The 72,089-nt window shown below is 46.2% G+C and overlaps 2 gene segments (V, D, J or C); both read right to left on the reverse strand.

The window, feature by feature from the left end:
• Nucleotides 1-6,928: 6,928 nt before the first annotated feature.
• On the reverse strand, nt 6,929-21,048 carry LOC130023153 (immunoglobulin heavy variable 4-59-like). The segment is given in 2 exon segments: nt 6,929-7,260; nt 20,966-21,048. Coding segments are annotated over 2 exon segments (399 nt in total).
• A 25,052-nt stretch (nt 21,049-46,100) lies between these two features.
• Nucleotides 46,101-46,529, reverse strand: LOC130023263 (immunoglobulin heavy variable 1-3-like; the record flags this gene model as incomplete). The annotated part of the segment is given in 2 exon segments: nt 46,101-46,405; nt 46,484-46,529. Coding segments are annotated over 2 exon segments (351 nt in total), but the record flags the coding sequence as incomplete, so codon positions are not given.
• Between the last annotated feature and the right edge of the window lie 25,560 nt (nt 46,530-72,089).

The raw sequence follows: 72,089 nt of genomic DNA on the forward strand, positions 1-72,089 counted from the left end.
GGGGATCATCATTGAGGAATTCCAGCCCCATCAGTTGCCTGAAAATAGCTCGTTTAGACTCCTTAGCACACAAACTATTGGGCCTGGAACCTGGTCTTAGTGCTCAGACTCACACATTTTATAAGGGTACTAGTGTGCTAGCCCTGATTAATTCCAGGCATGGCCCTTCACCACCTCCCAAATGCTTGGAACCTAGACACAGACTGTGTCATATACATAAACCCCCTAATTCCATGGAGAACCAGAGGATTGAGTTCGATCTACGGGGACAGAAAATATGCTCTGAAATTTGTTGTTGAAAAAGGCAGCATTAAGAATCAAAAATGATCTACATACTCAGCATGTTCTACAAAATTCTGCTAAGATAGACACAGAGACACACAAACACCAACTCAGTCAATGTGAGGATTGAGATGGATGATGTCACACCTCTGGTACCAAGTGACTATAGGATTCACACACACTCTCGTATATAAGCACGTGACTCACTGTGTCTGTACCCAGGTGTCCTGTCCCAGAGCTACTGCAGGTCCAGGACAGTGAATCCCCACAGACCTGACCCACATGTGCTATCTCTGTACTCTTCAAAGTCAGCAGTTTCCATGGAGCTGGGCCCCCAGTCCTCAGCAAGGATGCTGGAGTGCCTGGGGAATGTTGGGAATATTTCCTAAAGCTGCTTCACCAAGACCAACAGGATACTTCCTTAAACTTAGGAAAGCTTGTTTTCAATAACCAATGAACTGTAGATTAACAAGTTTTGTTTAATTTTCATCGTATTATATTAAGCATATTTTATTTCCTTAACCTTCTTGACTCATGTTGTTTGTGTTTTACTCCTTCAGATGTAGAATAAATAAAACATTCTAGTTGTATAATTAGTAATGTATTAGAAAGAGTAAAAGACATAAATTAGAAAGGAAAGAAACCAGGAACAATCATTTTTATTTTATCATTGTTAGAAAAGCCTCATGTAACAGAAACTTTAAAATTTTGTTTTTCACATAAACTTGGACAGAATAAAATGAATTGGAGCGTTTTTGCACACGTTAGTTTTCCCTCACCACTAGCATGACACCTGAGCACTACAGGGGAGACCAGGACACAGACAGGAAGTAAACACAGAGTACTTCCAGGTATGACCCCAAAATTAAAGAAAAAACAAATTACCCAATTTGGATAGTACAGTTTCTCATAAAGGCCCTCCCGTTGATCATCGATTTGCTCGAGCAGGCCCAGTAACGTCTCCATTGAGACTTTGTTGTTACTGTGTCTGGCATATCAAATACGTCATGGGGAGCTTGTCAGGCTCTGCCATGCAGGCAAGATACTCTCGGTAGCTTGCCGGGCTCTCCGAGAGGGGCAGAGGAATCGAACTCGGGTCGGCCATGTTGACTGCGTGCAAGGCAAACGCCCTACCGCTGTGCTATCGCTCCAGCCCATAATGATTACATAATCATTATGTAATCATTATGATCCATTAGTTTTATTCTAAACTAGCAATTTGCAATCATGACTGATAGTGTTGTTTCTAATCAGAAATACACCTTCAACATTACTCTTTATTATTGATATTGAACCTTTAAAACTCAGTTCCCTAAGCGAAGAATTAATGGTGCACTTGTGATTTTAAAGAAGTGACTTTGTAAGTTTCCCAGATCAGGAATGTTGCTTCAGGGGGTTCAGCATGTGAGGGGAGAGAGGAAAGTAGATTCTAATCCCAAGTTTGTCTGTCTCGGGAGGACAGACCGCAAACTGAGGTTGATGCACAATGAGAAATTCAGTAAGAGTCAATCTGCAATGGTCTCCATATGGGGCCTCAGCATAAGGAGGGTCACTGGACTCTGGGGTGTGATATATCTGGGGGTACCAGGAGAGTGGGGGCTCAGGGAGAGCATCAATGCTCTGGGTCCTGCCTCTTGTCTCACTGTCAAGGGGTCAGCAAAGCTCATGTCACAGGACCTGGTCTCTCCTCTTCAAGGGGTGAGGAGTAGAGAGGGAATGGGGAAATATGAATGTGCATTTAGTGAGTGGGTGAGGGATGGGAGGTCAGCCCATCCCAGAGAGCAGGACTTTAAGGTGTGGGTGACAAAGTAGAGACTACCTGGGTGAAGGTAAGAGGGCACAGTGTGTGTGTGTGTGAGAGCAGAAGGAAGTTGCCAGAACACAGCTGAGTGGACACCAGGATTTCACTTTCTAATAAAGTAACCCTTACAATGAGACCACAATAATCTCTGTAGGGTCAGAGGTTAATTTTGACAAGAGAATCATATGCCCCGCAAGCCCCAGAAAAGTCATGGTTCCACTAGTGAAAACTTAGATGAGAAAGAGTGAGGCAAACTCCTTCCCACCCACAGAGGGGATAGAGAACTCAGAGCCAAAACCCACAGAACAAGGTGCCCTTGGAGTCATCTGAGAGCTGAGTGGCAGGTTAGGCCTGATCTCCTCAGAAACATGATTCATCTGGTCATGAGCAACATTTCCTCAAGGAAGAGTCCTCAGAGCCTCCTGAGGGCTTGCACCCCTGAAGCTCACCCTGATTCCTCCTGCAGGTGGTTTGTGTCTGGGCCCACAGGGCCTTCCTCTCACTGTAACTCTCGCACAGCAGTACAGGGCCGTGTCGTCCTTCCTCAGGGGGCTCATTTGCAAAGAGAGCATGTACTTGTTGTTGTCTCTGGAGATGGTGAATCGGCCCTTCCAGAGTCGGCATAGTATGTACTACCACCAGCACTAATGTATGAGACCCACTCTAGGCCCTTCCCTGGAGCCTGGTGGACCCAGCTCATATAAGAGCTGCCAACATTGAATCCAGAGGCTGCACAGGAGACTGTCAGGGACTCTCCGCGCTGCACCAAGTCTCCCCCAGACTCCACCAGCTGCACCTCACACTGGACCCCTGCAAACACAAAGACATCCTGTCAGGAAACTCTCCTCACACAGAGGATCTGCCTCTCCCATCTCTACCATGCTCCGTGTCTTTGTCACCCGTGAGTTACCTCCTAACACAGCCACCAGGAGAAGCCAGCTCAGTCCACACACCATGTTGGTTCTGTGTGAATCAGGATGGAGCCCCTGGGAACCCCTGAACTGATTCCTCTCCTGGAGCTGAGGCTGGCTTGGCCTGTTTTCAACATAGCATGGAAAGGACAATTTGCATATCCTCCTCCTACATAAGTTCTGTTTGAACCTAAAGAGTAAGAGAAGGACTCCAGAGTAAGTGTCAGGCTCTGGGGGTGACTTGTGACCTGGAAAAGATTCTGTCATGCAATTATTATATGACAAAAAATTTAATTTGAGATATTTTGTCCTTATTTTTGATGACTATCATGTAATATCTATAGTCATACTTCTGTTTTATGTACCATTTGTAACTTAGAAACTTAAATACTTTATACCATAATCTCATAACACATTGTAATAGTTGGTCCCATTATTGAGACAAAAGTAATCCACTGAATGACACCAAGTTATGAATGAGTTGGGAACCCAGAATTGAAACAAAATCAGTAGTAAGGCAGAAAGGCCAGACAGCATAGCCCTGATATCTGGGAAACCTGAGGCAGGATCCTGTGTCTGCTCTGTCTCTGCTGTTTCTCCCAGAGGAAACATCTCTGAAGTTAAAGATGTTTGTACTGATATCAAAGGCCCTCGGATGTGTAAAAGCTTACCTCAGATAGACTAAGTCAGGCAGCTGACCTAAGAATGTCGTTCTTCTGATGATTCCTGGTTCTAAGTGAAAACTCTCGCTGGGCATTAGGAGCTAAGAATGTCGTTCTTCTGATGATTCCTGGTTCTAAGTGAAAACTCTCACTGGGGCATTAGGAGCTCTCGGTCCACAAGCTTCTTTGTCCCTTGACTCCCCACTCCTTGTCTCTTAAGTCTCTCTTTAAAATACTCACAGCATCCCTGGTTTGTCCCTGTTCATCAAGATTGGTCCCCAGTAACTAGAGATGTAGAGGCAGCAGAGGTGTTAGCTTCTTCCCTTGCATTGGGTGATCAAGGTTCATTCCTTGCACTTCGTATGTTTTCCCATGCCCCAACAGGCTTGATTCCTGAATACAAAGCCAGCAGTATAACCGGAGTGGCACAACAACGAATCCAAACCAACAGAGACTGAAGGATAGCACAGTGGCGGGGCACTTGCCTTGCACATGGCTGACCCAAATTTGAACTCTAGTATGCCATATGCTTCTCCCAGGAATTTCTAGAGTAATTGCTGAGTGCTGAGTCAGGAGTAATCCCAGAGAAATGCCAGATATATCCTCAAAACCAAACAAAAACAAATAATACCCAATGAAATATCGCTAGTATCTGTCAAGAACTTCGTCCCTGGAATGAGTACAAATTGTATTCATTCTGAATTTTGCCTTTACCTGGAGGATGTTGGAGACTAGTGTGCATGGAGGTGCATGGGGTGTGACTCTTCACATCAGCCTGACCCCACGTCTCCTTCTTACCATGTCAATATTTGATTAGCAGTAGAAACCACAGGAGGCGATGCCCTGCACAGAATACTGATTATAGATCATTAATGTTTCATGAGCACTGGCATATATGGATACTTGTGCAGTGACCATCATACCCCAAACAGTGGATGAACCCCTCACCCAGTGTTTCCCCTTGGCCCATGGTATTCCTTCCGCTATGCCTCACCCCTCCCTCATGCTCTCTGCAGTGCTTCCTGTTTGTGTAAGTGTATGTAGGATGTGATGAAGGAGACTCACTCTGAAAAGCCTTCCACTCTAGGGATAAATTATGGGTTTTTACTCATTACTAAAGGAGTCTTGGACTACTCTCAGTCCTGGACCTTTAAACATAGGTCACAGGAGCTTTCTAGGAGGGAGAAAAATGAGGAAAAGCTGTTCTGTGTCTTACATGAATGTCAAAGAGAAAGCTGTACAAATAATAACAAGCAGTAAAGTACCGATTTATACTCACCCTGCCAGGCGTTGGAGTCCCTGGGGCCTGGTGGGGGTGAGTATTGGGGACAGGGAGGACAGATCACAGGGAAGGGGTTGGGAGTGTGAGGGTGTCACTGAGAGTGGAGCTGCTCTGGGAGTAACGGGGAAGTGTCCTAGGAAAGACGCTGGAACTGGGCATGGATGAGAGTGGGTGGGGTCATGAATGGGAGTGGGTGGGGGTGATGGGGGCTGAGTGTCTCTGTGTTGAGACAGAATATTGGCCTATGTGGGTTTCTAGCACATGGTGACCCTCTTTGCCCCTGGTGGGGCTGAGGCCTTTCCCAGGTGGCTCCCGACTGCCCTCTGGTGGTGCCCTTGCAGCCCCTCCCATGTCCCCCCAGGAATTGGTGTCTGGGCACCCCTGACTGACCCACAGTCCCCTGAACAGTCACATCCCCACAGGTCACCTGCTCTCAGGCTGCTCCCCTGAAGGCAAGTCACAGGGTTCCTGGGTCTCTGCGGACAGTGAATCAGCCCCTCCCAGAGAGTCAGGGGTTGATTGTCCTGCTACAGTCCTGCTCTTTCCCGGGGCATTGTGACCAGGTCATCCAGGAGCTGCTGACTAGAGTCTGCACAGAGGAGACTTCGTCTCTGTATCTGTCTACGTTTCTGTCTCTTCCTCTCTCTCTCCTTTCTCTGTCTCTCTCTGTATCTCTGTCTCTGTCTCTCTCTGTCTCTCTCTGTCTCTCTGTCTCTGTCTCTGTCTCTCTCTCTTTCTCTGTCTCTCTCTCTGTTTCTCTCTCTCTCTCTCCAGGTTAAGCCTTCAGTGATTATATCTTGCTAATTGAGATCGGAGTCTTCCACATTACATCCCACCCAATGTCCAACTGGCTGTGCTACTCCTGTTTTATCGAGTTGTAGTGTTTTTGATATGTCGCTCCAGGAAATGCAGAGTTTTTAACAGGGTAACATCACTGTCACTGTCACTGTCCTCCCCATTGTTCATTGATTTGCTCGAGCGGGCCCAGTAACATCTCCAGTGTGAGACTTGTTGTTATTGTGTTTGGCACATCGAATAAGTCACAGGGAGCTTGCCAGGCTTTGCAGTGCCAGCAAGATGAACCGAACCCGGCTCAGCCAATCTGGCTGCGTGCAAATCAAACAGCCTACCACTCTGCTATCGCTCCAGTGCACGGGGTACCATAGCTGAAGTTAAATCTTTAACTGGTGGTGGCTTTGGGGCATGTGCGTGTTGTTAAAAAAAAAAGACAAAATAGCAGCATTTTCTGCACCATAGATGGTACTAGAGAATATCAGACTAAGTGAAATTTGTCAGAGGGAGAAGGACAAATTCAGACAATCTCATTCAATTGTGGTACACAGGGAACCGAGCATCAGCGAGCATCAGCATGGGCAGGATGCAATGATAACGGCCCCTGCATCTAACCAGTCTAGGGGTCCCGAGAGAAGTCTGGTGGGGGCTTAGATCTGGGAAGAAGAGACCGAGCACAGGGGCCACAGTAGAGTGTGGAGGTCTGTGGGGATTTGGTGCTGGGAGAAGCGCAGGGAGTTTGTGACTCACAAGTATCAACACTCAGACAACTGTCATCGTGTTTCCTGAGTGACAATGAAGGGTAGAGTGGGAGAAGTCTCTTCTTTCTGTATACAGGAATGATCTTTATTTGAAGAAAAATCAACCTCGCCTGACCTAGCAGGACAGACAGTCGCTAGTGGACTCTGAGACAAGAAGAGAAAAACACTAATTTATATTAGAAGAGAAAGTAATAGCTAAAATGTATATACTTGTTTTTTTAAGTTAGTAAAAATATAATAAAGAGGAAAATGGAATCCCCAAAAGAAGAAATATATGTAAAAAACAAATGAAAAGGAAAAAAAAGAAAGTGACTTCTTACTAGCTCTTCTCCCTCTGTCCCAGGGACAGCCTTGGATCACCTGGAGCATAGCGACCCCTGGTGGTCACACGCACCGCTGCAGCTCCCCCATCTCCCTCCGCAGGTTTTTGTCTGTGCTCACAGGGATTTGCCCTCACTGTGTGTTTCTTTTGCACAATAATACATGGCTGTGTCCTCACTTACTGAGTTGCTAAGTTTTAGGTAAACTTGGTTCTTGGAGATGTCCCTGGAGATGCTGAGTCGGGACTGAAGACTTGGCTTATAGTATGTTCTTCCATCATAACCTATAGCACCAACCCAATCCAGACCGTTTCCAGGGGTCTGGCGGATCCAGTCCACATCATAGTCGCTTAGAGAGAATCCAGAGACCGAGCAGGTGAGGGACAGCGTCTGAGAGGGTGTCACCAGGCTTGGTCCCGACTCCTGCAGCTGTACCTGGGACAGGACACCTGGGACAGAGACCGACAGTGAGTCACTCTCTAAGAGACCCCATGCCCACCTTGGAACCTCTGTCCAAGGGATACTCACATCCAGTAGCTGCCACCAGAAATAGGAGGAACAAGCGCTGATGCACATTCCTGCCCACGGGGTCCATGATCTCAGATACTGTGTCAGGAGGAGAGGGATCCCGAGTGGGGTGAGTGTGAACGTGGTTTTAATTCTGGGTCCCAAATGCAGATTTGCATAGGGGAGCCACTGTAGAGAAAGGAGGGGACCTGGGGGAGGCTTGGTGTGCTGCCTGTGTCTCAGAGCATTCAGGCCTGTCCCTGGGGCCCTGTGAGAGCCAGCCTCTTCCTCCAGCACAGGAAACGTGCTGAGGAGCTCTCAGGAAACAGGAATTTCTGAGGGGGAAACGGCAATTGGGGAGGAGAGTCCCCGTGTCTCAGGTCCCTGATGAGCAAACCCATCCCTCCCAGCTCCTCTATCCTGTAGTCAGGGCCCTTCCCCTCCATATCCCTCGGTGGTGGGTCATGTTCTCCCACTGCACATGGAAAACCTGGGACCAAATAGGCAGTGTAACTGTAACAGGAAATTCAGATTTGGGTCCATCCAATCCATGGTTAATCAATTTTCACTCTATTTACTCTCTCATCTTCCATGAGCATTCTTTCCCCTGAAGCAGTGTCACTCCCTAATTTCAAGGTTGTTTTTAGGGTGGATTTTTTTTTTCACTGTTAATGGTTTTGTATTGGGACAGGAAGATGCTTCTGCCTAGGTGACCTTTCTGGTGTGTTGGCCTGGACAACAGTACCTAAACCTGGCCAGTTCTATGTACAACTCAGTGTCCAAAAGATGATCATGATTCCCGGCCACAGAGGCAGGGTGGGATGGGGGGGATGGGAGGTGGGAGGGATACTGGGATCAGTGGTGATGGAGAATGGGTACTGATAAAGGAATGTGTACTTGATCATTGTATAACTGAAGCCCAAGCACAAAAATTTGTAAGTCTACAACTGTACCTCATGGTGTTTCACTAATAAAAATAAATAAATACTCTTCATCTTTGTCCCCCTAGCTGTGCTGGTCTTTTCCCAAACCCAGGTCAGTTTATCTGCCAGTATTTGAACCCGGGACTTGGATTTGTCCCTGCAAGCTCCACAGGTGTCCTCTAGGAGGTTGGGAGAAAAGCAGCTCTGAGTCTCTGCCTCTTCCTTTTTGTCCCCCAAGCTGTGCTGGTCTCCTCCCAAACCCAGGCACCCTTGGGGGCGTGTCCTTTTCAGAAATGGGCGTGGCTTCTGTAGAAGTGGGCATGGCCTAATTTTAACCGTTTAGCCATACCAAGGAACCTAGTACCCATACCTACACACCAACATGAAGAAACAATGCAAATCCCCAACACATGGGGAGGACAACAAAATGAATCCAGAAGCTTCTGTAGATGCTGCTCACCTACCGGACCTCTCTGACAAAGAATTCAGATATGAAGTAAATCAACTCAATGAAACAGATAGATATTCAGTAACATGACAAAAATCACGATCACGATCACGATCATTCTGTTGTTCGTCGATTTCCTCGAGCAGGCACCGGACACTACTCCTTCTTCCTAGCCCTGAGATTTTAAAAGAGCCATTTCAATGCACTTTCGGGATTAGAAGAATGAGACCCATCATTGTTACTGGTATTTGGCATATTGAATACAACACGGGAAGTTTGCCAGACTCTGCCATGTGGGCAGGATACTTTTGACAGCCTGCCAGGTTCTCCAAAGGGAGCTGGATTTTATAGTCTCTGAGTCTTGGCCATTGATGGGACCAACCTGGTGTTGGTGGCAACTGGTGGGTGTGACGCATACTTACTGGAAGATGAAAGGTCTAGGTGGAAAAGCCCCAGTCCGAGTAGTCTTGGAGACTTCAGCCCCAGGACCCGCATGCCTGGGATCCTCTGCCAGTTCTTTCATGCATGAGGCCCATCCGGACGTGTGGAGAGTGGTCCCAGCATGGCCATGGCTGGCTCCGGAGGTCCTCAGCTGCTGGGGCTCTGCTAGGGGCGGAGGGGAGGGAGAGAAACTCTACCCTCCCCCCTCCAAGGAACCCCAGTGAGGACAGCCAGGTGCGGGGGCAGAAGACAAAAATAAATAAATAAATAAATATAAATATAAAAATAAATAAACCAAAAGATGATCATGAACCTCAGGGCCTATTCTTGGGGTTCATCACTGAAGAATCCCAACCCATGTTCAATGCTTAGGAAGACCAAGTAAGGGGTCCTCAGCACACAATCTATTGGGCCAGAGGTATGGTCTTTGCATAAAGACTCACACATGCTACAAATGTACAGTGTGCAAGCCCTGAGCAGTGAAACGTGAGGCCTTACCCTGCCCCCAAATGAATGGAACCTAGACACAGTCTGTGTCACATAAGTTTACCCCTAATTCCATGGAACACCAGAAGGTTCAATTAAATCTAAGGAACCAGAAACTGTGCTTAATAATTTGATGTTTTAAAAAGTCAGCATGGCCGACCCGAGTTCGATTCCTCCGCCCCTCTCAGAGAGCCCGGCAAGCTACCGAGAGTATCTCGCCCGCACAGCAGAGCCTGGCAAGCTCCCCATGACGTATTCGATATGCCAAACACAGTAACAACAAAGTCTCCAATGGAGACGTTACTGGGCTCGCTCGAGCAAATCGATGATCAACGGGAGGGCCTTTGACTTTACTTTTACTTTTAAAAAGTCAGCATTTGGGTATGGAGCAATAGCACAGCAGGTAGGGCATTTGCCTTGCATTCAGCTGAACTGGGTTTAATTCCCAGCATCCCATATGGTCTCCCAAGCAGCGCCAGAGTAATTCCTGAGTGCATGATCCAGGAATAACCCGGTGCCTCAGGAATTGCTGAGGGGGGAACAACAGCTGGGGAGGACAGTCCCTGTGTATCAGGTCCCTTAGAACCAAACCCAGCTCCCCCAGGGCCTCTACCCTGTAGACAGGCCCTTACCCCTCCATGTTCCTGTTCTCGAACTGTCTGTGGAAATTTTGGGTTTGAACAGCCAGGTTCATTGTTACAGTGAATTCTGAAAGAGCTGGGTCGAACACAAAGTCAATAAAATTTTACAGTAGTGTCTTCTCACATTTATCTTGGATAAAAATTCCTTCTTCTGAAGCATATTTACCCTTAACTATTCAAAGTAGTTTTAAGAATGGTCATTGTCACTGATGATGAACTTAATTGAAACAAGGAAGAGCCTCTGCTGCCCCGTGACCTGCCTGGTGTGGTTGGCCTGGTAACAGCACCTGATCCTGCTCTGCTCTGTCTATAACTCTGTGTCCATAGACCTGCATGAACCTCAGGACCCTGTACTGGGGTCATCAATGAGAAATCCTGTCCCTGTCTGGAGCATAGAAAGAGCTCATGAAGGACCTTCAGCACACAATCTATTTGGCAGGGAGCCTGGACTTAGTGTTCAGATTTACATATTTGACAAGGGTACAAGCACACAAGCCCTGAGCACTTCCAGGTGTGGTCCAATCACAGCCCCCAAATGAATAGAGCCTAGACACAGGGTATGCCACTTATTGTACCTTCTATTTCCAGGAAGCACGAGAGGGTTGGATAAATCCAAGGAAACAGAAACATTTGGGCTGGAGCGATAGTACAGCGGGTAGGGTATTTGCCTTGCACACGGCCAATCCGGGTTTGATTCTCAGCATCCCATATGGTTTCTTGAGAACCTCCAGCAGTAAATTCTGAGTGCAGAGCCAGGATTAACCCTGTGCATCACCGTGTGTGACCCAAAAAAGAAAAACAAAGAAAAAATTCAGCATTAAGGGTCAAAAATCATCAATGTACCGAAATTATTCAAAAACTACAACTAAAATAAATACAAATGCTCCCAAAAGTCAGGCAGTGTGAGTATTTGAGGTGAGAGAGTCTCCCCTTCACAGCCACCGTAGCTCCAATGTGTCACTCGAGTTATCTTGAGTTCAGTGAGAGCGCTTGGAGGCAAATAAGAGATTTACAAGAAGCGTTACTTGTCTTTCCAACACTGCACTTTGGGTCGGGGTCTCAACCTCCACCAAAGACCCCAACACTCCTGTCAGATTCATACCTCAAAACTATGTTCCAGAGTGTGATTTGGAAAAGACAAGATGAACTCTTAGACATGAGGGAACAAGGTGTGTTTTAGTCATATGAGCAAATGGAACCAATTTCCTTTACTCGGCTCAGGGTCAGGTCATGCTTTCTCATACCGTGTAGGGAGCCAGTCCAGATGGTGCTGAAGAAGTGCAGGGGTGAGTTTTGACATTTCTCAAAAAATTAGAAATTGAGCTCCCATTTTACCCAGCAACACCCCTCCTGGGAATATATCCCGGAGAGACAAAAAAGTATAGTTGAAATGACATCTGCACTTGTATGGTTCATTGAACATTGGTTCATTGCTGCATTGTTCACAATAGCCAAAATCTGGAAAAAACCTGAGTGCCCAAGAACAGATGACTGGCTAAAGAATCTTTGGTACATCTACACAACGGAATACTATGCAGTTGTTAGAAATTATGAAGTCATAACATTTGCAAACAAGTGGTTCTACATGGAAAGTATCATGCTAAGTGATATGAGTCAGAAAGAGAGGGACAGACACAGAAAGACTGTATTCATCTGGGGAATATAAATAGCCATAATGGGAGGCGAACACGCAAGAATAGTTGAGATAAGTACCAGAAGGTCTGCTCCATGGCTTGGAAGGTGACAGCACATGCTGGGGGAAAAGGCAGCTCAGATAGAGAAGGGAACACTAAGCAAAAGATGTTTGGAGAACTCGCTTGGGATGTGAGATGTGTGCTGAAAGTAGACTATAGGCCAAACACGATGGCCACTCAAAACCTCTATTGCAAACCACAACACCCTAAAGGAAAGAGAGCAAAAGGAAATGCCCTGCCACAGAGGTGGGGCAGGGTGGGGGGATGGGAGGGATACTGCATTCATTGGTGGTGGAGAATGGGCACTGGTGGAGGGATGGGTACTTGATCATTGTATAACTGAAACTGAAGCACGAATTTCTGTAAGTCTACAACTGTACCTCATGTTTCACTAATAAAAAAAATTTAAAAAAAGGATTTGATAGATTTCACTAGCAATGTCTTTCTTTAAGTATATTATCAGTTCTTTTATGTATTTCCCTGATCAGTCATTGGGTGCATATATGTTTCGAGTGTGGTTTTTTTATGTACATATCTCTTGATTATTATTAACATGAACTTTTCTGTTTCTGGTAACATTTTTCAGCCTGAAATCTATGCTATTGGACACTGGTATGAACACCCAGGTTATATTAAAGATATTCTTTGCTAAAAGAATTGTTCTCCAGCATTTGACTTTGAGTCTGTGTTTGCTCCAACTAGTTAAATTTGTTTCTTTTAGGCAGAAGAATGTTGCAGTCAATGTTTCAATTAATTTTGCCACCCTGTGTCTCTAAATTCGTGCAGTTAGTCGATTAACATTAAGAATTTTTAGTGTCATTGGGTTTTGTGCCATCTTTCTTTAGAGGATTATTATGTTTTCTTGCCTTATAGTCATTCCTTGGGCTTTTCTTTCAATATTAATTTGAATTCTTGAAGTTTCTGAGCTATTGTTTGTCCATGAATTAGGGTATCTTTCTTTTGAATATGAATGAGAGTCTACTAGGTATTCTTGGTGAAGCTCCATTTTGCTAATTTTTTAAACTATATCTATCCATAGTCTTAGGACCCAGAGGATTCATTTGATAGCTCTGCTGTAAATCTGAGAACACTCCTTTGTATGTACTTTCCTTCTTTGATCTTGCTGTTCTTGGTATTGATCTCGATTTATGGTGCTGGTCCTTCTTATTAGGATATGTCTCAGAGTCTTTTGATTAGAATCTCTTTTAGCTGGTACACGCTTGACTTCTTGGATCTGAGTTCCTGTGATCTCCAGCTAGGAGAAGTTTTCAGCAATAATGTCCTTAACTGTTACTACTTCATTGCAGTTACCGCCTTATATTTCTGTGATTCTGAGGATTCTTATGTGTTCCTCTTAAAAATAATTATTTCTCTAGTTTGTCTTTGAATTATTTTTAGGTCTTTTACCAAGTTTTTTGTTGCATCGAGGTTTTCTCCATCCCACTTTTAAGGTCACTGAGACTGTTTTCTGCTGTTGTTACTCTACTATGGAGGGCACCAATTGAGTTTTTAACTTCATCTACTGAACTTTTTACTAATTCCATTTCTGTTTGTCATGTCAGCCTGGTTTTCCAGAAGGGAGATAAATTTGTTTTTTCTACTCTGTCCACCTTGTGGATGTAAGTAGGTCATCTGAAAGCATCGAGTGACGTGACTACACAATGCATAACTTTCTTAAGTATTAGTGTTCCACAAATATTTCTTAATGCAGAAGAAGACATCACAGGTAGAGGAAAAGGAAGAGTTCTGAACATTGTTGAGACCACATGACAGAAAACCCAGGATGGGATCTGAAGGGCTGACTGGAAAGGGGCTCTTGTACCCTGACCCAGACCCTACCTGCCTCATGTTGCCCAAAGGTTCAGCTCCCTACCAGGGCCTAAACTCTCCTGCTAATTTCCCAGACTTGGGATACCCTTTGTTCACACTCGTATGTCAACTCATAAGCAGCAGTCAAGCCTCCTGTCCCATGGCAGACCAGACACAGCCATGGAGATGATCCACCCAAGCTGCCAATATGGGCCCTACCTCTATGACACAATGGAACCTCAGTGCCAGCCAGCCTGGTGAACAGAGCCTGTGCTCACAGGGACAGGCACAAGAGATTTGAGGAGATCCTGAGTCTGCACCTCACTCAACCGACCTCCCCCTCCCCAACAGGGAGCTGGTTGAGAAGCAGTGGGATGAATCCTCACACAATGCCCAGGGAACTCTGTGGCACAGAAGCTGAGGGTTTTGAATGCTGTGACACATTCCTACAGCTCACACAATTTTTTCTGTCTGAAGTGGGAGTGCCCAATAATTGGTGCATCTGATTGGGGCGAGGGCAGTGCAATGAGGGCGACAGAAAGTGGAGCAGGGAGACATTTGCAGGAAAGACATCTTTTCTTGTTCTGAGAACAAGGGGCCTGGACCAGGAGGGTGACCAGTGACAAGATGTCCAGGCCCAGGCCCTGCTCTTGTGTGTTTTGGAAACCCTAGCAGAGAACTCCCCATGCAGGCATAGGGGCGGAGAAAGAACATAGAGCAGCCGGGTCTTCCGCAGGGTGGAGGAAAGCACATGGGGAGACGGCGCCTTGGCTGAGCCCCAGTGCCCAGCACCCACACAACGGTCCCTCGGAGAAGCTCCAGGGGCCAAGGGAGAGGAGGGAGGGAAGGGCACAAGGACGAGTGTGGGAGAGAGAGAGAGAGAGAGAGAGAGAGAGAGAGAGAGAGACAGAGACAGAGACAGAGACAGAGAGGAAGAGAGAGGGAGATAGGGAGAGAGAGAGGGAGAGAAGGGGAGGGAGAGAGAGAGAGGGAGAGATGTAAAGGAGGGGCATAGAAGGGAAAAACAGCCAGTAACTGGCACAGGAGCCCTGGAAGCTTCTGGAACCATCACTCCTGCTGCTGGCCCTCAGGAGCTGTTTCCGGGTCAGGGGGCATAGGTCGGGCAGCCCATCCCCTCCCCTCCCGCTCCCTCCTACCGACCCTCTCTGGCCTGGCGCCCCCGGGTAGTCTGAGTCGGGCGTGGCTACTACGGGTCAGCGGGAGCTGATGTCCGCTCGGGCCTGTCCCGGGGCTCCCTCTGTCCACGCAGTGCCGTGGGGCCGCTTGGGCAGCACTGCCTGTGGCATCCCTCCACCCAGCCGAACCGGACCAGGAACCCTCGTCTGGATTAGGCTCATACCCGAGGTGCTCCCCGGGCCCCGACGCTCCAGGTCCTTCTCCCTAACGGTTACCTGAGCCCGTGTACCTCCGACCCAAAGGGACTGTCCTCGGGGGCGTCCGGCGGTCCCTGTCCTGCCTCCCCCCAGGCGTCCCGCGCATGGTGGTCCCCCTGACCTGTCCAAAGACCCCAGACTCTAAGCTCCGTGTGGGCTGTGCTGAGACGTATCCAGTGAGGGGGACGCTGCCCCGCCACTGCTGTGCTGACCGGGTCTCGTCATCAGGGAGGTCTGTCGGGTCCTTGAAGTGGGACTGAGTCCACACCCGCACAGAGACGCCAGCGGAGGGGACCAGGATGCCTCAGGGACCCTCTCAGCCTGCCAGAGTCCCCCTCAGCCCACAGGGTACCTGCTGCACCTGGGGGTGCTCCCCTATGAGGAGACATGGGGCGTGGGCGTCCCCTGAGGGCCCTGGTCCCCTTAGGCTGGGACAGATACCTTCACCGAGAGCCGTTCTCAGTGGGAGGCAATTATATAGGCCTGTCCCAGGTGCGGGTTGTGGGGAGGGTCTCTGGGGTAGGTAGGAGGGTCGTACTTTTGTGACCTGTTCTCAGGGAACACATTTGTCTGTATTAACTCAGTGTACCTTGGTTGATGTTGATATTCATGAGGAGGAATCAGAGCTGAAGACCTGTCCCAATCTGAGGGAGATCAGGTGGGTGACGGCAGGGTCCAGTGCTCACCGAGTGAGAAGTGTCCAAGTCCATGACAGTGTTTATTTGTGAGCCTGGCCCCTGCCCTGTCCCTGAAGTCTGAGCAGACAGAGCTCCTCCCCTGAGGGACAGTCCAGCCAGGCTACTCCTCTCAGGCAATGGATCTTGAGGAGCACAGAAACCATGAGTCCTGACCTAGGGTTTATATCAGATTTTGGATACCTCCATGCCCCGTGTTTGAGAGTTAGAACTGCCCCAATGGGAATCATTTCTATCAATAAATTAATCGCGTCTCCAAGCTCTGTAAGCTTGTAGAGCCCCAGGCAGTACTTTGAATTTTTGAATTTTTGTCATTATCTTTTTTTTTGTTTTTGTTGTTTAATTCTCCCAAGAATACCAGGTATTTCTGAACAGTTCAGCCTGCCATGCACAAAGTCTTTCCCTGGGATAATTTCATTTTTTTTAAATTGAATCAGGGAAACGCAGGACCTGAGGTAACACCCACTGACCCTCAGTGCTTGCTACTGTGCTGCAGCCTTTGTGGGGGGCCTGAGCGCCCCCTGCTGCTCAGTCTCCTTCCGTTATTTCAGTGACCAATTGCCTTGGAGTATCTGAATTTATGGTGGCTCCTGAAGGGCTGCCACGAGGTCACTGTCTCCACCTCATTCCTCTGTGGGCCCCAAAGTTCACCTCTGCTCTGAGCACCCAGAAATCATATCCCTCGCTGCTCCTGGGGTTGAACCCATGTGTAGTCCTGAGTTGGGGCGACCCCTCCTGGGGACTCTGGGACATGTAGGGCTGTACGCACTCCCCACACTGCCTCCATCTCTGCGTCCATTGCGTCCTAACAGGGAACAGCCTCCCACTGTAGCTGGTCCAAACCCTGAAACACAGTCCCCATGAAGAGGGTGAATAATCTGGATGCGAATATGATGCACTGTCAGGATTGAGTGTAGGTCAGGCTCAGACACAGTCTGTCTAAGGTTTGTGCAAGTCAGGTTCCGCGGGAAACCGTTTCTGCCCAGTCTTCACTCACGGTACAGACAATGGCTGTCCCAGAGGAAACTGTGCATCTAACACAGAATTTCACACCCACAAGAAGGACATCAGGAACCATGAATAGTTAGTGGGTTTCAAATGGTTTAATATGAAAGTAAACACCAAATAATTCACCCATGAAAGAATTTCATCTGTTTTTTAGTGTTTCTAATGGCATGGTAAAATTTTAACTGTCATGTTCCTGCCCCCATGCCTGGCTGTCCTCGCCACGGCCCCTTGGAGGGGAACATGTTGAGCTTTTCCTCCCCACCCCAACCAGGGCTCCGGCAGCTGAAGACCTCCAGAACCAGCCACCACCATGCTGAGACCACTCTCCACACACATGAAGGTACTGGCAGAGGGACAAAGTCACGTGGGTTCTGGGGCCGAGATCTCCAAGCCTACTCGGATTGGGGCCGAGCATCCTCCTCCACCCAGATCCTCCAAATTCCAGTAGGCGGGGTTCACACGCACCAACTGGCCCCCTGGCACCGTGTAATCCCATCAATGGCCAAGACCCAGAGACTATAAAAACCAGCTCCCGGAACCGCGAATGCGGCCGCGCAACATCTTATTATAACATCTTATTATCTCACTCTTACTTTGGACAAACTGGCAGGCTATCGAATGTAGCCTGCCCACATGGCAGAGTCTGGCAAACTCCCCGTGGCGTACCCAGTATGCCAAATACCAGTAACAATGATGGGTCTCATTCTCCTAAAGAGCCTTGAATAAAATCTCAGGGCTAGGATGAAAGAGACGTAACTTGGGCCTGCTCGAGGCAATCGACAAATAATAGGATGATTTGTGATTGTGATTGTCATGTTCCATATGATTTTGAACCTGTAAAAATCCTGAATATAGGTATCCAGCAGATACATTAGCTGATTATACAAAAAGCTATCATAATCTTTGACAAGAAAGTTTCTTTGATATATTATGCGGAGGAGAATTTACTTTGATCCAGGACTTTGTTTACTCTTCTCAACATTGCCATTGGAGTCATTAAGGTAGAATTGTCCATTGTTAGCTATGTGAAACCTGCATACCAGGACAATAATAATTCTGCAATATTTTCCGAATTTTGCAAAGACGTCTGCTAGCTGATGTCCTGGCATGAGAGAGATTTCCTTCACGGTAGTCACTGCTCGGCATTCCTCAATGGCTGGAGGTAGGTTTCCACTCTGTGTAATTAGGGAAATTTCCACCCTGCATTTAGTTGCTCTAGACCATCCTTGTGTTATTGACAAAATGCCTCCCAGGGAAATGTGTTCCGTTTTCAGAAGTAAGAACTTTAGGCTAACGAGGACAGTGGTTGTTGCTTTGAGAACTTGGAAATTCTCAGGTGACATCTGAGAATGGCACCATGTAGAGAGGAATGAGGGTAGAACCAAGCACTGCACTATGGTAAGCAACAGTGTAATATGCAGGGACCCACATAGGAGTCTGTTCTTGGGCACAGGCAAGAAAAATGCCTCAGGTGCTATCACAGAAGTTTCATTTCTGGACTTGACCCCCCTGAGAATGCGCCTCTGGCCATCATAGATTTGTGTTGACACACGTCTCAAAACTGGCCCTCAATTAGGGCCTTTGCCTTCTTGATCCTCCTTGGCCTCTGTTGGAGCAGATTTGTGCCCATATTTGGAACAAAATTCCTGCAGGGTTATCTAAGCATCAGTGGGACTTTGGGTGGGCAATGTTCCCTTTGTGGAGAAAATCAAGCGTGACATCATGTGGGCTCTGAGCTTACTCCCTGATTCATAAATTCTTAAGTCACCTCTACTACTGTAATTTGCGGGTATTTAAAAGGAAAAATTGAGTTGTTGAGACTGCATAATAAGAAAAACGTATACTACTTCTTCTACTGCCCCCAGATGTCAGGGAAGACTGAGGGGAAACACACATGTGGCAGGCATCCCATTGTCTCTATCATATCTGATAGACACATCATGGACACTAATGGGAGTTGTGCTTATCTCTCCAAGTACTGATTCTCTAGTTTTTAATTCATGGGTTTTGTCAAACACTTTTCTCTAGGTTCTAAAAACTAGGCTCATTGTTAATGTTAAGTGTCCATGCATTTCTCCCTAGGTATCTGTCCTCTCTGTCAAAGGATACCAAGTGGAATTGTTTGGTTATTCAGTTTGCATCTCAAAATACTTTCAAATCTGGCTCAATAAATGACATTAATTTCCAACGGATTTTACGACAGGTGAATTAAGGTGCCACCTCCCTTCAGCTGGAAGTGCTGAGTTCTGGCATTGCCAACAGGATCCCCGGAACCTTGCTCAGGAACCACTGCTGCTGTCACTCAGGGAGCAGCCCCTCTGCACATATCCACCAGGTATCTCTGCACTCTCCGAGTGAAGCATCTCCCCATCACGGGCATGATGCCTTCAAGGTCAGGGGTCACAGGGACAGAGGGAGAGTCACGCAGGTTTCACGCAACTGTAGTATGGTCACAGAGGAAAGTCACAGCGAGGTTGGGACAGGACATGGACAAGCTCTCATTACACAAAACCATGTGGTCCTGGACTTCTGACCTTGGCCACTATCCTAGTGACACCTTCACCACTCCATGTGTCTAGTGGCAGGATTCCAGCTCAGGGATACAGAGATGCAAATTCCGAACACAGGCGGGACCCACAGCCTCTCAGAAGGGGTCTCCCAACACCTGAATTCTATCTCATATGAAAGGATTTCCTGCTGGCCCAAAGCAGGTGAATATGTGCATATTTAGATGCTGGGATTATTTCTATTTTACACATTAGTCTAAGGAATGTCCCTGTCTTTTCAGGCACAAACTACAGAAAGGAGGTCAGAAACTGACTCTGAGGCACCGGGTCACTCCTCCCCACGGCTGGTGTCCTGTGTCCCATGTCTGGCTGAGTGCCAAGTGTGTGATACTAAGAAGAGGAAATGAAGTTCATCTCCCATTTCAGTCTATTTAAATTTCCCAAAGAACAATTTTTTGCCCCCAAATGTAGAATAATTGAAGATTTTCCTGGAGCTGGATCCGTGGTCCCAAACCTGCAATGGTCCCAGCACACACTGACATATGTTAGCAACTCTAGCAAGTGTGAAACACGAGGAGCTCAGCCACACATGAAACAGGAGTGAAGGAATGTTCTAGAGGAAACAATATTTGGAAGGTTGCCAAGAGAAACACTGTTTCTATGTTTGTGTGAACTTATCTAAGGAAAACACTATCAGATTTCTCTAAAAAGTGAAAATAGAATCTCCAAGTTACAAGTGAGTTTGTGACCCACCAATATCAACACTCAGACTATTGTCATGGTGTTCCCTCAGTGACAGTAAGAAGGGAAGGAGAGAAATTCTCCTTTCTGTGAAAATGTATGATCTTGATTAAAGAAAAATCAACAACACCTGACCTGGCAGGACATAACAGTCTCTAAGACTCTTCTGACAGTCTTAGACAGTCTCTAAGAGTCTTCTGAGAAAGGAAGAGAAATAAGCAAATTTGTAATAGGAGAGAAAGCAATTACTAGAATGTATTAAAATACATATAGGAAATATATTAAATTTTATTCATATATTTCAACTAAAGAGTAAAGAAGCCCCCCTCCCCTTACAGCCCCTCTCCCCGTGCCTCTGCATCACAGTCCTAGAATCCCTGGATCACAGCACTCCTGGTGGTCACACGCATCCCTGCAACTCCCTATCTCCCTCAGCAGGTTTATGTCTGGGCTCACAGGGACTTGCCCTCACTGTGTGTATTTTGCACAATATTACACAGCCTTGTCCTCAGTTACTGAGTTGCTCAGTTTTAGGTAAACATGGTTCTTGAAGGTGTCTCTGGAGCTGCTGACTCGGGACTGAAAACTTGGGTTATAAGCTGTGTTTCCATCACTCCATATACCACCAATCCAATCCAGCCCCTAAGGGGGCCTGGCGGGCCCATTGTACAGCATAGCTGGTTAGAGAGTATCCAGAGACCGAGCAGGTGAGGGAAAGCGTCTTTGAGGGAGTCACCAGGCTTGATCCTGACTCCTGCAGCTGTACCTGGGACAGGAAACCTGGGGACAGAGACCCACAGTGAGTCACTAGCTCAGATGCCCCATGCCTACCTTGGAGCCTCTGTCCAGGGGATACTCACATCTGGGAGTTGCCACCAGAAAGAGGAGGAACCAGCGCTGATGCACGTTCCTGCCCACGAGGTCCATGATCTCAGACACCGTGTCAGGGGAGAGGGAGCCCAAGTTGTGATGAGTGTGAAAGTGGTTTTAACCCTGGGTCCCGAGTGCAGATTTGCATGGGGGAGTACCTGTAGAGAAAAGAGGGGACCCGGGGAAGGCTAGCGGCTAGGAGAACTCAGGTTTGTCCCTCTCCCTGGGCCCTGTGAGAGCAGGGCATCTTCCTGCATCACAGGAAACGTGCTGAAGAGCTCACAGAAAAGAGGAATTCCTGAGAGGGAATCAGCAGATAGGGAAGAAAGTCCCCGTGTTTCAGGTCCCTGATGACCAAACCCAGCCCCCCAGGTCCTCTACGTTGTAGACAGGCTCCTACCCCTCCGCGTCCCTCGGGGGTGGCTCCTGTTCTTCCACTGTATGTGCAAATCCTGGGACCAAACACACAGTGTAATTGACACTTTCAGTTACGACTTCTTTTGGTGAAGTCACAGGTCAATCAAATTTCACAAAGTTTACTCAGACACATTCTAAGGATGACCATTCCTTCAACTCTAGCAGCCTTATTCATAAGTATACAGGTAGTTGTTAGATGTACATTCTCTCTGATGACAGTTTTTATGACAACAAGGAAGATACTTCTGCCTCGGTGAGTTTCCTGGTGTGATTGACCTGATCATCAGTACCAAAACCTACTCTGTCCTGTGTGCAACTCAGTGTCCAAAAGATGACCATGAACCTCAGGACCCTATTCTTGGTGATCATCACTGAGGAATCCCAGCCCTGTATTATGCTTAGAAAAAACTCAGTAAAGGGTCCTCAGCACATAATTTATTGGGCCAGAGTTCTGGTCCTAATATAAAGACTCACACATGCTGCAGATGTCCAGTGTGCAAGCTCTGAGAAGTGACATGTGAGGCCCCACCCTGACCCCAAATGCATGGAACCTAGACACACAGCCTGTGTCACATAACTCTACCCCTAATTCCATGGATCACCAAGGGGTTTATTTCAATATAAGGAACAAGAAAATATGCTCTTAAAATGTCATGTTCAAAATGTCAGCATTAAGGGTCAAAGTAATTGAAACCCTAGCAAGTTCAACACAATTCTATTAAAATAAACACAGAAAGATATACAAAGAACTCAGACAACATTACAATTTAAAGAATCAATATTACACCTCACATACAGATAGCTCTAATAGGATTAATAAACATTCTATTATGCAAAGCATGTGAGTCGCTATGGCTCTCTGTCCCCAGGTGTCCTGTCCCTGAGCTGCAAGCCCAGGACGGTGAATCCTCCGAGTTCTGACACACCTCCACTGTCTCTGTGAGCTCCACCACTGGCAGCAATTTCCAGGGTAACTTGATCCCTGGACTTCAAATATATTCTTGATGGATGGGGAGATGCAAAATGATGGGACTATTTCCTAAAGCTACTCCACCAGACCAACAGGGAAGTTTCTTAACTCTGTTAAAACTTGTTTCCAACCACCAACTTTAAGGGATGATTTTATAAACTTTTTTTTTCTTTTTGGAGAAGAAAAAAACTAGCACAAGGGTTACTCCTGGCTCATGCACTCAGGAATTACTACTGGAGGTGCTCAGGGGACCAGATGGGATGCTCAGAATCGACCCCTGAGTCAGCCACGTGCAAGGCAAATGCCCTACCTGCTGTGCTATCACTCCAGCCCAATTTTATAAACTTTCACAAATCACAACAAGTCATCCTGTTATTCTTTGATTGCCTCGAGCAGGCCCCAGTAACGTCTCCTTCATCCTAGCCCTGAGATTATATTCAAGGATCTATAGGAGAATGAGACCCATCATTGTTACTGGTATTTGGCATATTGGGTACGCCACGGGGAGTTTGCCAGACTCTAACATGTGGGCAGGCTACATTCGGTAGCCTGCCAGTTTGTCCAAAGTAGGAATGAGATAATAAGATGTTATAATAAGATGTTGCGAGGCTGCAAATGCGGCCGTGCAGTTCCGGGAGCTGGTTCTTATAGTTTCTGAGTCTTGGCCGCTGATGGGATTACACAGCGCCAGGGGGCCAGTTGGTGGGTGTGACCCCTGCCAACTGGAATTTGGAGGATCTGGGTGGAGGATGCTCGGCCCCAATCCGAGTAGGCTCAGAGATCTCGGCCCCGGAACAGTTAATGTAATACATTAATGTGAGCCACTTAAGAAAATAAAATTAAGAGAATTAAAAAAGGCCCTCCCGTTGATCATCGATTTGCTTGAGCAAGCCCAGTAAGGTCTCCATTGGAGACTTTGTTGTTACTGTGTTTGGCATATTGAATACGTCACGGGTAGCTTGCCAGGCTCTGCTATCGGGCGAGATACTCTCGGTAGCTTGCCGGGCTCTCTGAGAGGGGCAGAGGAATCGAGCTCGGGTCGGCCATGTTGGCTGCGTGCAAGGCAAACGCCCTACCGCTGTGCTATCGCTCCTTGTTCTTTATAGGAATTTGTTAAGGCTCAATGGAATACTTTGTATGTGAGCGTCCCAAATTTATTTTGCAAGAGCAGTAATTGATACCTGAGCACTACAATTGAAACCAGGACAGATAGGAATTAAACACGAGTACCCAGCTGTGTTCCCCAAATCAAAGAAAACCATATATTGCCCATATTTGGAGAACGTTGTTTTAACATAATGATTAGATATCCATCAATTTAAAAATTTTTTTGTTTTATAAAGTAGTTCAGAATATTTGATTACATTTAATAGTCAAACACCAGTCCCAACAACATTACACCTTCCCACCGCCATATTTCGGATGTTTCCATCCTGAACCCAAATTCCTGCCCCAAAGCACAACCAAGATAAAACATTTTGCATTGTTTGTTATGAGAAACAACTGAAAATGCTACATCAAGTATCCTTAGTGATATCCATCAATTTTATCCTAATTTATTCATTTGCTCCCTTGGTTGATAGCATGATTTCTAATAAGAAACACATTTCAATCTTTGTGTTTTGTGGACACTGAACTTTTAAATGTCTTTCAGTTTCCTAAGTCAAGACGTCATGGTGTATTTGTGATGTTTAATACGTGGCTTGGGATGGTCACCCAGAGGAGTGCTGATGCATTGGGGTCACCATGTGCCGGAAGGGAGGAATACAGACTCTAATCCCTGAATTTCAGTGTCTCGGGAGGGGAGACTGGAGATTTAGGGTGATCCACAGACAAATACAGTAAGAGTTGTACCTGCAACGGGCTCTGAGAATTCAGGACATGATGTTCGGTGGGATCTGGTTTGTGATTTTCAGGGATCTGGGGGTGATGAAGGCTGATATCTGGCCCCTCTGAAGCAGAAATGTAGTTATGTCTCTGTGTGTGTTAGAGAGTGTGTGTTTGTGTGTGTTTGTATGTGTGTACGTGTGTGTCTGTGAGTGTGTGGGACTGTATGTGTATGACTATGTGCGCATGAATATGTGTTTGTGTGTGTGTGATTGTGTGTCTGTGTAGGTTGTGAGCCAGGCAATAGTTCTTGAGGAGTAATAAAGCCATGATGGAACTTGCAGAAGTGACTCTGTCTCTAGCCCTCAAGCGTCTCCAAGCATTTGGGCCGGACCCACTTTCTGGACATAGGACCTGAGGCCTGATGAGACTCTGAGGCCACAGCGGCCTGAGGGAAACCTGGAGCCCTGCAGGAGAGGAGAGACTTCAACAGAAGCAAAAGGCCGCGCGGTGAAAGTCCATAAACAGCCAAAGCTCTTCCCTGTGGCTACACCCTGACCAACCCTTGGGTGCCCAGAATCTCCAGTTTGAAGCTCTCTTGGGAACGAAGCACATGTAACTCAGACTGAAAAGTCGCTCAAGGCTGCCGCCACCTCTGGAGACGCCCATGGTCTCCTTTGAGCGTGTTACCCATCTTCCCTCTCTTCTTCCCTCTTTCATAACCTCTGATCAAACCGTTTCACTCACCCTTTCTCCTCTCCTGTAGTTCTTTGCTGTGGAGGAGGGTGACAGACCTAGAGCCTGAGTCGGGCCTAGACTGACTTTCCTCTCCTGCTAAGGGTGATTCCTCGCTGCAGCCCAAATCCACGGCTCCCCCAGCAATCGGAGTTTGGGGATCATCTCCCATGCAGCACAGAGCAATAGGCACCAGGTCAGCTTCCTTCTGCCCCTGGGGCTGGGGAGAGCGAGGTCTGTTCCTGCATGGGGCTCCTGGCCCACTTTCCCAGAGGGGGATTTCCTCGGGCACATCACAGTGACCCAGGATGGAAGGGAGGGAGCTATCCAGGCTTCAGCCCTCCCTGTCCCCACTGGGGTCCCTGCAGCACTCCCACTTCCCTTCCCTGAGCTTCTCGTTCATTCAGCTCTTCCCTCCTTCTGCACTTGGAAAATAAGTTAGGATTTGTGAATGGGAAAAACTGCTTTGAATAAAATTTATTGCAATTCTGGGGATCACAGTACACTCATGAACATAATTTTAATATCAAATCCATTACTGGTGGGCTGGAGCGATAGCACAGCAGTAGGGTGTTTGCCTTGCACGCAGCCAACATGGCCAACCCGAGCTCGATTCCTCCACCTCTCTCGGAGAGCCCAGCAAGCTACCGAGAGTATCTCGCCCTCACGGCAAAGCCTGGCAAGCTACCCGTGACGTATTCGATATGCCAAACACAGTAACAACAAAGTCTCCAATGGACACGTTACTGCGCCCGCTTGAACAAATCGATGAACAATGGGAGAACAGTGACAGTGATCCATCACCGGTGTACCCACCTCCTTCTTCTAAGAACCATTGTCCTTCCCACTTATTGTTCTCCCACCAACAACTGAAATGCGTGGATTAGTTCTCTTGCTATGTTACAGAAAAACGTTTGCTAAGATCTGAGAGTGAGTCAATCACAGTAACCTGACTGAGACACCTACATGGTGGGTGTTGGTCAGAAGCACAGGAGAAGCCTATGGGACCTTCCGGCACTGAGATGGAAACTGTGGCAGATGGAATCTGATGCTGTTTCCAAGGCGAGGTTCAGATTCAAGGAGAATTGTAGGGCACCAGGAGAGTGTCTGAGGATAGCGTGGGAGTGGGGGGATAAGCTCGGGCTAGAATCGGTGCCCCTAGTGATTATAGCCTTGTACGTGGTTTACATGTCAGACCTGTTGACACAGAGTTCCAGTTGTGATGGGGAATAAATATAAAGTCAGAGGGGCGTGACTTGGGTGAGGCACTTGCCTTGGATACGGCCAACCTGGGTTTGATCTTGGGCATCCCATACAGTCCCCCATGCACCACTAAGAGTAATTCCTGAGCACTGAGCCAGGACAATATCCTCCGCAACGCCAGGTGTGGGCCCAAAACAAAAGTCAGGTAAAACTCAGACCCAGGAAGTAACATACCTGAGAAATATATTTGCCTTCACGATGGACCAGAGTGAGCTACAAAAAAATCTGTCTTGTGAGCGTGGATGAAACAGAGGTGTCCTGGGTTAAACACCCAACTCTCCATGCACAGAAGCCATCATGGGTGACCCCAACTACTTCTGAGAAATTGATAATCCCTCCTGAGAAACCCTTTCTCAAGGGCTGTGGTGTAGACAAGGGTCAATGTGTGGCGGGGAAGACAGCATAGGACCACAAACAATTCCATGTCCAAGTTCCACCTGTGAAGCGTGGGGTTGAGTTGAGAAGACTTGGGATGCAGAGAAGGTCTTGTAGGGTTCTGACACCTCAGCAGGGCTACAAGGCTCAGCAAGACAGTGGTTACAGGGACAATGACCTCAGCCTGGGACATGAGACCCTCTGGCTGTAGAGACATGCATGGGGTCGGAAGGCTTGGGCCGGGAACAGCATCCTTCTCTCCAGGAGCCAGAGAAGCGCCTTCAGATAGAGGAGGAGTCTGCTCTTGGCCACAAACTTCTGCACCACTCCATAACTTCTCTTAAACATACAAAGGCATCCTAATGTAGTCTTCTAACCACACAGAAATACTCAAGAAACAACTCCAAACTGCCAAGGTCATAGTGGTAAAGCAACCCAGAAAACCACCAGGCTGATGAATGAAGACGGAAGCACAGTTACCCCAACCAATAATACTGAGCTAGGTAAGTCTCTGGGAAGGATTTCAGAACAGAACTGTTAAGGATGCATGAGGAGCTCAAAGAAATGATGGATATTTTCCGAGTGTCTGCGACTCCCTGTGACCCTGAGAGGCACCATAAAGCCTCCTCTGATCACAGTCTACAGAGAACTGAGCAGTCTGAGGTCAGAGCTCCTGGCCCTGCATGACTTTTGAAGAAAAAGTATATGTTACTCAGTTGTAAGAGAGTCAGACTTCCTGAGGAGAAGCAGCTGGTCCCATATCTCAGGGCATCTCCCTGTGGGCACTGGAAGCTTGTGTCAGCACTCATCCAGGGCTGCTGTGGTGACCCCCAAGACTCTGTGAGGGGGTGAATGGGGTTACAGGGGACTTTCTGCTTGTCTCACTGTGAAGGGGTCAGATCTGCCCATATCATAGGGCCTGGTTTCTTCACGACAATGGCTAAAGGCTTCAGAGAAAATGGGAAACCTTGAATGTTCATTTTGAGAGTGAATAGGGGAACAAAGAACCCATCCTGGAGAGCAGCACTCTCAGGTGTAGTTTGACCAGGAAGAGACTACCTGGGTGCAGGTCAGATTGTGTGTGTGTGAGAAAGAGAGAGAGAGAGAGAGAGAGAGAGAGAGAGAGAGAGAGAGAGAGAGAGAGAGAGGATAGAGATAGATAGAGATAGAGATAGAGATAGAGATAGAGATAGAGATAGAGATAGAGATAGAGATAGAGATAGAGATAGAGAGACTGTAAGAAGGAGCTCAGCACACAACGGAGTGGACACCAGGATATCTCTTTCTGACGAAGACTATGATAATTCCCACAAGATCACCTTAATTTCTACAAGAGGATAAGAGGAAAACGGGCCCTCAGGCTTTTCCCATTACTGGAAATTTCCGTCAGAAGGCAGAGAGCGTAACAAAGTCTTTCCTGCCCACAGTGGGGATGGAGAACTCAGATCCATAACCCACAGGACAAGTTGCCCATGGGGCCATCTGAGAGCTGAGAGGCAGATAAGTCCTGATCTCCACAGAAACATGATTCATCTGGTCATGAGCAATGTTTCCTCAGGGGAGAGTCCTCGGAGCTTCCTGGGGGCCTGCGCCCTGAAGATCACCCTGCTTCCTCCTGCAGGTGGTTTGTGTCTGGGCCCACAGGACCTTCCCCTCACTGTGTCTCACAAAATAGTATAGGGCCATGTCCACCTCCTTCAGGCAGCTCATTTGCAAAGAGAGAGTGTTCTTGCTGTTTTCTCTGGAGATGTTAAATCAGCTATTCACAGGATCATCATAATACATTCGACCGTCTTTAGTAATGATTGAGACCCAGTCTAGACCCTTCCCTGGAGCCAGGCAGATCTAGCTCATAGTATAGCTGCCAAAATTGAATCCAGAGGCTGCAGTGAAGAGTCTCAGGGAATCCTGGGCTGCGCCAAGTCTCCCCAAGACTCCACCAGCTGCACCTCACACTGGACCCCTGCACACACAAAGACATCCAGGTCAGGAAACTCTCCTCACACAGAGGATCTGCCTCTCCCATCTCTCCCATGCTTCGTGTCTCTGTCGCCCATGAATTACTTCCTAACACAGCCACCAGGAGAAGCCAGCTCAGCCCACATACCATTTCGGTTCTGTGTGAGTCAGGATGGAGCCCCTGGGAATCCCTAAACTGTCTCCTCTCCTCCCCCGGACCTGAGGCTGGGCTGGGCTGTTTTCATCACTGTAGAGAGAGTCTTATTTGCATATCTTCCTTCTCTATAGAAAGTTCTTGTTGAACATGGATAGATAAGGAGGACTCCAGAGCAGGTGAGGGGTTCTGGGTGTGCCCATGACCATGAAAAGTTTCGGAAATGCTGCTATTCCAGCATGCAATTATTATATGTCAACCAATTCAATTTATATTCTTTAATATTTATTTTATAAAAATCCAGTTATGTGTGTAGTATTACTTATATTTAATGACATAATATGAAACATAAAAGTTAAAATGATTTTTACAATGCGCAAAAATACAAAAGAAATCCATTTTGTCACTCACAGCTGTCACTGTTTTGGGAGTCAAGTGTTAAGCTAGAATCAGGAGGAAGGAATAATGGCCAGAAAACAGGGCCCTGATGTCTGGAAACCCACTGGAGACAGTCCATGTCGCTGCTATTTTTGTACTTTGTCTCAGAGGAAACACCTCTGGGGTGTTTCATCATCCCCCATCCACTCAAATACTAGGAAGTTAGTTCCCTGAGCAACACCCTTTCTCTCTTCAGTCTGTCTGTCTGTTCATACTCACAGCATCCCATGGTGGTCCTGTTCACCAGGATCATCCCTGTAACTAGAGATGCAGAGGCATTAGAGGGGGAAGATTCCTCCCCTGCATATGGTTCATCATGTTGATTCCATGCACTTCATAAGGTTTCCCATGCCCCTACCAGGAGTGACCCCTGAGCACAGAACCAGGAGTACACCAAAGTGGCACAAGCAACATGACAAAACAAACAAGGGCTGAGAGATAGTACAGTGGTAAGGCACTTATGTTACACATGGCCAATCCATATTCATGGAGATGTGGCGTTCTCCCTGGCAGTCCCCTTGGACACTAGAAGACATTGGACCTGTAGAAAGTTCCCCGGGCCCCAAGTTCTCTGACATTTCTATGAATACTGTAGATTAACTGGCCTTGATTTGCTGGTGCCCAATGGCTTGAGACTTGGAAAAGAGACATCTCTAGTATCAGTAGTACTTCAACCATGCCTCTGCCTTAGAGCATCAAGTCCAGTGATCCAGCAACTTCTTCCAGGCATAACAATCCCTGGCTTCTCTTTGCCACCTGCTACTTAGTGCACACAGGCATTCTCCCTCAGCCCCTATGGACCATTGCTCTCCTGATAAACTCTGTCATATGTCTAAGGGTCAAGGGCTCATGTGAACTCTATGTCTCAGCCGTGCTGCATTTATGCATCTTTAAGCATCTACTTCCCAAGACACATGGACCATCTCCTTGTTCCCAGAGTCCCTGTGGTTACTAGATAACTACATACAGGGAGACGGGAGTCCATGAATTTGATCAATGGCCTCTGCAAGGGGTATGTTTCTCCAGTCCCATGGAGATGCTCCTCACTTCACGTTGAAATTTCAGCAGGGAAGACAGGGCATGGATCAAACTATTGGCATTTTTGAACTCAAAACGTTTGAGAGGAGAGGATTTTGCTGAAAATCTGAAAAGGGTAGAAAACATGCCGCCAGTGTCAGCCATAACATTTCCTTTCTTCCTGTTATTTCAAATGTGACCAAGGGTCCCCTGTGGAAATGTTGAACACAAGACCCTGTGTTCCTTGGGCCTCCCCAGAACAGGAAAATGAAAGTCTCCAGGGACTGAGTGAGGTGAACTGATGTTCCTGTCTGTCCCAGAACACAAGTGAATGGTTAGACCTGGGTCAGGGCTAGGAGACTCTCCCACACGTCTGCTCACCAGGGAGCACTTCCTGTTCCAGTGCCCTGTCTGTGTGCAGCTGGACAACCATTCTGAGCCCCTGGTACTTGGTGTAGGGCCTGGGAGATTGGAAACAGGTTCAAGTCTTGGAGTTCAGGAAAGAGGATGCTGTGAGGATCCAGAGATTGAAGTCAGGGTTAAAGCCCCTGCTCAAAAATTCTCAACGGTGAGGATCAGTTCTCCTATTGTGCTGCTATTTACCCTTGTTGCTACCTTGCTGTGTATCCTTTAAGCCGCACATTATGAGACAGATCATTATGTATCTCTCCCTTTGCTGATGACTGCTTCACTCAGCATGATATCCTCTAATTTTTTTCTGTATTGCAGATAGTTGAGTTATTTTCAACTCAGTAAACACAGTAAGACCCACAAAGGGTAGTCAGTATTAGGAATCTTTCCAGGTGTTCTTCATACCTGTGAAATTTATGAGTAAAATGTCTTCAGGGCAATGCCCCACTTTCTGGATTTAACTGGAAGTGTGTTGCACTAGGAGAGTGGTTGGTGATTTGAGAACGTGGCATTCCCAGTGTCACTTGGACTTTTCACTACACACAGAGGACACTGGGAAGACTGAGAATAGTCTGACACTCCAAAACTGTAGGTAGCGTTCAGTCACCAAGGAGCCCCATCTAGGCGCCTGCTCTGTGCAGAGGCAGGAAGGGTGCATTGAGAACAATCCTCGAGGTCTGACTTCTGGAATGCCCTGTCTCAGGAATCTGTCTGTGCCTTTCTGCTCTAGCACACTGACAATCCAGGTCGGGCCCCTGCTTCTGTGTTCTGCATTCACCTCAGTCAGAACTTTCACCCATATTGTCCTCTTTGTGCCTTCAAGAATTGATGATTCATATATATTCAATGTTCTTCTAGGGGAGGCAATGATAATACTCTCACATCAGATATGAGCATTTCCCCTGTCATTGGGAAGGGTTTTGTTCCCTTTTTTTAAATTGACCATTTTGATAAATATAGTAACAGTTTTCAAAGTGCAGGTATGAATCTGGTTTCAGCCTAAGAACTAATACTCATAGTCTAACTAGAGAAGCACGAACATTCCCAGTAATACTGTGATCTGCATGACTGATATTCCATCATGTAATCATGCTGTCTGAGGTTTCCCAGTGGACACTAATAGGATATATATATATATATATCTTATTTGCTGATGACATCGTTCTAATATATATATATATCCTATTTGCTGATGACATCGTTCTAATAATATATATATATATATATTATATGTATATATATGGCTGGAGCGATAGAAGAGTCAGTAGGGCGTTTGCCTTTAATGCAACCCATGTGGCCAACCCAGCTTTGATATTCCTCCACAACTCTTTGAGAGCCCGGCAAGCTACCGAGAGTATCTCGCCCGCACAGCAAATCCTGGCAAGCTAACCGTGACGTATTTGATATGCCAAAACACAGTAACAAGTGTCACAATGGAGACATTATAGGGCCCGCTCGAGCAAATCGATGAACAAATGGTAGGACAGTGACAGTGACAGTGACATATATATATATATATATATATATATATATATATATTTCTGTTTTCCACTCATCTAGTGTATAGATTTGTGCATGGGTATATGTCCATAAATACATGTCCTCGATATCTATTGAAAGAAAGTGATACATTTTGATTAGTTATTCCCAGATTTCAAGGCATGCACAAAATTAATGTCTCACTCAATACCATATATTTCCCAGGAATATTGGTCAATTGGTGATGTCAGACCCAGGTAAACTCATATAGGATGGATGAGCCTGGGGTGGAGGGAGTAGCCCCTGAGGCCTTGCTCTAGATCCTGTGCTGGTCCATGCTACTGTCAGCCCTCCTGACCTTCCCCTGAGTTGGGCTGAAATGCCCCAAACATTAGTGTTTCTCAGACAACTGACCCCGATCATTTCCTTACCACCATGTTATCGTAGAAATGTGACCATGATCCTTTCATGTAGGTTCATCTCCTCCACTGTCTCTTGTCCAATGGCAGGATTCCAGCTCAGAAATAAAGATATATGAAGATGTACAAAGGGGCAGGGCTCCACAGAAACTCAGGAAGGAAGTCTGACCAGCACCAGGATTTCTTCTCAGAGAAAAATATTTCTTGTAGAAACAGAATTTCAAAGAAAATGTGTAACATTTGGAGTCTGCCATGGGTAGACCTACGGTTCAGGAACCTGCAATGACCCCAGCCCAAACTTCCAAGTGGTGCTCCTAGTACCATCTGGGGCGCTTCACTACACAATCCTGGAAGAAACTATGAATAACACCAGGTGTTCTAGAAAGAAGTCATCTTCCTCTTGGCTTCTGCTGAAGGACAGAGAGAGATCCTGAGTCTTTCCCTCAGATGAAACCTGGCCCTGTGAGCCCCATTCTGTGTCTCAGACCCTGACTATCTGAGGAGGAAGTCAGGAGGATCAGTGTTCCTGTCATCTCACCCGGCACTGCTACCTCCCTGTCAGTTTTCTGACACACTCAGGATGTGGTTTTCACACTGTGTCTTTCGCACAGTAATACACGGCCATGTCCTCAGTGCTCAGTCTGCTCAGTTCCATGTAGGCTATGCTCGTGGACTTGTCTACAGTGCGTGTGAGTCTGCCCTGGAACTTTTGTGCATATTCTGTACCACCATTGCCAGGGTATATGCCTCCAATCCACTCTAGCCCTTGTCCCGGGGCCTGCCGCAACCAGTGCATATAGTTGTTAGTGAAGGTGTATCCGGATGCCTTGCAGGAGATCTTCACTGATGTCCCAGGTTTTCCCACCTCAGCCCCCGACTGCATCAGCTGCACCTGGGAGTTCACACCTGTGGACAGCATACAGGAGTGGGTAGACTCCACTTGACTGGCCCCGTTCCATCAGCCCATGGGGACGCTTACCTGCAGCCACTCCCACCAGGAAGATAATTCTCTAGGTCCAGTCCATCGTGAGGACCGTGCACTCAGAGGTTTCTAAAGGTGTGAGTGTGTCTGCTCTGTGAGGTTGTCAGGACCAGACACATCTGTATTTAACTCAGTGTTCCTCATGTAATTTGCATATTCATGAGGAGTTGAAAATTCATAGCTGAAGGCCTGACCCAAACTGAGTAGGGGCTGGTGGAAGCCACCAGGTCCATCCTCAAGGGGAGTCAAGTGGTCCACGTTCTAATCCTTGTTTGAGGAGATGAAACCCTGCCCTTTCCCAGGACTCTGTGCACACAGACACAGGGGGTCAAGCCCTTTCAGGACCCCCACATATGAATGACCTGGACACATCTGGACACACTTGGGCTTTGACGTTACTTCTGGGATCCTGGAAGTCCCCAGGGATACTACAATGAGACTACAAAACCATCCTAATGCCCCTGTGGTTTCCATTGGAGATATTAAGAAGTCCAGAATCAGCCCCTGCTTACAGGTTTTACGGCTTTATCAGTATGATAAATGTTCCTCCGCAAATGATAAGTCTGCACAATTTAACCTTCTGTTTCCTACACATACTTTAATTTTTATTTTCTTGAGCAAGAAAAATTTAATTTTAATGAAGACAGAAGTCCATACTGAGGATATTTCTGCCTCTCTGCACCCATTTCCCCCATATCTGCACCCCTTCTAGCTTGCAACTCTGTGCTCTTGGTACTTGGCACCCCCTGTAGCCCGGTCCCCACCTTGCAGGGAGAGCCTCTGGGCTCTCAGGGGCTTCAACATCTTGGCATCTCTTCCACAGGATTAAATTCTGGAACTTCATTTCAGAAGTCTTTCTCATGAGTGGTATTTTTTTTAATTTTTTTAAATTTTAATATACTTTTATTTTATTTTTATTTTTATTTTTTTATTAGTGAAACACCATGAGATACAGTTATAGACTTACAAATTTTTGTGTTTGGGTTTCAGTTATAAAATGATCAAGTACCCATTCCTCCACCAGAACCCACACTCCATCACCACGTGTCCCAGCATCCCTCCCAACTCCCATCCCCACCATCCCACCCTGTCTCTGTGGCAGGGCATTCCCTTTTGTTCTCTCTCTCTCCTTTTGGGTCTTGTGGTTTGCAAGAGAGGCATTGAGTGGCAATCATGTTTGGTCTATAGTCTTTTTTTTTAACGTAGCTAATTATTCAGTCACTGATTAGGCTGGTTGAATTGGGTATGAACTCCACCTTACTTTTTTTTTCTTTTTTTTTAAGTTTATTTATTGAATCACTGTTGGAACAGTTGCACAGCTTTCGGTTCATACAATGATGAAACACATGTCCCTTCACCAGTGCCCATTTTCCACCACCAAAAGCCCCAGTATACCCCCCATCCCAACCCTCCCCCTACCTGTGGGGCAGATTACTTCCACATTACTCTCTCTTACTTTGATTACATTCAATATTTCGACACCAGACCCAGCATTATTATTTGGGATTTTACCTTAACACTCAGATTTTACCTCAATATTCAACTGCCAAAAAGTCAACTGTAGACATTTTTTTCTATTTCTGGTTATGAATAGCATATGATGTCATGTGGCCGCAGTAGTGGTCATGCAATTTTGTGATTCCAAAATTTTAACAATTAAATCTGCAGCGATTTCTGCCAAAACCTGCTGGGTTCCGAGATTTGTTTCAGGTCTCTGGGATCATGGCCTTTAAGCAGCTTGATCAGAGCCAGGGAGGCCATACGTGGGCGGCAACCCAGGGTCTCTCTGGGGCAGGGAGGAAAAGGCTGGCTCCACTCCCATCCCATGAGACCCCACGTGTCTCGTCACTGTGGGCCCAAACCTGACTGGCCTCTGGAGGATGGCAGCCACCAAGCCATCTGGGGTAACAGGCTAAGGTACAAAACCAATTCCCAACTGGGGTGGCCCAGCACCAGTAACCAACTGTGGGAACCAGACACATTTGCACCAGAAGCCTCTGTGTTCTGAGATTTGTTTCTCAGTCTCTGGGATCATGGCCGTTAAGCAGCTTGATCAGGAGACAGCGAGGCCATTCGTAGGTGGTGACTCGGGGTCTCACTGTGTCAGGGAGGAAAGAGAAGGCTCCACCCCCATCTCGTGAGGTCCCGCACGTCTCTTCACTGCTGGCCCAAACCTGACAGTTCAATGGCCTCTGAAGGATGATGACCACTGATCCACCAGAGGGAACAGGCCAAGGCACGAAACCTATTCACACCTGAGGTGGCCCAGCACAGTAGTAATCTACTGCGGGGACCAGACTCATTTCTGCCAAAAGTTGATGGGTTCTGAGATTTGTTTCTGAGTCTCTTGGATCATGGCCATTAAGCAACTTGATCATGAGCCCGAGAGGCCATTTGTGTGCAGGACTCGGGGTCTCGTTGGGGCAGGGAGGAAAGGGCCAGCTACACCCCCATGCCGTGAGGCCCTGCGTGTCTTGTCACTGAGGGCCCAAACCTGACTGTCCAATAGCCTCTGGACGATGATGGTCACTGAGCCTCGAGGAGGGAGCAGGCAGAGGGACAGTACCTTTCCGCCCCCTCTCCCTCCTGGGGTGCCTGATTCCAGTTACCTACTGCGGGGACAAGATGCATTTCTGCCAAAAGCAGTTGGGTTTCGAGATTTGTCTCTGAGTCTCTGGAATCATGGCCGTTAAGCAGTTCGATCAGGAACTAGGGAGGCCTTGCCTCCAATTATATAGCTGAGCCAGAGGTGGTTTGTGAGTGCGTCTCCCATATACCTAACTTTTGGACATTTACTTTCTTGGTAAACTTGACTCCAAGTTGTTGGGGTCTGGCCAAAGGCACAGCAAGAATTTGGGGGTATTTAGAAGTCTGAAGGTACCATCAGGCTGCTGATGTACTTGCCTCACGGATACAGATTGACCTGCTGGCATCAAGTCATATTCTTTTATGGGCCTTTGATTTGATTTTGAGCCAACCCAGCAGTTCTGAAGGCTTATTCCTAGCTCTGTGTTCAGGAATCACTCAGGTAGGTGCATCCTGTGAAAATATTGGCAAATAAAGTATTTATATATATGTATATAAATTAAAAGGTGACATTGAGTGTTCATTGCTGAGAATATGTAAATGTAATACAATAAATATTTAATTCACTCAAATAAAAATAGTAAAAACCATCAAACTAAAAGAGGATTTAAGTCTTTAGGTTCACTGTCACTGTCACTGATCTCCCGTTGTTCATCGATTTTCTCGAGCGGGCCCAGTAACATCTCCATCATGAGACTGTTATTACTGTGTTTGGCATATCAAATACATCACGGGTAGCATTCTGGCTTTGCCATGCAGGCGAGATACTCTCAGTAGCTTGCTGGGCTCTCCGAGAGGGGTGGAGGAATCAAACTCAGGTCGGCCATGTTGGCTGTGTGCAAGGCAAACGCCCTACCCATTGTACTATCCGGGTTGAGTCTAAGCACAGCTGCCAACAAGTTTTTTATTTTAATGAATTTTTAGGACAAATATAAGTAAATAAGAAATGAATACGATAAAATTAATAAAGTTTTATGGCACATATGACTTGAACTCTGACTTTTTCAGTGATACACTGTAGTATTATTCAAAGAAATTTACATAGAAAAATGCAAAGGGAGAGAAAGAGAGAGCCATGTTCATGAGAGCACATGGAGAGTTCATGGGCTTCTCCAAATGGGAAAAATCCTTGATTTCTAATTTCTGGTCAGACATGTTAGAAGTCTGGAAAACCTCTTCTCACACAGCACACGTGAAAACCTGAAGTGAAACTCAGAGCTTCACTTTCTGTCTCTCTGTGAACGCTAGGAAAAGATATGGAGAGAGAATTAATATAGTATTATCTAAAGAAATTTACTTAGAGAAATGCAAGTGGAGAGAGAGCGAGCGAGAGAGAGATGTCACAAGATTCACAAAGACAGCCTACACACCTAATCTGGTCATCATCATGCATGTGAGCCATCCTTCTCCCTTATTGATTTCTAGGATCCTATGCAGGTTCTCCGTCTCTCTTTTCTCTCTCTCCCTCGATCTCTGGGGTCTATATGAATTTATGGGTTGCAATACAGACACTGAAAGGTTATCATGTATAACCCTTTTTCTACTTTCAACACTCAGTTCTTGTCCACAGTGACCATATCTAACTATTCCTGACATACTGGTCCTTCATGTCCTTCACACCCCATACACATGTAGCAAGCTTCCAACCATTGACCAGTTCTTCTGGCACCCATGTTTCATGACACAGAATATTAAACTTATACATAAGTTTGGATCCCACAGAATACAATTATTCTCTATCTGTCCCTTTCCAACGGACTCATTTCACTCCACCTGATAAACTCCCTGTTCACCCATTTATAAGCGAATTTCATTTTTTCACTTTTCCTGATGGCTGCATAGTATTCCATTGTGTTGATGTACTATATTTCATTGAATTAACTGTTCTCAGACACTCGGGTTGTTTAAGATTTGACTATTGTGAATACAATATTGTGATGCAGTAAACATGGGTCTGCAGACATATTTCCAAATTAGTGTTTTGGGTCCTTGTGTTTCAAGCCAAGAGTGGAATTTCTGGGTCATATGGAAGCTCAATTCCTAGTCTATAGGGCAGTATCCAAGTTATTTTCTTTTTTTTTCTTATCCTGGGACTAATTTTATTGACAGCAAGTAAATTTATAAAATTTTAATTATGAACAAGTTTTTTTAAAATCCTTGTATCTATGTAAAGGAGTTATAATACATACATGAATTCACTTTTTGTAAATAATGATATTGATAATTCAAGTTATTCACTTAATCACTTAATAATCACTTAACTTCCCGTTAGTCGTCGATTTGCTCGAGCGGGCGCCAGTAACGTCTCCATTTGTCCCTGTCGTGTGCTAGTGTAGCCCAATGGCATCTCTTCGCTCTGGGAACATGGAGGGCCTCAAACCGATCGTTCATGATCTTGACAAAGAAGTCTGACCATCTGGTAGGTGGGCGGCCACGCGGTCTCTTGACATCCCGTGGAATCCAATCAGTAACAGCTCTAGTCCAACGGTCGTCTTTAAATCTCATTACGTGACCAGCCCATCTGATTTTCGACACTTTGGCAAATGAGACAGCCTCCCTGATCCTTGATCGTCGACGGATGTCAGAACTCCGGATTCTTTCTCTCATTTGAGTGAAACGTGATATTCCAAGCATAGCTCTTTCTATTCTTCTTTGGGAGACCTGAATGGCGTTCTCATCTTGTTTGCGTAGGGCCCAGGTCTCTGAGGCATATGTTAATGCAGGAAGAACAGTGGAATCAAAGAGATGTGCCCGGAGCCGGAGGTTCTTCGTCCTCTTAGCTATTTCTTCGACGTTCTTGAAGGCGTTCCAAGCCGCTGTCTTCCTCCTGCGCAGCTCGGGTGCCAGGTCATTTGTCATGTTGACCTCTCGACCTAGGTACACATAGCTGTTGCATTCGGAGATGGTCGTTCCATTGAGAGCGAATGGGGCGTCAGGAACAAGGCTGTTTCTCATAAACATTGTCTTCGTAAGATTCAGCTGTAGTCCTACCTTTCCACACTCACGGTCAAAGTCGGCCAGCATTTGTGCCGCTTGGCTGATGTTTGGTGTTATTAAAACAATGTCATCAGCAAAGCGGAGGTGGTGTAGTTGCCGACCATCTATCTTCACTCCCATTCCTTCCCATTCCAGTCGTCGCATGATGTTCTCGAGGGTGGCACTGAAGAGTTTTGGTGAAATGGTATCACCCTGCTGCACCCCTCTCTTGACATCAACGATCACTTCTTTGTAGAATGGTGAGATCCTGGTAGTGAATCCGCAATAGAGCTCACGGAGGATCCTGATGTATTGGGCTTGAATGCCCTGATTGGCTAGGGCTTCAATGACCGCTTCCATCTCAACAGAATCAAAGGCCTTCTTTAAATCAATGAACGTTAAGCAGAGCGGCATCTTGAACTCCTGAGAAACCTCAATGAGCTTGGTTATCGTGTGGATATGGTCGATGGTGCTGAATCCTTTGCGGAACCCTGCTTGCTCACATGGTTGTCCTTCATCTAGTGTTCTGCCAATCCTATTCAGGATGACTCGAGTGAACAACTTGTAGATGACAGACAATAGGCAGATCGGGCGATAGTTGCCAATGTCATGGATGTCTCCCTTCTTGAACAGTAGTACGGTCCTGCTGGTTTTCCATTGAGATGGAACCTTGCATTCAGACAGGTAGCGAGTGAAGAGCCGAGCCAGTAATTCAAGTTATTATCCAAGTTATTTTCAAGGGTAAATCCCATTGCTATTCCCACCAGCAGAGAATGAAGGGTTGCATTTCCTCCATTTCTATGGCAACGCAGAATGTTTTGATTCTTTGAGATTTATGCCCTTCTTCCTGGTATGAGGGGATATCTCATAATTGTTTTCACTTGCATTTTTCTGATAAGTGATAGGGAGAATTCATTTATACTGTTCTCTGCATCAAAGTTTATGTTAAGGATGTATCTTTTAAAACCCCCATTTTAGATGGGGCTTATTTTTTCTTGTTAAGTTTTACAACACAGCAGAGCCTGGCAAGCTATACATGGCATATTCGATATGCCAAAAACAGAAACAATGATGGGTCCCATTCCCCTGACCCTGAAAGAGCCTCCAATACAGCAGTTTTGGGAAAGACGACTAAGGAGAGCCTGCTAAAATCTCAGGGCTGGGATGAATGGAGACGTTACTGGTGCCTGCTTGAGTAAATGATGAACAATGGGATGACAGAGACAGTGATATAGTGATACATCAGATGAGGGATGGGCAGATATTTCCCCCAGGTTTTTTGTTGTTTTTTTATTCTAGTAATCATTTCATTTTATTGATTGGGCCATTTAAAACAGAAAAACTGGGGCTGGAGCAATAGCACAGCGGGTAAGGCGTTTGCCTTGCACACAGCCGACCCAGGTTCGATTCCCAGCATCCCATATGGTCCCTTGAGCACCGCCAGGAGTAATTCCTGAGTGCATGAACCAGGAGTAACTCCTGTGCATTGCCAGGTTTGACACAAAGAGGAAAATAAATAAAACAGAGAGAGTAACAACACAAAAAGCACAAAATGGGTGAAAACTTTGGCTCGACATTGATCCTAAAATAATTAGGCTACATTAGGAAAATTGCAAAAAGAAGACAGAGACCATGAGTTTGAACTCAGCCGACAATAACTGCTTGGTGGTCACACAAAACATTTGTCATTGGCTGACCACAATCACAAACACAAAGTCACCATCAACGTTGGGTGCACAAATAGCCTAGAGTATTGGTGAGTCCTCAGGGGGAATTGTGATCAATGTGGGTGAATCACTGCACGTTCAGAGCTGGGACACACCTCACGTGTCTTCACAGAGCAGGGCTTCACTCAGCCTCTGTGCACACAGCAAGGCCCTAGGATGTGGTTCCTCCTTCCACAAGCACAAGGCAAAACAAAATGGACTCTGGACTCACTGCCCCTAGTCTTCTCGAGAATCACCAGGGCTCAGCACTTCCCCTTCAGAATAAGATGAGACTCGGGTATTTTATTTGTCTCCTGAAAATCTCAAAAGCATTAACTAGTGGAGATGATCATAGTCATGATCACGGCAGCCTCAAGTACAGTAGCCAAGATGCACACACGCCACACAACCGCAGCGTCATTTCTATTTCCTCATTCAGCTGTGGAGTCCATTCTTTCTCTCCTTCAGCTCTGTTTGAAGGACAGTGATCGTTGTTTCCTTACTTCTCTCCCTGAGACTTGTGAATCTCCCTGTCAGTGTTTTCTTCAGGTCAGAGTGCACTGAGAGGATTATTGCTCTCCTCACATCCACAGAGCCTCAGATGTTCTGATGTTCTTACCTGGGTTCAGTCCACATTCACTGAAAAATAAAATTATGTTTTCATTGTTCCCAGTGCTGTGTGGAAGCCGAATGCGTAAATGTCCATGGTCTGGGCATGGATTGGGTGAAGTTCCTCCCAAATAAACACTCTATTTAGCTAGGGCTGTGACTCTAGTCACTTCTGGCAGCCACAAAGCCTGTGGTGTTTTCTCAGTGGGTTGGGAGGTCCAGAGGTTGGGTAGCAGGAATAACTGTGGGTGCTGGTGCTAATGGGGTCTCACTGAGACCTGTGACATCCCTCAGATAACAGGCTTTAAAGAATATCATGAATCTATAGAAATAAACCTGTGAGTTTCAGGAATATAAACTCTCAGTCCATTAGTATCAAACTGAGAGTCCAAAAAAAATTCCTTAGATTTTTTAGGGCGAATCTTTGTGAAAGGAGTTCATCCTATGGTGTGAAGCAAGAAAAATCTCTTCCACAAAGGGTGTTGGGCAAACAGCAACACATACAAAAGAAACAATACAAGTAGAATTGAATTCATAACTCACACCAGATACAGAATTTAATGAAAGTGGACTTATAGTCCTGCTTTGCAGCAGAATCCTTTAAATACACAGAGGGAAACCTTGGCCGCTCTGTACATGACACTGATCTTAGAGAGATATCTGTAGTTTCACTTATTTTTCAAAGATAAGATAAGCTAAAAGAATTAATAGGACTAAATCAATTAAAAGATTTTAATATAAATGTCAATGACATCAACATTAAGAGACCCTACTGATGGCAGAATCTCTTGTCTCTTTACGTGAGCTCGGCAAGCTACCAAGGGTATCCCGCTCGCAGGGCAGAGCCTGTCAAGCTACCTGTGACGTATTCGATATGCCAAAAACAGTAACAATAATGGGTTTCATTCCCCTGACCCTGAAAGAGCCTCCAATGTGGCAGAGTTGGGAAGGACGAGAGGAGAGGCTGCTAAAATCTCAGGTCTGGGACTAATGGAGAGGTTACTGGTGCCGGCTCGAGTAAGTCAATGAACAATGGGATGACAGTGCTAGAGTGTACAGTGCTATTGACTGGTAGAAAACATGATATTGAAGATATTCATAGCGCTCACCAAGATCAACATCAGAACAAACCACCCAACATAATGTGGTGTGGGAAATAAACAGATATTTTTCTAAACCAACATTCTTAGGGCTGTTGGCATATGAAAATCTGTTTATTCAACACTTACTGGTGAAGTATCAATATAAACTACAATGGACTCCATCTCTCCTCAGTGACAATAGGTTATATAAAAAATACTGGGAACAACCAGTATTGGAATTTTACCCAAGGAAACACTGTTTCTATGTTTGTGGGAACTTATCTATGGAAAACACTATGAGATTTCTCTAAAAAGTGAAATAGAATTTCCACGTTAACAGTTATTTTAGTTTTGGCACTTTCACACAAGCATAAAAACAGAAATTTGAGAAAATATACATAGACCTATGTCCATTGCAGCATACAGTGTAGTTGCCTGGGCATCAGAACGATCCTAATGCTTAATGAGAGTTTCATAGATAAGAAGTTCTGGTGTATATTCACAATGAGATATTGTGCAGTTATAAGAAATGACAAAATATCAACCCCATGAATGGAACTAGAGAATATCAGATTATGTGAAGTTTGTCAGAGGGAGATGGACAAGTACAATCTCATTCATCTGTGGTAGACAGAAAACAAAGCATCAGGATGGACAAGATCCAATGACAAGAGACCCTGCATCTTAACTCTAACCACACTCTGGGTGTCCCGAGAGGAGTTGCATGGGGGCTCAGATCACTGGGAAGAGAGGCCAAGCCAGGGACCACAGCAGAGTGTGGGGGTCTCTGTGGATTTGGTGCTGGGAGAAGCGCAGGGAGATTTGTGACCCACCAGCATCAACACTCAGACTATTGTCATTGTTTTTCCCCGATGACAATAAAGAAGGTAACGGGGGAAAACCCTTATTTCTGTGAAAAGGAATGATCTTCATTGAAGAAAAATAGACCACCCCTGACCTAGCAGGACATAACAGCCAAAGTAGACTCTGAGACAGGAAGAGGAAGAAACGAATTTGTACTAGAACAAAAATAATAACTACAATTTATATACTTGGTTACTAAATTTGTTTTATATATTTCAATAAAAGAGAAAAAAGCGACCCCCTTACAGCCCCTGTCCCCCTACACCTGAAGCACAGCCCTGGAGTTCTGGAGCAGAGCGCCCCCTGGTGGTCACACCACCCCTGCAGCTCCCCTGTCTCCCTCAGCAGGTTTGTGTCTAGGCTCACAGGGACTTGCCTTCCCCTGTGTCTCTAGCACAATAATACACGGCTGTGTCCTCCGTTACTGAGTTGCTCAGTTTTAGGTAAACTTGGTTCTTGGAGGTGTCCCTGGAGATGCTGACTCAGGACTGAAGACTTGGCTTTTAGTCTGTGCTTCCATCATACCACAGAGTACCAATCCGATCTAGCTCCTTTCCAGGGGACTGGCGAACACAGTGGACGTTATAGTCGTTTAGAGAGAATCCAGAGATGGAGCAGGTGAGGGACAGCGTCTGCGAGGGCCTTACCAGGCTTGGTCCCGACTCCTGCAGCTGTACCTGGGACAGGACATCTGGGGACAGAGACTCACAGTAAGTCACGGCTCGGGGGCCCTAAAATCCACTTTGACCCTTTGTCCAGGGGATACTCACATCCGGAAACTGCCACCAGAAAGAGGAGGAACCAGCACTGATGCACATTCTTGCCCACGAGGTCCATGATCTCAGATACCGTGTCAGAGGGAAAGGGAGCCCGAGTTGGGGTGAGTGTGGACGTGGTTTTAATCCTGCACTGGGTTCCGAGTGCACAGTTGCATGGGGGAACCTCTGAAGAGAAAGGAAGGGACCCGAGGGAGGCTGGTGTGTGGGCTCCCTGGGAGGAAGTGCTGACTGTGGCTCAGAGCACTCAGGCCTGTCCCTGGAGCCCTGTCAGAGCCGGGTCTCTTCCTCCAGCACAGAAAACGTGCTGAGAAGCTCTCAGGAAACAGGAATTGCTGAGGAGAAAAGGGCAGCTGGGGAGGAGAGTCCCCTTGTCTCCAGTCCCTGAGGACCAAACCCAGCTGCCCCAGGACCTCTACCCTATAGACAGACCCTTGCCCCTCCGTGTCCCGTGGTGGCTCCTGTACTCCCACTCTTTCTGCAAATCCTGGGCCCATCAGACTGTGCCATTGTCCCAATGAAGTCTCACTTGGCTGGATTCAGTTCACGTCAATGAAATAGGGTAGGGCTTGCAGGGTAACAAGTTGGTAACCATGGTTTGCAGTAACTCTACACTGATCCCATAGACTCTGGCACTTTTAAATTCTATTAGCTATGTTATAACTAAATTTGTTAGAAATGCCATGAAATCTGCACCTAGACCTTATTCACAGCACTGGCATTTTGCAACCGTTGCCACAGAACAGTGTACTGGTCAGTCACCCCAGGTGCTTTCTCTTGTCCCAGTAATTCCTCTTTCCCAACCTACCCAGCCTTGGATCTGCATAAGAAGAAATGGTCATAGTCCAACTTCAGAATCACGTATATCCACAGTAATACTGTGGTCTGCATGACTGATATCTCATCACAAAGTCATGCTGTCTGAGGCTTCTCTAGTGTGTGCATTTGTGCATGGATATATATCCTTTATATCAATCGAAAGTGATAAATTGTGATTATTTATTCCCAGATTTCAAGGCATGCACAAAATGAATGTCTCACTCAATATCATGTATTTACCAGGAATATTGGTCAATTGGTGAGGTCAGACCAGGTAAGCTCAGCTAGGATGCGTGACCCAGGGGTGGAGGGCGCAGCCCCCGAGGTCTCGCTCTATATCCTGTCTGCTGGTCCATACTACTGCCAGCCCTCCTGGGCACACCCTAGACCATGTGTCTGTGCTTGGGTCATGACCTTCCCCTGAGGTGGGCTTAGGTATCCCAACATCAGGACTTCACAGACCCTAACCCTGAACATTTCCTTACCAGCATTTGACAGTAGAAATGTTACCATGGTTCCTTTAATATAGGGTCATCTCCTCCACTGTCGCTTATCCAAGGCTTCATTTTGGTTCAGAAAAATAGAGATACAAACATGCACAGAGGGGCAGGATTTCAAAGAAACTCCATATCAGGGTCATGTCAACCCTCAAATTTCATTTTAGAGAAAAATAATGTTTTTTGCTTAGACACAGGGTTTTTTTTTTTTAGGTCACATGTGGCATTGCACAGGGCTTACTCCTGGCTCATGCACTCTGTAATCAGTCCTGGCGGTGCTTTGTGGACCATATGGAATGCTGGGAATCAAACCAGATTTGACCGCATGCAAGGCAAACGCCCTATCCACTGTGCTATCGCTCTAGCCCCTTAGACACAGAATTTAAAATAAAATGTGTGACAATAGTAGTCTTCCATGGGTCGATCTACAGTCCACAAACATACAGTGACACCAGTCTAAAATTTTATGTGGTTCTTGCTGTGCCATCGGGGTTATCCACTGCAAAATTCTAGAAGAAAATACGAGTGACACCAGGTGTTCTAGAGAGAAGCCATCTTCTTCTGGGCTGTTGCTGAAGGACAGAGGGATCCTGAGCCTTTCTCTCAGATGAGGCCTGGCCCTGTGAGCCCCATTCTGTGTCTCAGACCCTGACTCTCTGAGGAGGAAATCAGGAGGATTCTCGTTCCTGTCATCTCCTCACCCAGCGCAGCTGCCTCCCCCTCGGTTTTCTGACACACTCAGGATGTGGTTGTCACACTGTGTCTCTTGCACAGTAATACACGGCTGTGTCCTCAGTGCTCAGCCTGCTCAATTCCATGTAGGCTGTGTCCTTGGACTTGTCTGTAGTGAGTGTGAGTCTGCCCTGGAACTTTTGTGCGTAGTATGTATTACCATTACCAGGATATATGTCTCCCATCCACTCGAGTCTTTGTCCTGGGGCCTGCCGCACCCAGTGCATCCAGTAGCCAGTGAAGGTGTATCCAGACGCCTTGCAGGAGATCTTCATTGATGCCCCAGGTTTTCCCACCTCAGCCCCCGACTGCACCAGCTGCACTTGGGAGTTCACACCTGTGGACAGCAGATAGGAGTGGGTGGACCCCACTTGACTGCCCCTGTTCCCTCAGCCCAAGGCATGGGGACGCTTACCTGCAGCCACTGCCACCAGGAAGAGAATTCTCCAGGTCCAGTTCATGGTGGGGACCATGCACTCAGGGTCTTCTGAAGGTGTGTGTGTGTGCCTGCTGTGTGAGGTTGTCAGGACACAGACACATCTCTATTTAACTCAGTATCCCTTGTGTAATTTGCATATTCATGAGGAAGTACAACTTATAGCTGAAGGCCTGGTCCAACCTGAGAAGGGGCTGTTGGAAGCCACCGGGTCCATTCTCAAGAGGAGTGAAGAGATCCACGGTCTGATCCTTGTTTGGGGAGATGAGATCCTGCCCTGTCCCAGGACTCTGTGCACACAGAGCTCCCCCTCCGGAAAGCCAAGCCTCTCTCATCTCTGCACCCCGCAAGCCTGCAATTATGTGCTCTTGGGACTTAACTCTCCCTGCAACCTGGTTCTCACCCTAAAGGGCGAGTCTCTGGGCTCTCAGGGGCATTCACTTCTTGGCATCTTTATCAGAGGATTGAATCCTGGGACTTCATTTCAGAAGCTTGTTCACAAATGATATTCTTTTATGCACCTCGTTTGGGTTTTGAGCCATACCCAGAAGTTATGAGGGTTTACTCCTTCCTCTTTGCTCAGGAATCCCTCAAGTAGATGCATCCTAGTAAAATATTGGAAAATCAAATAGTTACATACATATACAAATTGAAGGAGACACTGAGTGTTCTTTGCTAAGATTATGTAAAAGTGTCACTGTCACTGTCCTCCCATTGTTCATCGATTTTCTCAAGCGGGCCCAGTAACGTCTCCAGTGTGAGACTTTGTTGTTACTGTGTTTGACATATCGATTACACCACGGGGATCTTGCCAGGCTTTGCCATGCAGGCAAGATACTCTCAGTAGCTTGCCAGGCTCTCCAAGAGGGGTGGAGGAATCGAACTTGGGTCAGCCATGTTGGCTGCGTGCAAGGCAAACGCACTACCCGCTGTGCTATTGCTCCAGCCCATGTAAAAGTGGTACACTGAATAATTCAGAAAAATAAAAATAATATAAACAATCAAACATAAAAAGTATTCAAGTATTACATAAAGATTTTGAACACAAATTTCATATTAAATCTGCTGTTAATGTCACTGTCACTGTCACTGTCCTCCCGTTGTTCATCGATTTGCTCGAGCGGGCCCACTAACGTCTCCACGTCTCCATTGGAGACTTTGTTGTTACTGTGTTTGGCATATTGAATACATCACGGGTAGCTTGCCAGGCTCTGCCATGGGGGCGTGATACTATCAGTAGCTTGCCGGGCTCTCCAAGAGGGGCAGAGGAATCGAACTCAGGTCGGCCATGTTGGCTGCGTGCAAGGCAAATTCTCTGCCACTGTGCTATCGCTCCAGCCCTCAAAAATGTGGCAAGAAGCAAGTGAAAACAGAGATAGATAAATGGGACTATCTTAAACTAAGAAGCTTCTGCACCTCCAAAGAAACAGTGACCAAAATACAAAGACAGTCTACAGAATGGGAAAGGATATTCGCCGAATACACATCTGACAAGGGGTTGATATCCAGGATATACAAAATACTGGTTAAACTCCACAAGAAGAAAACATCCAACCCCATCCAAAAATGGGGCAATGAAATGAACAGAAACTTTCTCAAAGAAGAAATCCGAATGGCAAAAAAGCACATGAGAAAATGCTCTACATCATTAATCATCAGAGAGATGCAGATCAAAACCACAATGAGATACCATCTCACACCTCAGAGACTGGCCCACATTCAAAAGAACAAAAGCAACCGATGCTGGCGTGGATGTGGCGAGAAAGGGACACTCCTTCACTGTTGGTGGGAATGTCCACTGGTTCAGCCCTTCTGGACAACAGTATGGACGATTCTCAAAAAATTAGAAATTGAGCTCCCATTTGACCCAGCAATACCACTCCTGGGAATATATCCCAGAGAAGCAAAAATGTATAGTCGAAGTGACATCTGCACTTGTTTGTTCATTGCAGCACTCTTTACAATAGCCAGAAACTGGAAGAAACCTGAATGCCCAAGAACAGATGACTGGTTAAAGAAACTTTGGTACATCTACACAATGGAGTACTATGTAGCTCTTAGAAAAGATGAAGTCATGAAATTTACATACAAGTGGTACAATATGGAAAGTATCATGCTAAGCGAAATGAGTCAGAAAGAGAGGGATAGACATAGAAAGATTGCATTCATCTGGGGGATATAAAGCAACAAAGTATGAGATTAATACCCAAGAATAGCTGAGATCAGCACCAGGAGGATTACTCCATAACTTAGAGGCCAGCCGGGTATCCTAGAGGAAAGGGCAGTTCGGATGGAGAGGGGAGCACCAAATAAAGGATGTTTGGAGGATCCTCCCAGGAGGGGAGATGCATGTCGAAAGTAGACTATGGACTGAACATGTTTGCCACTCAATGCCTCTTTTGCAGACCACAACACCCAAACGGAGAGAGAGAACACAGGGGATTGTCCTGCCACAGAGGCAGGGGGGGATGGGGGGATGGGGGTGGGAGGGATATTATCCATGGTGGTGAAAAACGGGCACTGGTGGAGGGATGGGTATCTGATCATTGTATAATTGAAACCCAAGCACAAAAAAAATTGTAAATCTACAACTGTAAAAAAATAAATAAAAAAAAATGTGGCAAGAGTGTAACACAGCTGCCAATAAATTTATTCTATAGCTGTATTAGTGGAACAAATATAAATAAAAAGAAATGACTAGGATAAGATTAATAAAGCTTTATAGGGCATATGTTTTGAACTCTTATTTTTTCAGTGATATAGAATAGTATTATTTAAAGAAAATTACTTAGAGAAATGCAAGGGTGAGAAAAAGAGAGAGCCGTGTTCATCAGAGCACATGGGCTTCTCCAAATGGGGAAAATCATTGAATTATGATTTCTGGTTAAACATGTTAGAAGTCTAGAAAACATCTTTCTTCCCAGCACAATTGAAAATATGAACAAGTGAAACTCAGAGATTCACTTTCTGTTTTTTAGTGAATACCAGGAAAAGAGAGATGGAGAGAGAAGTAAAATAATATTATCTAAAGAAATTTGCTTAGAGAAATTCAAGGTTTATGTTCGTGTGTGTGAGAGAGAAAGAGACAGAGACAGTGAGACAGAGAGAGAGAGAGATGGCACAGGATTGACAGAAAAGTCAAAGACAGCCCGCTCACATACAAAATCTGTTCATCTTCATGTAAGCCATCTGTCTCCCTTATTGATCCCTAGTATCATATATAGACACTCTCTCTCTCTCTCTCTCTCTCTCTCTCTCTTTCTGGTCTATGAATTGTAATACAGACACTGAAAGGTTATCATGTATATCCCTTTAGCTACTTTCAACACTCAGTTCTTGTCCAGAGTGATCATATCTAACTCTTCCTATCATACTGGTCCTTCTCTGTCCTTTGCCCCACACACAACACTTGTAGCAAGCTTCCATCCATTGATCAGTCCTTCTGGTCCCATTGTTTTCTAGCCTCTTATTAATTTCATAAAAAAGTTTAAATCCCACATAAGTGTGCAATTATTCTATCTCTGTTCCTCTCTGTCTGACTCATTTCATTCCGCCTGATACTTTCCATGTCCTTCCATTTATAAGCTAATTTCATAACTTCATTTTTCCTGGTGGCTACATAATATTCCATTGTGTAGATGAACTCTATTTCATCCACTTTTCTGTTCTAAGACCCTCAGTTTGTTTTAGATTTGTTTATTGTGAATAAAATATTGTGATGCAGTAATTATAGGCATGCAAATATATTTTCAAATTAGTTTTGGGTACTTTGAGGTTAAAGACTATAGTGGAATTTCTGGGTTATACAGAAACTTAATTCTTAGTATATTGGGCAATATCCTAGTTTTTTCCAAAGAGGTCATTCCCGTTGCTGTTCCCACCAGCAGAGAATGGGGATTGCCTTTCACCTACATCTATGCTAACACAGAATATTTTGGTTCTTTGTGATGTACGCCCTTCTCCCTGGTGTGTGCTAACATCTCATTATTGTTTTGATTTGCATGTTTCTGATAAGTGATGGGGAAAATTTGTTCATATATTTTTCTTCCACCAAGTCTACTTTAAGATGTATCTGTTTAAAATTCCAACTTTAGATGGGGTTTATTTTTTGTTATTAGGTTTTACAAGAGCTTTATGTATGTTTTATTAATCTTACATCAGATGAGATGTGGGCAGATATTTTTCCCCAGTTTTTTGGTTGTTTTTTGATTCTGGTCAGCATTTCATTGACATTTATTGGGCCATTTAAAACAAATAGACTAACAACAAGCATGAAATGTGTGAAAACTTTGGCTTCAGGTTGATCCCAAAATAATTAGTTTATAGGAGGGAGATTTTAAAAAGAAGGAAGAGAATCATGTGTTTGAACTCAACTGAGATTAACCACTTGCTGGCGACACAAAACGTTTGTCACAGGCTGACCACAATCACAAACACAGTCACCTTCAATGTTGGGTGTACAAACAGCCGAGAGAGTTGGTGAGTCCTCAGGTGGAATTGTGATCAATGTGAGTGGATCATTGTAGGTCCAGAGTCAGGACACACCTCAACTGTTTTCACAGCACAGGGCCTCACTCGGTCTCTGTGCACACTGCAAGGTCCTAGGATGTAGTTTCTCCTTCCACGAGCACAAGGTGAAACAAAATAGACTCTGGACTCACTCCCCACTGCCTTTTCAGAGAGTCACAGGGCTCAGCACTTCCCCTTCAGACTAAGCTGAGCCTTGGGTACTTTATATGTCTCCTGGAAACCCAAAAGCAGTAACTAGTGGAGATGATCATAGTCGTGTTCATGGCAGCACCAAGTACAGTAGCCAAGATGCACACACAACACACAACCGCAGTGTTCAGTTCTGTCTGTGACTCCTCATTGAGGTGTGGAGTTTGCCCTTTCTCTCCTTCAGTTCTGTTCAAAGAACAGTGATCGTTGTTTCCTTCCTTCTCTCCCTGAGATTCCTGAGTCTCCCTGTCAGTGTTTTCTTCAAGTCAGAGAGCACTGAGAGGATTGTTGCTCTCTGCACACCCACAGAGCATCGGATGTTCTGATGTTCTTACCTGGATTCAGTCCACATTCATTAACAATCAAATTATGTTTTCATTGTTCCTGGTGCTCTGTCGGAGCTGAGAATGTAAGTGCCTGGTGGTCTGGGCATGGATTGGGTGAAGGTCCTCACTCTATCCAGCTCGGTCTGTGACTCTAGTGACTTCTGGCAGCCACACAGTCTGTGGTGTTTTCTCAGTGGGAATGGGAGGGCCAGAGGTAGGTTGGCAGGAATAACTGAGGATTATGGTGCTGACGGGGCCTCACTGAGACCTGTGACATCCACTGGGGAACAGGCTTTAAATAATATCATAAAGCTATAGAAATTAACCTGGCTAGTTTCAGAAATATAAACTCTCAGTCCAATAGTGTAGAATTGAGAGCCCAGAATAAATCCTTAGATCTTTCACGGTGAAATCTTTGGGAAAAAAATTCCATCCTATGGAGTAAAGAAAGGAAAATCTTTTCAACAAATAGTGTTGCAACACCACAACAATAGAAGATAGAATTGAACAACAATAAAAGCAACAATAGAAGATAGAATTGAATCCATATCTCACACCAGATGCAGAATTTAATGAAAGTGGACTTATGGTCCACAGCAGAATCCTTAAAACACACAGAGAAAAACCTCGGCTGGTATCTTCATTACATTGATCTTAGAGGAATCATCTATAATTTCATTCCATTGGCAGAGACAAGAGAAACTAAAATAAATAAATGGAACTAAATCAATTAAAAGATTAACAGCCATGTAAATGACATTAAAATTAATGTACTCTACTGACTGGGAGTAACATGTACCCACCGAACATCAGAGCCAACCTAATACCTGAGTATTCATAGCACTCACCAAGCTCAATCACAAACCCAAAACAAATCATCCTGTTAATCGTCAATTGCCTCGAGCAGGCCCCAGTAACGTCTCCTTCATCCTAGCCCTGAGATTATATTCAAGGCTCTTTAGGAGAATGAGACCCATCACTGTTACTGGTATTTGGCATATTGGGTACGCCACAGGGAGTTTGCCAGACTCTGCCGCGTGGGCAGGCTACATTCATTAGCCTGCCAGTTTGTCCAAAGTAGGAATGAGATAATAAGATGTCATAATAGGATGTCATAATAGATCTCGGCCCGGAACCCACGTGACTTTGTCCCTCTGCCATACCTTCATGTGTGCGGAGAGTGGTCTCAGCATGGTGGTGGCTGGTCCTGGAGGTCTTTGGCTGCTGGAGCCCTGGTCGGGGCAGGAAGGAAAGCTCAACCCGCTCCCCTCCAAGGGGCCTCGGCGGCGAGGGCAGTCAGGCGCAGGGGCAGGAGACTGCACTGTTCTTCTTCCGGGAGCTGGTTTTTATAGTCTCTGAGTCTTGGCTGTTGATGGGATTACACGGCGCCAGGGGGCCAGTTGGTGGGTGTGACCCCCGCCTACTGGAATTTGGAGGATCTGGGTGGAGGATGCTCGGCCCAATATCAGAAAAGCACAATATCAGAAAAAAATCACCATTACAATGGTGTGGAAAATAAACAGATACTTTCCTAGAGTAACATTCCTATGGGCTGTAAGCATATGAAAGGGTGTTGATCAACATTTACTATGAGTGAAATATTACTATAAAGGGTGAAATATTAATATAAAGGATAACAAAGATCATCTTTCCTCCTCATTGTGAGTGGCTTATAGCAAATATACTGGAAACAACCAGTTTGGAACATTGTCAAAGGGAATACGGTTTCTATGTTTATGAGAACTGATCTATGGAAAACACTATGAGATTTGTCTAAAAAGTGAAAATAGTGATTCTATTTTTGGTACCTTCACACAAGCATAAAACATTAATTTCAGAAAATCTATGTAAACATATGTCCATTGCAACATTTAATATAGTGTCCAGGGATAGAAATAATCCTAATGCTTAATGACAGTTTCATAGATAAGAAGTTGCGGTGTATATACAGAGTGGGAGACTGTGCAGTTATAATAAACGACAAAATATCAGTGTTTTCTGCACCATGGATTGAACTAGAGAATATCAGATTAAATACCAGGAAGAAAAAATTGTCAGGGGGAGAGAGAGTCCAAGTTGGGGTGAGTGTGAATGTGGTTTTAATCCTGGGTCCCCCATGCAAATTCAGACAATCTTATTCACCTGTGGTAGACAGAGAACAGAGCGTCAGGATGGACAGGATCCAATGACAATGCCCCCCGCATCCTAACCACACTCTGCGGTTCCCGAGAGCAGTCAGGTGGGGGATCAAATAACTGGGAGGAAGAGGCCGAGCACAGGGGCTACAGCAGAGTGTGGGAGTCTGTGGATATTTGGTGCTGGGAGAAGTGCTGGAAGTTTGTGACCCACCAGCATCAATACTCAGACTATTGTCATCGTGTTTCCTAACTGACAATAAAAAAGATAATGGGATAAATCTCTCGTCTTTGAAAAGGAATGACCTTTATTGGAAGAAAAATTGACCTTACCTTACCTAGCAGGACACAAAAGACTCTAGTGGATTCTGAGACAAGAAGAGGAATAAACAATTTTGTACTAGAACAGGAAATAATAACTAAAATGGACATATTTGGATTATTAAATGTTTTATGTATTTCAAGAAAAGAGAAAGAAAGCACCCTCCTTACAGGACCCTCTCGCCCTGCCCTTGGCCAAAGCCCTGGGGTCTCAGGAGAAGATCGCCTCCTGGTGGGCACACACACCCCTGCAGCTCCCCTGTCTCCTTCAGCTGGTTTGTGTCTTGGCTCATAGGACTTGCCCTCACTGTGTCTCTTGTACAATAATCACTGCTGTGTCCTCAGTTACTGAGTTGCTCAGTTTCAGGCAAACTTGCTTCTTGGAGGTGTCCCTTGAAATCTTGACACGGGACTGAAGATTTGGGTTATAGTATGTGCTTCCATCACTCCATATACCACCAATCCAATCCAGACCCTTTCCAGGGGCCTGGTGGACCCAGTAGATAGCATAGCTGGTTAGAGAATCCAGAGACTGAGCAGGTGAGGGACAGTGCTGTGAGGGCGTCACCAGGCTTGGTCCTGACTCCTGCAGCTGTACCTGGGACAGGACACCTGGGGACAGATATCCACAGTGAGTCACGGGCTCAGAAGACCCATGCCCACCTTGAAGCCTCTGTCCAGGGGATCCTCACATCTGGGAGCTGCCACCAGAAAGAGGAGGAACCAGCGCTGGTGCAAGTTCCTGCCCTCGAGGTCCATGATCTCAGACAACTTGTCAAGGGGAGAGAGAGTCCGAGTTTGGGTGTGAACATGGTTTTAATCTTGGGTCCCCATGCAAATCCCATGCAGATTTGCATGGGGGAGCCTCTGTAGAGGAAGGAGGGTACTTGGGGGAGGCTGGTGTGTGGGCTCCCTGGGAGGAGGTGCTGAGTGTGGCTCAGAGCACTCAGGCCTGTCCCTGGAGTCCTGTCAGAGCTGGGCCTCTTCCTCCAGCACAGGAAACGAGCTGAGGAGCTCTCAGGAAACAGGAATTGCTGAGGGGAAAACAGCAGCTGGGGAGGAGAGTCCCCATGTCTCAGGTCCCTGATGACCAAACTCACCTCCCCCCTCCCCCCAGGGCCTCTACCCTGAAGACAGTCCCCTGCCCCTCCATGCCCCTGTGAATTTGCATTTATTGTCCCTCTGTTATCTCAAAATTTGGGGGAGACAGTCATTGTCGTTTCTTCAGGCAGTTCAAACAGACCTAGGTCCAATCCTTGGTCTATAAAGTCTCAGTAGTTTATTCACTTACTCACCTTTGATGAAAAATTTTCACTTATAGCTGCTTCCCATTGGAACATACAAGGTGCTTATCAGGAGGATTTGTGCATCCTCTCTGGTGATGAGTCTGTGTTGGGACAAGGAAGAGCTTCTTCCTAGATTACCTTCTTTGGGTGTTCTTGGCCAATCCAGCAGCTCCTGAACCTGCTCTTCCCTGTGTATAAATCCCCACCCAGAAACTCAGAACCCTGTTCTTGGAGGTAAACACGGAGGAATTGTATCAGTTCTTGAAAGAGTTCTTGGTGTGTGTGTCTGTGTGTGTGTGTGTGTGTGTGTTGGAGGGAGGATCAGGACGCAAACTGTTGAAACAAAATACTGCTTCTGGTTCTGAGATACATACATTTGACAAAGGTTCAAGTGTCATGAGCAGACAGGGTGTGGCCCTACCCACTCCACACCAATGAATGGAGTCCATTAAGTGTGCTGTGTCCAATAGGTTTACCCCTAATTCCACAGAGCGCCAGAGGACTGAGATAATTATTCATTACCAGAAAATACACTCTAAAATTTTGGGGGGTTGGTCTTATTTTTAGTTTTGTTGGTGGATTACCATGACTTGCAACATTGTTCATGATTAAATTACATGCCTATATGTTCCAAGAATAATCTCTTCACTCGTATCCACTTCCACACACCAATTTCTTCAGACACTCAAACCCTGCCTCAATGCCAGGAAGTTATTTTCCTTTTAGGCACTTTTGGGTTAAGTCTTGCCATCATACATAATCACACATTTTTTTAAATTAAACACAGTGAGAAACCCAGTTACAAAGTTGTTCATGATTGGGTTTCAATCATATCATGTTCCATAGCTGTTCTTCCCACCAGTGTGCCCAGTTTCCCTCCTCCCCAGCCCCCTGCCTGCTTCCTCTAGTAGGTTTTTATCTCTCTCTCTCTGTCTCTCTCTCTGTGTCTTTTATTTTGCAATACAGATCTTATCAAATGCTTTCTCTGCATTCATTGATATGATCATATGCTTTTACTTTATATTTTATTCATGTGGTACATTATTTTTACTGAGTTGTGAATGTTGAACCATTGTTGCATTCCACGATGGATTGTACTTGGTCATGGTGTATGACCTCTGGTGAGTGCTTGGATTCGCTTTGCTAAAATTTTGTTTAGAATCATTACACCTGTGTTTATCAGGGATATCAGTGTGTAATTTGTGTGTGTGTTTGGTTTCTATCTGCTTTTGATATCAGGATATTTGCCATATAGTATCTGTAAGGGAGTTTTTCTGTTTATTCAACTTGGAAAACCTTGAAAAAAATTGGAAAGAATTCACAAGTGAATGCATCTGGGCCTGGGTTTTTGTTTTGTGGAAGACTTATAATTACCATTCCAATTTCCTCAATAGTGACAAATCTGTTCATGTATTCCAAAGCTTCTTGTTTCAGCCTTGGTAGGTTATTGTAATATCTTATCACGCCGAAGGTTGTGTGTTCACGGGCTCACTGTATTACACTGTCTCAACACCTGCGTTCGCTGCTCTTGAACCGCTGTGTGTGGCCTGGATCGGAACGGCTGTTGGCCAAGGGCAGATGGAAGAAGAAACGAGGGCCAGGCGGTCTATATCAATAGTAGTTTATTCCAATCCTCTTCACTCCTGTCTTTCTCTGCCTCCTTCTCTCCTGGGCCCCAATCTTGGAACCTCTCTCCTTCTGTCTCTGACTCTGGATCTCTGGAGCCCGAGCTCTCTCACTTCTGACTCCCTTTCCGAGCTTACAAGTCTTAGTTTATATAGCAGTCACTTAAGGCAGTGACATAAAGGTGGGTTGAATACTGACGAATCAACAAAGAGAGGTAAGACCACTCCTCCAGGAGATTAACTCAAGGATAAAATCTCATCTACAGAGATTACTTCAGATTACTAGGAGATCCGTCCAAGGGTGGGATCCCAACAATGGTGTGTTCTTCCCTCAGTTAGTAATCTACTTAAATAGTTGTAATAAATCTACTTCTAATATTTCTAGCAATGTCATACTGTATGAGCACAGTAAGAGGTATAAATTTAGTTTGGTTCTTCCTGAGAACATCTCACTACACATTTCGCAGTCCTCAGGCCAGGTTAATCTTCCTAGCTCCAGCAGGGTCCTAGTCTCGTCGTTACTTACTTTTGGATCATGACAGCATTTGTACATGATCATGCCCTCAACTTAGAGTTGGGTATCGTGGCTCTTTGGCCTGGCCCATTTTGATGCCAGGGTAGCTCACTGCTTGCCCTGGGTCCATTCAGTCCCTCGTCAGGACCCTGCTTTTGGGGTGCTAGGAACTAAGGGCAACTGAGTCAAGAAATCAGATGCCCAGGAGTAAATATTATTCGGAGTCAATCAACTCCCAAGTTACAAAGCATAATATTAACTGTCTTCCTGTGTCTATACAGAAAGGACATTGCTTACAATACAAGTTCAGTGTCCTTAGATAGGTGTGACCTGACAAACCTAAGCTACCGAAGGAAGGAGAAAAGAGTGTTATCCTACAGGTTATCAAGAAAGTATCCATGTCTTCTAGGCACACTTGTTCTGTGGCATAAAGATTCTCAAAGTAATGTCTGATGTTCCTCTGAATTTCTGTGGTTTCTTTTGTGATGGCGTCTCTTTCTTTTCTGATTCAGTTTATTAGGCTTCTCTCTCTTTGTGAATCTTGCTAGTGATTTATTGATCTTGTTTATTTTTTCAAAGAACTAGTTTTTGTGTTCATTGATGTTTTGGATTGTTTTGGGGATTCTAACTCTTTAATTTTGCTCTAAGTTTTATTGTTTTCATCCTCGTGCCTGGTTTGGGGATTTGGGCTTCTTTTCTTGGCTATTTCCCAAGATCTAAAATTGTGGGATTAAATTATTTATGTGTGCCCTTTCCTCCTTCCTGATGTATGCTTGCAGAGCTATAAACTTTCCTTTTAACACTTTTACTGTGTCCCACAAGTGTTGATATCTCGTATTCTCATTTTCATTTGTTCACAAAGAATCTTTAGACTTGCACTTTGATTTCCTCTCTATTCCACTGATTGTTTAGTAGTGAGCTGTTCAGTTTCCAGGTGGTTGACTTGATTCTCCATTTCTCTGTGTGATTTACTTTTATTTTATGGTCTAAAAGATTGTTGATGCAGTTTCTATCCTCTTAATTTTGTGGAGATATGTTGTGTGTCCCAGCATGTGGTTTACCTGAAAAATGTCTCATGCGCACTGGAAAAGAAATGTATATTTGGCTTTTGGGAGATGAAAAGGCCTATGTATATATATACCAGCCCCTTATCTTCCAGTTGTTCCTTTAAAGCAAGTGTTTCCTTGCTGGTTTAGTATAGTTGATCAATCAAGGAGTGACAAATTATCAATGAAGCCTCCAACTACTATTGTGTGGCTACCAATGTTCTGCTTTAAGGGCATCAGCAGTTGTCTTATATATTTTGCTAGTCGCCATTGCGTGCATATATGTTTAGGAGGGTAATTTCTTCTTGATGTGCATGTCACTTGATTATTAAGAAATGACCTTCACTGTCTCATAACTTTTCTAAGCCTGAAATCTATGCCCTCGGAAATATGGCCACCCCAGCCTTTTTAGATATGTTCTTTGCTTAAAGAATTATTTTCCAGCCTTTGACTCTGAGTCTGTTTTTTGCTCTGACTATTTAAATGTATTTCGTTCAGGCAGTTGAATGTTAGATTCATTTATTCAATCTATGTTGCCACACTGTGCCTCTTAATAGGTGCATTTAGACCATTGATATTGAGAAAGATTACAGTCTTGAGGTTGTGCCTTATTTTTCTTTAGAGGATTATTGTGTTTGTCTCGTCTTACAGTAGCTTCTTCAGTTTTTCTTTCAATATTGGTTTTTATATTCAATATTCCTTTTTAACCCATGCTTAAGACCATTCTCCACAAGTTTGGATGAGCCTCACGAATGAAGGAACCAGCAGAGGAACCCAGGCATGTGGGACCCGGGGCTGAGATCTCCAAGCCTGTTCGGATAGGGACTAGGCCTCCTCCACCCAGATCCCCTATCTTCCAGTAGGTAGGCGTTACACCCACTGACTGCCCCTGGCACTGTGTTATTCCCATCAACAGTCAAGACCCAGAGACTATAAAACCCAGCTCCCAGAAGAGAACAACACAGAGTCTCCTGCCCCTGTGCCTGGCCTTCCTTTCTGGGGCCTCTTGCGGGGGGGCGGGTTGAGTTTCTCTCTCCGCCCCGAGCAAAGCCCCAGCAGCCGAAGACCTCCAGAAACAACCACAGACATGCTTAAGACCACTCTTCACACATTTGGATGAGCCTCACACATGAAGGAACTGGCAGAGGAACCCAAGCATGCAGGACCCAGGGCATAGATCTCCAACCTGTCGGATCGGGACTGGGACTCCTCCACCCAGATACCCCAAGTTCCAGTGGGTAGGCGTTACACTCACCAACTGCCCCAATGCCGTGTTATCCCATCAGTGGCCAAGACCTGGAGACTATGAAACCCAGCTCCCGGAAGCATGCGGCTGCATTCTTGGCCGCATGACCTCTTCTATTATCTAGTTCTTACTCTTGGGGACCTGACAGGCTATGTTACTGGTGCCTGCTTGAGGAAATGTTACTGGTGAAGGAGATGATACTGGTGCCTGCTTGAGGAAATTGATGAACAACAGAAAAACAGTGAAACAGTGATACAGTACTTGTTTTTTAATGAAAATCTTAAATATTAATGATATTCAGTTTGAAGAGAAAGGTGTTTATATATAATATTTGCTTGGGAGGACTTAAGAAATTCAAGCATTATCATTGAGTCAAATTTCATAAACATTTATGAAATGCTAAAACAAAGATACCTATTCTGGATACAGAGATGAAATGTTAATAAGATATAGTTCCTGTTTTTAAGTGCTGTGTAGAATAACTGGGATGTCTGAGACAGTGCTTTGAATAAGAAATACAGGAAAATTAAATGTTTACCTGAGTCAATATTTTTACCTAACTTTAGTCGTAGTTCCCTCTGGAGCCTCTTAGGTGTTTCTCCACGCTGAATTTAAGTAGGTCATGGGGCTTCTATGTGACTAATCATCCTTATTTTATTCATTCAAAAAAGAAAGCATTAGTCCCTTGGGATCTTATGGCCCACTTGGGATAGACAGGATAAGTTAAATTGGCCTACAGTTTTCAGACTTGAGAATTAAAGCATTTGATATCCAGATAGGTTAAATTTTTGTTTATTTTTGGAGCACACCTAGCTATGCTCAGGCCTTCCTCCCGGTGGTGCTCATATTCAATCCTGGCAGCGCTCCGGGAACCATAGTGCGTGCTCAGGAGTGAACCTGGTCAGGTGTGTGCAAGGCAAGCGCCTTACCTGCTGTCCTGTCTCTCTGGCCCTAGGCAGACATATTTGCCAAATGTTTTGTGTGGTGGAAGAAAGGGCAGTGCTGACTCCACAGTGGGGAGTTTAGAATAGGGGTAGGTGCAGAATGTGAGCTCTGATAACAGATTTTTATAAGGTTTGAAGTAAATCTTTAGAGCCTTAACATTTTTGTGCTTAAGTTTCATCATGTATAAAACAATAATAGTTCCACTAGCCGTGCCTTTCTAGGTCACGCTGAAATGAAGTATGCCAGGATGCTTATGTTTGGGACAGTGCATGGCATTCACTCATAGTGTGTGGCTTATTATCAGATGTTGCTATGATTAATGATGGTGGCACCACAAGGAACTGCTTTTCTCTGTGTTTGCTTTATCCCTAAAATTCTCTCTTTCATTTTCCCTATTTAGCTACCCTTTTGGTACACTCTATTCTGTTAAATTAAGTTTCATTTTGAAATATGTCAAAACATTAAGTAAAATAAAATAACTCTTCTTAAAAAAACACACAAAATTAAATTTTCAAAGGTGCTGCCATTTATTTGTTGCTTATAAGGCAGAAACTAATCAATTCCATTTTATTGGTTTTCGTCAAATTATGCATACGAGTCACGACGAGTCACGACCATCCTGTTATTCGTCGATTGCCTCGAGCAAGACCCAGTAACCTCTCCTTCATCCTAGCCCTGAGATTATATTCAAGGCTCTTTAGGAGAATGAGACCCATCATTGTTACTGGTATTTGGCATATTGGGTACGACACGGGGAGTTTGCCAGACTCTGCCGTGTGGGCAGGCTACCGAATGTAGCCTGTTTGTCCATGCATACATATATGTAAAAAATAAAAAGTATTTCTGAGATACAGCGATAGCACAGTGGGTAGGGCATTTGCCTTGCATGCAGCTGACCCGGATTCGAGTCCTCTGTCCCTCTCAGAGAGCCGGTCAGCTACTGAGAGTATCCCACACACACGACAGAGCCTGACAAACTCCCCGTGGCGTATTCGATATGCCAAACACAATAACAACAAGTCTCACAATGGAGACATTACTGGTGCCTGCTCGAGCAAATCGATGAACAATGGGAGGACAGTGTTACAGTGCTACAATGCTATTGTTTTTGCATCTATGAAGTTTCTGAAATGTATGCATGAATCCATGTCTGTTTTTTTTTTTAATGTGAATGAGAGTCTACTGGGTAAAGTATTCTTGGTGTTTGATTATTTATTTAACTGTATCCTACCATAGTCCTAGAACCCAGAGGATTCATTTGGTAGGTCTGCTGCAAATCGCAGGACCCTGGGTTTATACCCACACTCAGCTGTTTCCCCTCAGAACAGGGAGCCAGATGGGTATCAGCGGGATGAGTCTCCACACAATGCCCAGGACACGCTGTGGCCGCACAACAATCAAAAGGCTTCAGCACTCTGCCACTGTTCACTGCACACCACACCTCTCTTTTTGTCTGAAGTGTGAGTGCACGTTCTGCTCGGCCCATACATCTGGGGAGAGGCCAGTAGTCTGAGGATGATACAAAGCAGGGCAGGGAGACATTTGCAGAGACCCACAGACACTTTATCCTTCTTTTTGCAAACAAGGGGCCTGGCCCAAGAGAGTGGTCAGTAGCACGAGATACTGGTCAAGGCGCTGCTGTGGTGCTTCCGGGAAGCCGCATCAAAGCAGAACTCCCTGTGCAGGCAGAGGGGCGCAGAGAGAACATAGGGCCTGGGTCTCCTGCGGTCTCGCACAGGGCAGAGGAAAGGAGGAAAGCACAGGGGGAGATGGCGCCGCAGCTGCAGCTGAGCCCCAGTGCTGGGCACCCACACCTACGTCCCTCAGAGAAGCTCTGGGGGCCAAGAGGGCCAAGAGAGAGGAGGGAGAGAAGGACACAGGGATGAGGGGGTGACAGAGAGAAAGAGAGAGGGGGATAGAGGGAAGAAAGAGGGAGAGAGGGAGGGATGGAGAGAGAGAGGGAGAGAGGGAGAGACAGAGGGAGAGAGGGAGGGAGAGAGGGAAGGAGAGAGAGGGAGAGAGAGGGAGAGAGAGGTAGGGAAAAGAGAGGGAGAGAGGGAAGGAGAGAGAGGTAGAGAGAGGGAGAGAGGGAGAGAGAGGAAGAGAGAGGAGGGAGAGAGGAGGGGAAGAGACTGAGGGAGAGAGAGGGAGAGAGGGAGGAGAGAGAGGGAGAGAGAGGGAGAGAGGGAGAGGGAGAGATGAAGAGAGAGGAAGAGAGAGGGAGGGAGAGAGAAGGAAGGGAAGAGAGGGAGGGAGAGGGAGAGAGGGAGGGAGAGAGAGGGAAAGAGGGAGAGAGAGAGGGACAGGGAGGGAGAGAGAGAGGGGGGGAGAGGGAGAGAGAGAGGGAAGGAGAGGGAGATGGAGAGAGGGATGGAGAGGGAGGAAGAGAGAGGGAGGCAGAGAGAGGGAGAGAGGGGGAGGGAGAGATGGAGAGAGAGGGAGAGGGAGGGAGAGAGAAGGAGGGGAAGAGAGGGAGGGAGAGGGAGAGAGGGAGGGATAGGGAGAGAGGGAGGGAGAGAGAGGGAGAGAGGGAAGGAGAGATGGAGAGAGAGGAAGAGAGAGGGAGGGAGAGAGGTAAGGAGAGGGAGAGGGAGAGGAAGAGGGAGAGGGAGAGAGGGATGGAGAGGGAGGAAGAGAGAGGGATGCAGAGAGAGGGAGAGAGAGGGAGGGAAAGAGAGGAAGAGGGGACAGAGGGAAGGAGAGAGAGGTAGAGAGAGGGAGAGAGAGGGAGGAAGAGGGAGAGAGAGAGGGAGGGAGAGGGAGGGAGGGAGGGAGAGAGAGGGAGGGAGGGAGGAAGGGAGGGAGGGAGGGAGAGAGAGGGAGGGAGAGGGAGGGAGGGAGAGGGAGAGGAAGTGAAAGAGGGAGAGGAAGGGAAAGAGGGAGAGGAAGGGAAAGAGGGAGAGAGGGAGAGGGAGATGTAGGGGGAGAGAGTAGAAGGGGGGAGCAGCCGGTACCTGGTGCGGGAGTCCTGGAAGGTTGTGGAACCACTGCTCCCCACTGCTGGACCTGTGAAGCTGTTTCTGGTTCAGGAGGCAAAGGTAGCGCAGCCCTGCCCTGCCCCTCCTGCCCCTTCCGACCTACCCTCTCTGGGTCCTGTGCCCCTAGACAGCCTGACTCGGGCGCGGCCACTGGATGGGTCAGAGGGAGCCGGTGTCTACCTGGGCCTGTCCTGGGGCTCCCTGTATCCACGCAGGGCCATGGGACCGCGTGGGCAGCACTGCCCATGGCCTCCCCCCGACCAGTCGAATCGGACCCAGACCCGTGTCTGGATCAGGCTGAGATGTGTCCAGTCAAGGGGATGCTTCCTGGCCACCGCTGTGCTGACCGGGTCCCTGTCATCAGGGGGGTCTGTCCCGCCCCCAAACCGGGTCTGGGCTGAGTCCACACGCTCATAGAGAAGCCGGCAGAAGGACCAGGATACCTCAGAGACCCTCTCAGACACCCAGAGTCTCCTCAGCCCACTGGGCACCTGCTGAGCCTGGGTGTGCTCCCCTGTGAGGGGACATGGGGCGTGAGCGGCCCCTGAGGGCCCTGGTTCCCTCAGCCAGGACAGGAGACCTTCACCAAGGGTCATTCCATGGGAGACAATCATATAGGCCCATCCCTGGTGTAGGAGGTTTGTGGGGAGGGTATCTGGGGTAGGTAGGAGGGTCGTACAGTTGTAGCCTGTTCTCAGGGAACACATTTGTCTGTACTAACTCAGTGTACCTTGGTTGATGCTGATATTCATGAGGAGGAATCAGAGCTGAAGATCTATCCCAATCTGAGGGAGATCAGCTGGCTGACGCAGGGTTCAGTGCTCACTAGGTGAGGAGTGTCCAAGTCCATGACAGTGCTTATTTGTGAGCCTGACCCCTGCCCTGTCCCTGAACTCTGAGCAGACAGAGCTCCTCCCCCGAGGGACAGTCCCGCCAGGCCACTCCTCTCAGGTGACCCACCTCTGAGGAGCACAGAAATTATGAGTCCTGATCTAAGGTTTATATAAGAGTTTGGATACCTTCGTGCCCCGGGTTTGAGAGTTAGACTTCCTCGCATTAGTAATCATTCCTATTAATAAATTAATCACATCACCAAGCTCTGTAAGCTTGTAGAGCCCCAAGCAATACTTGAAATTGTCTTTGAATTATTGTCATTATTTTGTTTGTAGTTCTTAATTTTCCCATTAATATCAGGTACTTATGAACAGTTTCTCCTGCCATGCACAAAGTCCTTTCCCGGGATAATTTCGTTTGTTTTAATTGAATCAGGGAAAACCAGGACTTGAGGTAACACTCACCCTGCTGTGCTTTCTGCTGGGCTGTAGACTTTGTGGGGACCTGAGCGCCCCCTGCTGCTCAGTCTCCTTCCGTTATTTCAGTGGCCAATTGCCTTGGAGTATCTGAATTTATGGTGGCTCCTGAAGGGCTGTCCCCAGGTCACTGTCTCCACCTCATTCCTCTGTGTGCCCGCAGCTCACCTCTGCTCTGAGCACCTGGAAATCATATCCCTCACTGCTCCTGGGGCTGAACCTGTGTGCAGTTCTGAGTTGGGGCGACCCCTCCTGGGGACTCTTTGGGACCTGTAGGGCTGCATGCCCTCCCCACACTGCCTCCATCTGCCTTCAATGCGCCCTGTCAGGGGAACAGGGTCCCACTGTCTGTCCGTCAGAGAGCCTTGCTCGTCCAAGCCCTGAAACACACTCACCATGACCGGGGAGAATAATCTGGATGCGAATATGATGCACGGCCAGAACTGTGTCCAGGTCAGGCCCAGGCACAGTCTATCTAAGGCTTGTGCAAGTCAGGCTCCGCAGGAAATCGTTTCTGCCCAGTTCTCACTCACAGTCCAGACAAGGGCTGTCCCGGAGGAAACTGTGCATCTGACACAGAATTTGCATATCACAAGAAGGACATCAGAAATCCATGAATAGTGGGTCAATAGATGAGATCAAGGAAGACCTCAAAGAGAGAAGAGCAGAAGTACTGGTAGTTGCGGCAGAAGCCGGGAAAAGTATTCGTAACGCCTGCCTGTCCTTCGCCAACTATAAGACCAAGATGACTGCCCTCTGACGTCCTGATGGATCCATCACATCCTCCAGAACGGCAATGGAGAAGATTATCCATGACTTCTACTCAAATCTCTTCGATAGCCATGTCCACTTGCCGACATACCAAATTCCACAGGATGGGAATGTCTTTCCCAACATTCTCTCTTCCGAAATCTGACACGCCATTTCGTCGGTAAAGAAACAAACAGCACCCGGCCCAGACAAGGTCAGACCTGAATACCTGAAGAACCTGCCGTCAGTACTCATCAATACACTGACTCGGCTCTTCACTCGTTACCTGTCTGAATGCAAGGTTCCATCCCAATGGAAAACCAGCAGGACCATACTACTGTTCAAGAAGGGAGACATCCATGACATTGGCAACTATCGCCCGATCTGCCTATTGACTGTCATCTACAAGTTGTTCACTTGAGTCATCCCGAATAGGATTGGCAGAACACTAGATGAAGGACAACTCTGCGAGTAAGCAGGGTTCCGCAAAAGATTCAGCACCATCGACCATATCCACATGATAACCAAGCTCATTGAGGTTTCTCAGGAGTTCAAGATGCCGCTCTGCTTAACGTTCATTGATTTAAAAAAGGCCTTTGATTCTGTTGAGACGGAAGCGGTCATTGAAGCCCTAGCCAATCAGGGCATTCAAGCCCAATACATCAAGATCCTCCGTGAGCTGTATTGCGGATTCACTACCAGGATCTCACCATTCTACAAAGAAGTGATCGTTGATGTCAAGAGAGGAGTGCGGCAGGGTGATACCATTTCACCGAAACTCTTCAGTGCCACCCTCGAGAACATCATGCGACGACTGGAATGGGAAGGAATGGGAATGAAGATAGATGGTCGGCAACTACACCACCTCCGCTTTGCTGATGACATTGTTTTAATAACACCAAACATCAGCCAAGCAGCACAAATGCTGGCCGACTTTGACCGTGAGTGTGGAAAGGTAGGACTACAGCTGAGTCTTACGAAGACAATGTTTATGAGAAACAGCCTTGTTCATGACGCCCCATTCGCTCTCAATGGAACGACCATCTCCGAATGCAACAGCTATGTGTACCTAGGTCGAGAGGTCAACATGACAAATGACCTGGCACCCGAGCTCCGCAGGAGGAAGAGAGCGGCTTGCAACGCCTTCAAGAACGTTGAAGAAATAGCTAAAAGGACAAAGAACCTCCGGCTCCGGGCACATCTCTTTGATTCCACTGTTCTTCCTGCATTAACATATGCCTCAGAGACCTGGGCCCTACGCAAACAAGATGAGAACGCTATTCAGGTCTCCCAAAGAAGAATAGAAAGAGCTATGCTTGGAATATCACGTTTCACTCAAATGAGAGAACGAATCCAGAGTTCTGACATCCGTCGACGATCAAGGATCAGGGACGCTGTCTCATTTGCCAAGGTGTCGAAAATCAGATAGGCTGGTCACATAATGAGATTTAAAGACGACCATTGGACTAGAGCTGTTACTGATTGGATTCCACGGGATGTCAAGAGATCGCGTGGCCGCCCACCTACCAGATGGTCAGACTTCTTCGTCAAGATCATGAACGATCGGTTTGAGGCCCTTCATGTTCCCAGAGCGAACAGATGCCATTGGGCTACACTAGCACGTGACAGGGACAAATGGAGACGTTAGTGGCGCCCGCTCGAGCAAATCGACGACTAACGGGAAGTTAAGTGATTAAGTGATAAGTGGGTCAAAAGTAAAACCAAATAATTGATCTATGCAAGAATTTCATGTGTTTTTTGATGTTTCTACTGGAACGGTACAATTTTCTCAGTCATCTCCCATACGATTTTCAACCTGTAAAAAATCCTGAATGTAGGTATCAAGCAGATACATTACCTGATTACACACAAAACTATCATAATCTTTGATAATTAACTTTCTTTGATGTATCATGCAGATGAGAATTTTACTTTGATCCATGAATTTGATTACCATTATCAACATTGTCATTTGGGTAATTAAGGTGGGATAATACATTGTTCGTAATAGCAACATGAAACCTGTGTACTAAGACAATAATAATTCCGAGATATTTTCCCAACTTTGCAGAGACCTCTCCTGCTGATAGCATCAGTTTGAGAAAGATTCCCTTCATGGTATTCAGCCCTCGGCATTCTTCTCTGCCAATGGCTGGGGGTCCTGTCTCTCTCCTGGACTTACTGAGGTGGGTTTCCACTATGTCATTATGGAAATTCCCACCCAGCATTGTGTTATCAACATAGTGTCTCCCAGGGAATCCCTAATCTTCCATGATTAGGAATAAGTAAGAACTTTAAGATGACGAGGACAGTGGTTGTTAGCCTTTAGAACTTGGGAAATTCCTGGTGACATCTGAGATTGGCTCCATATACAGAGAAAGAAATGAGGGTAGACTGAGATACTGCGCCATAGTAAGCAGCAGCTTAATATACAGGGACCCACATAGGTGTCAGTTTGGGGGCACAGACAGGAACAGTGCATCAGGAACCGTCACAGAAGCTTCATTTCTGACTTGACCCCCTATGAAAGTTCCTCTGCCTGTCATAGATTTGTGTTGGCACACATGTTCTTGAAGCTGGCTCTCAGTTAGGGACTTTGTATTCTTGATCTTCCTTGGCCTCTGTTGTACCAGATTTGTGCCCATATTTGGAATAAAATTTCAACAGGGTTGTCTAAGCGTCAGTAGAGCTGTAGATGGGCAATGTTCCCTTGGGGAGGGAATAAATGGTGTCATTGTGGGGGCTCCAAGCTCAGTGCCTGATTCATAAATTGCTAATTCACCACTACTAATGCAATTTGGGGATATTTTAAAGGGAAATATTGAGATGTTGGGACAGTATAATAAGTAAAACTAATACTACATCTTCTGCTTCCCCCAGATGTCCAGGAAGACTGTGGGCAAACACACATGTGGCAGCCCGTCCCGTGGCCTCTATCATATCTGCACGGAGTCTCCATGGACTAATGGGAGATGTGCTTATTTCTCCAAGTACCGATTCTCTAGTTTTTTGTTGTTGTTGTTGTTGTTGTTGTTTGTTTTTGCTTTTGGGGTCACACCCGGCTACACACAGGGGTTACTCCTGGCTCATACACTCAGGAATTACTCCTCGTGGTGCTTGGGGGACCATATGGGTTGCTGGGAATCGAACCCGGGTCGGCTGCATTTAAGGCAAATGCTCTACCCTCTGTACTACCGCTCTGCCCCCTGATTCTCTAGTTTTTACTTCTGGGTTTTGTCAAACACTATTCTCTAGCTTCTTAAAACCAGGCTCATTTTTAATGTTAAGTGTCCATGCATTTCTCCCTTGGCGTCTGTCTTCCCTCCCAACCGATACCAAGTGGAATTGTTTGGTTATTCATTTTGCATCTCAAAATACTTCCAAATCTGGCTCAATAAATGGCATTTATTTCCTAGGAATTTTACGGCAGGTGAATTAAGGTGCCACCTCCCCTCAGCTGGAAGCGCTGAGTACTGGCATTGTCAACAGGGTGCCCTGCATCTTGCTCAGGATCCGCTGCTGCTGTCCCTCGGGGATCAGTCCCTCTGCACACATCCCCCTGGTGTCTCTGCCCTCTCCGACTGAAGCTTCTCCTCAGCACAGACATGACGCTCCCAAGGTCAGAGGTCACAGGACAGAGGGAGAAGCACGCAGATTTCACGCAACTGCATCATGGTCACAGAGGAAAGTCACAGTGAGGTTGGGAAAGGACACAGACAAGCTCTCATTACACAAAACCATGTGGTCCTTGACTTCTGACCGTGGCCACTATCCTAGTGTCATCTTCTCCACTCCCAGGATCCAATCATCCTAAGGCCCCAGTGGTTTCCATTGGAGTTATTATGAAGTCCAGAAACACCCCCTGCATACAGGTTTTACTGCCTTGTCAATATGATAATTGTTCTTCAAAACTGATACGTGGGCACAATTTAATCTTCTCTGTCGTGCATGTATTTTAATTTTTGTTTTCTTGAGAAAAAATTTAGTTTTAGTGAAGAAGGAAATCCATACTGAGATTTCTGCCTCTCTGCACCTATTTCCCTCATCTCTGCACCCTTTCTTTCTTGGGACTTGGCGCCCTCTGCAGCCCGGCCCCCACCCTGCAGGGAGGGCCTCTGGGCTCTCAGGGGCTTCAACCTCTTGACATCTCTAAAGCAGGGTTGAATTCTGGAACTTCACTTCAGAAGCCGTGTTCAAGAGTCATATTATTTTATGGGCTTTTTGATTTGGTTCTGAGCCACACCAAGCAATTCTGAGGTCTTATTCCTGGCTCTGTGTTCAAGAATTGCTCAGGTAGATGCATCCCAGGAAAATATTGACAAATCAAGTAGTTGTATATATAAAAATTAAAAGGTAACGCTGAATATTTTTCGCTGAGATTATGTAGAAATAGTACAATTCGTCGATTGCCTCGAGCAGGCCCCAGTAACGTCTCTTTCATCCTAGCCCTGAGATTATATTCAAGGCTCTTTAGGAGAATGAGACCCATCATTGTTACTGGTATTTGGCATATTTGGTACGCCATGGGGAGTTTGCCAGACTCTGCCCTGTGGGCAGGCTACATTCGATAGCCTGCATGTTTGTCCAAAGTAGGAATGAGACAATAAGATGTCATAAAAAAAAGTTCTAATAAGATGTCGCGCGGTCGCGAATGCGGCCGCGCGGTTCTGGGATCTTGATTTTATAGTCTCTGAGACTTGGCTGCTGATGGGATTACACGGCGCCAGGGGGCCAGGTGGTGGGTGTAACCCCCGCCTACTGGAATTTGGAGGATCTGGGTGGAAGATGCTCGACTCCATTCCGAGTAGGCTTGGAGGTCTCGGCCCCGGAACCCGCGTGGCTTTTTCCCTCTGCCAGTACCTTCATGTGTGCGGAGAGTGGTCTCAGCATGGTGGTGGCTGGTCCTGGAGGTCTTCGGCTGCCAGAGCCCTCGTCGGGGAGGGGAGGAAAGCTCAACCCGCTCCCCTCCAAGGGGCCCTGGGAAGGAACACCCAGGCGCGGGGGCAGAAGACTGCACTGTTCTCATCCAGGATCTGGATTTTAAAGTCTCTGAGTCTTGGCTGCTGATGGGATTACACGGCGCCAGGGGGCCAGGTGGTGGGTGTGACCCCCGCCTACTGGAATTTGGAGGATCTGGGTGGAAGATGCTCGACTCCAATCCGATTTTTTTCTGAGATTATGTATTTTATGAATTTTTCGCTGAGATTATGTAGAAATAGTACAATAAGTAATTAATTCACTGAAATAAAAATAGTTAAAACCATCAAACTAAAAGAGGATTTATATCTTTAAGTAAATATTTTAATAGCACTGTCCTCCCGTTGTTGACTGCGTGCAAGGCAAACGCCCTGCTGCTGTGCTATCGCTCCACCAATAAACATAGACATGTCCATTTAGACAATTTGGAAATATATTTCCAATTAGTGCTTTGGGTTCTTTGGGTCGATGACAAGAGTGGAATTTCTGGTTCACATATAGGCTAAATTTTTAGCATACTGTGCAGTATCCAAATTTTTCCGAAGAGTTTGATCCCGTTGATATTTTTACCAGCAGAGAATGAGGATTGCATTTCCCCCACATCTATGCCAACACAGAATGTTTTGGTTTTTTGTGATGTGTGCCTTTCTCTCTGGTGTGAGGTGATATCTCAATAGTGTTTTAATATGCATTTTTCTGATAAGTGTATAGACAATTTGTTCATACCATTCTCTGTCTCAAAATCTACTTTAAGGATATATCCATTTAAAACCTCATTTTTAGATACGGTTTATTTTTCTCTTAGGTTTTTCAAGTCCTTTATATAAGTTTTATTAATCCTACATGAGATAAGTCTCTGGGTCTTGCACAGGGACTATAAAACCCAGCTCCAGGAAGAGAACAGCGCAGAGTCTACTGTCCCTGCGCCTGGTTGTCCCAGCCAGAGACCCCTGGAGGAGGGCGGGTTGAGTCTCCCTCCCCTCCCCGAGCAGAGTTCCGGCAGCTGGAGACCTCCAGAGCCAGCCACAAACATGCTGAGACCAACTCTCCACACGCAAGAAGGTACCGGCAGAGGAACAAAGGCATGCAGGTCCTGGGGCTGAGATCTCCAAGCCTGCTCGGATCGGGGCTGAGCACCCTCTACCCAGATCCTCCATGTTCCAGTAGGCAGGGATCATACTCACCAACTGGCCTCCTGGCGCTGTGTAATCCCATCAATGGCAAGACCCAGAGACTATAAAACCCAGCTCCCGGAAGTGTGAGGCTGCGACATCTTATTATCTCATCTTGCTTTGGACAACCTGGCAGGCTTCGAATGCAACCTGCCCACATGGCAGAGTCTGGCAAACTCCCTGTGGCATGCCAAAACCCAGTATCAATGAAGAGTCTCATTCTCCTAACCCTAAA

The sequence above is a fragment of the Sorex fumeus genome, unplaced genomic scaffold, assembly GCF_029834395.1.
Source record: "Sorex fumeus unplaced genomic scaffold, SorFum_2.1 ptg000022l, whole genome shotgun sequence".
NCBI classification, from domain to species: domain Eukaryota; kingdom Metazoa; phylum Chordata; class Mammalia; order Eulipotyphla; family Soricidae; genus Sorex; species Sorex fumeus.